Source organism: Anabas testudineus, chromosome 19 (assembly GCF_900324465.2).
Source record: "Anabas testudineus chromosome 19, fAnaTes1.2, whole genome shotgun sequence".
Classification (NCBI taxonomy): Eukaryota; Metazoa; Chordata; class Actinopteri; order Anabantiformes; family Anabantidae; genus Anabas; species Anabas testudineus.
The window spans coordinates 5,422,430-5,488,643 of record NC_046628.1 but is presented as its reverse complement, the minus strand read 5'-3'; the positions used below and the strand labels follow the sequence as shown (position 1 = coordinate 5,488,643).

General features: G+C 42.4%; 2 protein-coding genes across 3 annotated transcripts; both read left to right on the top strand.

Annotated features, from left to right (window-relative positions):
* The first annotated feature begins 19,127 nt into the window (after positions 1–19,127).
* Positions 19,128–34,164, top strand: LOC113155935 (myocardin-related transcription factor A-like). 2 transcript variants are annotated; one of them, XM_026350683.1, is made up of 18 exons: positions 19,128–19,146; positions 19,380–19,445; positions 23,697–23,752; positions 23,978–24,053; positions 24,607–24,768; positions 25,691–25,854; positions 25,971–26,108; positions 26,328–26,390; positions 26,882–27,066; positions 27,649–27,820; positions 28,403–28,762; positions 28,900–29,901; positions 30,415–30,621; positions 30,723–30,815; positions 31,341–31,481; positions 31,626–31,718; positions 32,503–32,563; positions 32,661–34,164. In XM_026350683.1, the coding sequence occupies exons 2-18, from the start codon at positions 19,439–19,441 to the stop codon at positions 33,236–33,238; spliced, it is 3,558 nt and encodes a 1,185-aa protein (XP_026206468.1). In that variant the 5' UTR covers positions 19,128–19,146; positions 19,380–19,438; the 3' UTR covers positions 33,239–34,164. The 2 variants fall into 2 exon arrangements, with proteins under 2 accessions (XP_026206468.1, XP_026206469.1); XM_026350684.1 differs by lacking the exon at positions 31,626–31,718 and having other exon boundaries at positions 19,129–19,146.
* Positions 34,165–45,594: 11,430 nt separating this feature from the next.
* On the top strand, positions 45,595–65,976 carry shisa8b (shisa family member 8b). The gene is made up of 4 exons (XM_026351951.1): positions 45,595–46,229; positions 55,833–55,957; positions 62,021–62,134; positions 65,377–65,976. Exons 1-4 carry the CDS (start codon positions 45,595–45,597, stop codon positions 65,928–65,930), a joined length of 1,428 nt encoding a protein of 475 aa, XP_026207736.1. The 3' UTR covers positions 65,931–65,976.
* Positions 65,977–66,214: the final 238 nt, after the last annotated feature.

The following is a 66,214-nucleotide window of genomic DNA, read 5'->3' as shown; positions in this document are numbered from 1 at the left end:
TCCTCAAGGCTTTGTAAGGTGACATACTGTGCATGTGTAGTGCATGTTGTCCTTTTACCCTACTGCCTGACTCTTGGCTCTTGACCTAGTTTTGTAAAGCAAGCTTAACATAAGACAGTCGAACAACATTTCTCCTCCACTGTCCGCTGGTGGTTCTCAGTAGAAATGTATGGCGATGATGGACAAGGACTGATATTTGTCCATTAACTCATTTGCATATTTAGATCTCTGCGTATGAAGTATTTCTTAAAAATATAAGCAGATGATGAATCAGTGTTGATGTTGAAACTTTTATGGGGTCCTTAACCGTAACTATAAAAACCTCACTTTACAGACATTATAGGCTAACACTCTCGTTTCCAGCTCACAACAATTTTTTTTCCTTAGAACTATTCATACTTGACAGACATGGCCTATTTCCAAGATAAAGATATAAAAGAAGGTGTGCATAGAGAACATATTGCATAAGTTGAGACTAAGTAGAAAATGGAAATAAAACCTGTCAAAAATGTGTGTGTGTGTGTGTGTGTGTGTGTGTGTGTGTGTGTGTGTGTGTGTGTGTGCACGTGCCCGCGTGACACTGTGAACTAAAGTATCCAGAAAGAAGGGAGTGAAGAAGCTGCTGTACCTAATTGACTTGCTCCTCTGTGCTGACCTCCTGCTACAGCAGATTAGAGAGTGCTGCATGTTTCCTGTGTAGACTTAAGGCTCTGTAGGCCTTATTTGTGTCTGGAGTCGGTACGTGTGCTGTAGAACATTCTGTCTGTTCGCAGGGACGTCTATCAGCTTCCTTTGATCTGAATCGCAGTGAGGAACATGACTTTCCCAAATCTATGTATTTGATCTGTTTAGATTCACACTGCCAAATTACAAGTGAGTCAGAGCCTACAAATGATGCAGATTGTGTTTTGGACAGAGCTTTGTTAACACAGGGACTGCATTCTCTCTATGCTCATATGAGCATAATGGGTATGTAGGGCCACAATTACAACAAGATAAAGCTTTAGTTGATCAACAGAAAGTAATTTTGCAACTATTTTTATAGTTATGCTTATATCAAGCATAAATGTCCAACTCTTGCTAATTTTAACTTCTCAAATGTGTGGACTGTTCAGGTTTCTCTGTTTTATATTGTTATGTGTCAGACTTTAGTTTGCGTGACCTGACATTATGACAGCAGCTTCTCTTTTGCAGATGTACCACATCTGGTTTGTAACCCATTAAACCTTTTTTGATGTTATTTCCTGTTTTTATATTGTGCCATCACACGAAACACACACACACACAACAACTTGCTTTGTGAAATATCAACTCCTGCATTTTTAGTTGCTTTAGTAAGGCTGTGTATTACCACATGTGATCACATAGCATTTTCCTCCCCTGACTAATGTTTTTTTTACTAAACATCTCTAAACATCTGTGGCAGTTAAGCAACCAGGAAAAAAGAGGAATATAACTGTATGGCTGGAAAACTAGATGCAAGTTCATGTCTTAAACATAACAAGGCTTCTGGATGTGTCCTTCACCAAGTTAGACATTACCACACAGTCTGTTAGATAAGCTATGATATCCGAACATTTGTCAGCCCTGGCACATTGTAGCTGCTACTTAGGCACATATACACACCTTCCTATATCAGAAAAGTCACTCACATTGGCCATTGTTCCCAGCTGGGTGTTGGCCACCTTTTTGTGGCACCACATTTGGTTGATTTGCTGTTGATTTGTCAGGAGAGGAAGTCTTCTAAGGTTGACCCTGTAAATGATTTACTATCTTCAGGGGAGGGGACACAGAATAATAACAATAACACATACAATTATTGTCTACAGCAGAAAAATTATGCTAGCACTTTACAGCCCGCTTCAACAACAGGCTGGAAGTAATGGAAGTAAGAAGAACAGAAGAAACTTTATATACAAACTCTATTTTTCATAATTTAAGAAATATTTAAGAATGTTTTTGTGACTGCTTGTCACAGGACAATGTTTGCTTCACAGAAACGCATACACAGACACACTTTTTCACAGAGCCTCAGGCCACCACTCCCAATTTTAAACTAACTCCTGCTCTTGTTGGCCTATTTCTTTCACACTTCATTCTGCTAGCAGACATGTTGCTGCAGGCTCTCCTACAACAAAGCTAGCCTAAAGATGCTTTCTGAGAAATGCGCATGTAACTGTATGTAGATTTTATAGGCATATGTTTGTTGCAGCAAAAGTACAGTTTATCAGTGCTTTATCTCTGACACCAGGTTATGCAATCTGTTTATTGCACAGACGTCCTTCCTCAGTATGGGAAGGTGATGCAGGAATTATTGTTAAACATACATTTGTCAATAAAGAGCGAGAGATGACATGTTTTGCAGGGTGAAGACCATAGGTGGATGTGTGTGTGAGAGAGAGAGAGGGAAAAAGGAGCTTTGATTGAAAACACAAGTACAGAAACATTAAACCAATTAGCATTTCCTGTTTTCCAAGTCACAATCTTGTCTCGGAATTGTTCCACAGCAAACAAAGCAGCTGATGCTATGGTAATGTGATAGAGATCATTTAAAATTTGAGGTGGAGAAGCTACTTTCAGTGTGGGTGTGTGTAGCAGAGGAAAGCAGGGGGAGGTCATGTCTGAAATGGCAGTATTGCATAACTTCTCAGAGAGGGAACAGAAGGAAAGCGAGGGAAAATGGAAAAACAAGTGAGGCGGTAGTGTGTTACTTATATTTGAGGAGGTGAGGCTTGGCAGCAGCTTGTTTTTGTTCTTTTTCAATTTTTATTTCTAAACTGGCTGACAGAGTGCAGAGGAGTAAGCAAAAAGTTTTTTTTGTCATTATTTTCTTTAAGAAAAGCTCAAAAGTTTACAAGAACAGGGAAGGGCAGCAGGAGGTGTAGCCACATAGAGACTGGAACCCATGGGTGGACCTTGTTGCTATCAAGGAGCAATAAGGGACAGACACAAAGACCTACACACACGCCCTCCCTGTCAGGGCGTGCACACACTTGAAGACAGAAATCCGGGGAGAAAGGGAATGTGAGGTGCACTGCTACCTGTGGAGTACCAGCTGCCGGTGAGAGGAAAACGTGTTGAATGTGGCTTTCTTGTTGCTGGACGGCGCTTCAGCTTTGTACCGCTGCTGTGTTTTTTCACACGGTTCCCTGCACGTGTGTCAGGAGCATGAATCGCTAAACTTGCCGGGAGGGTGAGGCTTCCCTACAGCATGGTGCAAAGGGATATGACTATCCAGTCAGGTAAAGTCACTTCAGTTTGCTGTATTGTGCTGTAATGTCGCTGAAAAATAATGACAGCTGCATTACCTACCTTATTACCTAAGCATTACCTAAGTCTACCTAAAGCCGTCTACAGGTATGCTGTGAGTGTTTGTATATATCAGTAAATGTTAGTTTTATTGACATTGCAGACTCAAGAACTGCTGTACTTGTTTGGATGAGATCAGCTTCTCTGCATTCATAGCTGCAGAAATTTACTCCCAAACTTTGATTTATTTAGACACGTCATACTATCAAATAAGCCTCTTGGTATTTGCAGTTGGAAAGTGTAATAATAATAATAATAATAAGCTGTATTACAGTTCTATTATAAGTTTGTATAAAGGGGTGATACTATTGTCTGCAGCTACAAATAAAAAAGAAATTAAATCAATCAAATTAATATTAAGCCTGCCAACTATAAAGGCAGCTTTATTATAAGCCTGAGTTAGTGGCAAATACAGAGACAATGGGGTATGTAGAGTATAAACATTGTTGTTTTAAAGTTTTACCTCAGGGGACCTCTTGAACAAAGAGAACAGGCGTGGCTGTGATGCCAGGTTTGCAAAGTCTCTTGGGCAGAACTGTGTGGATCAGGGGGGCTGAGCAGGTCAGAGGGCTCTTCTCAGAAACTGACAGCCCCCAACTTCCCTCAGAGCACTTGTCAACTGTCCAGCCAAGGTACTGCTGCTCCCTGAGGACCAGCTGGCCACAATCCAGGACAGACTGGACAGTTGTGTGGTTATCTGAGCATGGAACAATACAGAACTCAGACCAGGCTTGCTCAGAGAGACTGGAGAAAAGTATGTTAGGTGTCACAGAGTCTGCTCCAGATTTAAGTTGAAATGACCTACTCATTTCAGTCAGAACAGATTGTTCCAGATCATGAGACAGATTACTTCTACTTCTACAGAGATGCTAACGTGGATTTTAAATGAGAAATGCAATAAGACAGTTTGCCACTGCTGTCTTCTGAAAGCTTAATGTGGAATTTCTCATTATGGTCTGCATGTTTATGTATCAGTCAAACACTGCAGTATTGATTAGCACACCACCAGTATAACCACTGACCTGCATACTGGTGGTGTCGGGATTTGTTTTGTTTTTCTGCCTTTATTATCAGTGAATTGTTTAGAGGCAGTACTTTATATATCAGATAGAACAACAAAGGGCAATAAAAAAAAAAGCATTTAATATTCAGTAGCGAGATATGTAGCCTGACTGTTGCGAGCCTAGCTCAGCAGTGATTCAGGGAAGCTGATGGTACTGTTATGTAACAGACTGGGAGGGTGCCAACAGCAGAGGCCCCACAGCACTCTGTCAGGCTGAGAGTAGGAGGGTAGAGGAGAGGGAAGAATAAGATAGGGAGACTGATAGATGGAAGAATAAGTGTGGCGTTAAAAAGAATAGTGTGAAGAAATGTAAAAGAACAGTAGAGAGAGGAGAGATAATGAAAAATAGATCCACATAAAGCACTGAGGACCTGGACATGGAGAAGGAAGGATGGAAGGACTGGTTATATTACAGTCTAAAGCGCACAGCTGCATAAAAATCAGCCTAGCTGCATGTCTCCTCGCCCTTGTCGCGTATTATGTAACGATCAAGTCAAAAACACCAAAATATTCCATTCAAAAGATAATATCAGTAACATATGATTTAAATACTACTATGAAAAACCACTGAAGCAAATATATGCCTAGTGATGGCAGAATGTTGGTCTACGGTAATGCTCTTTTGAGTACGAATGTTTTCTAGAAAGGACCAGAGCATGTATTTGATGATGGATGGAGGTCTGTGTGTTAAGCTGCAGCACTAATCTCAGCCTTCCAGTAACATTACGTAACAGACAGAATCTAAACAACAGGAGACCAAGCGGCGTAGTGTTTTGGTGAATGTAAACATCTCTCTCTAATAAATACGCAGGCAGGAACATATTTATGCAACTGAGGAAAGTTCTGCAAGAGGCTTAAATCTTTAACATGTCCAGCACACCACGCACACACACCCACTGACTATGCATGACTCACACACTTCACAACTCATGTCACTGTCAGGACCTGGACATGCACTTACAGGATTTAGTAGCCTTCTGTTTTCACAGTGTGTCCTGACAGCACCCTATTTCGACAAGCACTAACACAATCGCATCTTTGATTTGTGATCTGGTAAATTCCTGTTATACTGAGAAGTGCGAGAGAGTAGCCAAACAGCCTCACTCAGTTCAGTAGCCTGAGGGTAGAGAAAAGAGCTTCATCAGCGTCGAAGGTCTGCTCGTATCAACGGGAACACATTGCCTGCACACCCACAGGTACAAGCCCACTCATGTAGCTCAGTGATCTTTAAAGACACACACACACACAGGAGCACACACATACTGGTTCACATTTAATGGCAGGTGAGCCTCCAGCAGTCTTAAAGCATGTAGAAAAAAGCAGATAAGTCTGTTACCCACTTGCATTCACATATATCATACTACATACGCTTTTAGGTATGTGAGCAAATATGTACTCATTTTTATAAATACAACTATGTTGTGGTGTGTGTGTATGGTTAAGGCACAGCTGCATATACCCACTCATATACATTTATAATCAGTGTTGCGAATAGAAAAAGTGAAAAGTAACGCAGCGTCTTGTGCACACAACATGCTACATGCGAAGTGTGCTTGGTTTTAATGAGATTTAGTACTGGTGTATTGTTTTTAAATCACAGCAGTAATCTTGGTAGCAGTATTGCATTTCACAAGCCGTGGTGCTGCAGGTTGAAAGGAGGAATGAAAAAGTACTGTCACTAATGGAAGAATTTGTATCACAAGCATTGTCCACATTGCCACTTTTAAAATATGTCATTGAGAATTCCCATTGTGGAGTCATGCACACACAGCTACCCAAACTGAAGTTGGTTAGTTTGTGCCTTCTCCCCAACTCAGCTAGCTCTGGCGTTTCTGAATAATGGAACAGCCATTAGCCTGTGACTCACCTGCTAACAGCAAGTGGTGCACACTTGACGTGAGCTGCTGAATGTAGCAGAGGTCACTGTGAGCTGACGGGACGCTTGTTGTTTCATTGGGATGACTCAGACACTGAGCCATGTGCAGCAGAATTCAGTGTTGACAGCATGAGGTGGAGGAAGTGAGGGCTACAGCTTTGCAAGGAGTGCACTGTTCGGCCTGTATGCAGGGACTTACTTTGACAAATGCTTAGTCTTATCCCTGTTACATGCCAACTCTAAATCACTGAATTTTACAGAGAACCACCTAGAAACCATTGAGAAATAGCTTTGTCTGATATCAGGCTTGTAGACAAAGAGTAAACATTGTTGATGACTGCAGATACCATCAACAGTGTCACCAGACTCCACATTTCATGGAAAACTCAGAAGGCTCAGCTACTGTCTCATCTGTTTGTCACTCTCTCTACTTTTCGCACCAGTGTACCCACTGTCAGACTAGACTGGAAAACACAGCTGTCTTTACTTGAATTGAAATACACATGGTCATTAGGCAGTCTTCATGGTCACTCAATACCTTTGCATTCACATACTTTTTCTAAAGGGTAACGATATTGTGTCTTTGTTATTAGCTTTGGTTGCATAGAGCAGACTTTTAATTTTTTTATCTTCCTTTTGGTTACTGTGATAACAGTCGATCACTATGATAGGAAATAGGTTATCAATAAGATGCACAATGTTTTTATCAGTAGACAACCAGAACCACAAACTCTACACAAATGTGAGTCTTCTTGTAAGTAGAGAGAGAAAAAAGTAGGTGCAATAGGATGAAAAGATAAATCTGGCCAATATGAAAACTTTTGTCCTCTCTTTAAAATTCTGTTCCATCTGCACGTCATTGAACGTCAGCAAATCACAGAAACGCTCACTTAAAATAGAAACCTGTGTCCCCATTAAAGGTCGATGTCTAATAAAAACTGCTGTCATTTTGGTCGCTGAAGCAAATTAACACCCTGGCTTTTATTAGTAGTTATATACAGTAACAGAAAGAGGAGAAGGCAGGAAGAGGAGCCATAGTATGCACCAAAGATCAACCTGAAGGTAAACACATGCAAGAAAACTCACATACACTACTGGAAACACTTTCTTAAATCATGGTCAATCTCTGTTCAGCGGTCTCTTTACTTTTCTTTGGCTGCAGTTGTTGCAAGACTGAAATGGAAACCAGTCATATGGGAGGAAAGAAAGCAGCGTTTCCTCTATAACTTGGGCAAGAGGTTAGGGAGTTCATTATAATAAATATGATTTTCATATGTTTGAGTTATGTAACTGTCTGTTACAAAGCCACTACTACACGGGGAACACCCCTCTCCAGCTGTTGTACACTGGTTTTCCCTCTCTCTAAGGCTTTCTGAAAATCTCATTTGCTAAGCACAGCCTCACCTCCCCTTGTCTCTCAGTCCTTTCTGTTTTACAGTGAAGGTTCATGTTACCAGATGCTAACAGCTGCAAGCTGGCCTATGCCTCTATATTTCACTCAACACTTGCACTCATATCTGCTTTTTTCTCCTCCCCCAGAACAATTGGACCTCAGTTGGACTACAGTTTATTGGTATTACACAATGAGGGTTTCTACTTCAGGCTGTTCAACAACAAATCTTAAGACATTTTGAAGGGGTATTCTGTTTCTCACCACAGAACCTACTATTCAGATGGCTTTAATTTCCTATAGTGTTTTGTGCCTGGGTGCTTTTTTCAAAGCTTCAAAGTTTCTTATATTAGTTATTAGCTGTCATCAACATGACATTTGATATGAAGTAGTATATCCTGACTAGTCTATAAAATAAAATTGTGTAGCACAAGATCTGTTTATTAATAACTCTACAAGTGTGTCTGGTAGGATTGGACTGGTTTGAAAGAAAAACTTATTTTCAGAAGTGAAGGCGTCACTTTTAATGGTTTAGAAATATTATACTTACAGAAGTAGTTATGAGAGTAGTCCAAGGAACCTGGAAAACAACTTGATAAGAGGTCAACAGAGCAACAAGTAAAAGCAGTCAGATGATCATGTATCTTTAAAACTAATTTTCGGGTTAATCAAAGTTATTTTGAAGAGATACTACAGCTGACCATGGTTGTTGCCAACATCAAGCTTGAAAGGAATATTAAACCAAACTCAAGCTAAAGTGTAAAGTTCAGTTTTTCTTTACTGATCTAAAGAAACTAAAGCTCAACCTAAAAATAAATATCTAAGTTAATATCTGACTTGACTTAAACCATTTTTTTTTATTCTAGATACTTTTGGCCGTCTCCATGTTTTTTCTACAAGATTAGCTAATTTACCAATTCCCCCCTCACACATCTTTCCTGCTTTCCTGCTAAGTAGTAAAAGCAAGCAGCTAGTTATGATATGTTATTTTACCTCTGGTGGCTGAAAATAAACTCAGTTGTGGTTTCTGGGGGAAATGACGCTAAATTGCAGGATTATGTCAATTAGAGATTATGCATTTGATATCGCAGAAAGATCAGTATGATTGTTTCACCACACGGAATACATGTAGAGCTGGATTACAATCCTGTAGCAGTGAATTTACCTCTACCAATATAAGAACAGACTGAGTATAGTAAGTGGTTATGTCCAGATTTGCTATAGTATTGTCTACATCGGGGTTTTATGAAGATCCATTTCTTTATGGTTTTACAAAAAGTTGCAGTGCAGCTCCTTGTCTCCTCAGTGAGATATCATTACCTTCCTCAGGCTATGTCTCCTTGCCTTTCAAAAATGTCACTGGATCAGCATTAAGAAATCCTGAGCCCGATGTCAGTGTTGAGTCAGAGAAATGCAAACAGTGCCGGTGAATTCCACAGCAGAGTGGGGGAAACCAGGAAGTAAAGGGAGGAAAAACACCTTCTGTTTTCCCTGCTGGAATGTTAATGGCTGCTCTGACCTGTGGTATACTGACACTTAGTTTGGTTTGTTTTTTGGTCAGTCAGGGATGTTTGATTCATCTGTGTGGTGCATTTTTTTTTATACATCCCGCTTGTGCGTGTGGCTAGAAGGTCAGCTCACAGGTCAGACTGCCTGTGTCATAACAAAGCAAACCATTTCCTGTTACCTTAGTTTAAGGCCCATTAACTTCAAAACATGCCATACAGCTTGCTGTATCAATACAGGTTGCTTAAATAAAATGTGTACGTTAAAGGTCTTCCATGAGCTAAGGTAAGGAGAAGAAAGTAGGATAGATATTGTAGTAGCAGTGAGCTATAATCACAGAAAAAAAAAAAAGATCAGCCCTGAGCACAGAAATATTTTTGTCAACATGAACTCAACATAGATCTAGATAGTGTTCACTCAAGATATTGTTGTTGTCATTGCCAAATATAGATGGAAGTTCTAGGTCAAACTGTTTCATTTCTGAGAATTTATCTCTTGGGCTTCCCATGTGCAGTTCACCTGAACTACATTTGCCTGGTATTGTTTGTTATGTGATGACTGGGAGAGGTTTGCGGAAACTGCTGATTGTTTTGGGGAGGTTAAGGGAATGTGGTGGGGTAATTGTTTTGGGCAGGATGAATCTGAAGGACGTACACTCTTGTGCCACGGGGGTTATAGTGTTCCACAGCCTGGGTCAAACCTACAGTTGGCCCGGTTGTAATGACCAACTTGAGGCTGTGGAGGAGTTCCCCACCAATTTTTACATCCACAGGAAGTCTTTGAGTCACTTTTCTATCAAGACTTTCGTTCAGTAATTGTATCCTGTCTGCTGGCACAAAAACAAGTGTTTTAATTCCCAGAAATGTTTTGCAGTGAACGATAAATAGACCCAGATAAGGTTGTCCAAAGCCAAATGCTTTCACTGGAATGTTCCAAAATTCAGAGGTATGATGGCTAATTTTTCTTGCTAAAGATTAAAACCAAATGGGTGTAATTAATATAGCGAACTCAAATAGAATACTAAAGCTTTAGTAATAGTGTTTGCATATATTTTAAACAATTGGCAACACTCATGGGAATCAGACCTGTCAGGTCTTTATTCTGTTTTAGCCACGCCAATGGAAAGGATAGTAGGGATAGTATTCTACCACCTTCCAACAGAAATATATACTACAGTTAATAGTGTTATGATCTTTGGAAGTTTTCATGTAACATTTGTGTTTAGCACTCTCAGAGCCACATACACGGCTGCAGACTGTTAGTTAATCTCTTCTTCTTTAAGAATCCTTAGGTATTGCTATAGTGATTCAGGTGTGGACAGTGTCATAGTTGAGTTTCCCGTATGCTACGACCAAGCTGTAAAATCATGCTGCATTACCCCTCTCAGTCTGGGTAACGATGAAAGGTCTGAAACAACATAGAAATTATGCTTTACTACTAAGCTGTAAATTGCCATGCTCACATGAGGTTTGTATTAGCCATGAGAGTTAGGTTCTGGTATATGTCTTTGTGTAGAAGACACAAATCTGAGTTGTAAACAGAAGCTAAGGGGATCTTGATTTTAGGCCATTAAGATAAAAAATCAACATCCATGTGTTGGCATGCCATTTGTCACTTTATGACATGTGTGTGTTGCTGAGATTGGCTCAATCCACACACTGACATCCTTATCCCAGGGTGTGTTGTCATCTGTGTGTTTCCTGCCCAGACTGTGAATCACAACAGCAGGTGGACTTTAATCACACACTCATGACAAGCAGTTATTGTAGGTACCTGCCTCTGTTTGTTCAAGGTGTTCTGTGTTTTCAGGTGCACTGTGTCACCTGGTGTCACACGCAGTGCTTCAGTTTTCATACTTAATATTTTTTTTACCCATAGGTCATCATTTCGCTAATAAATTGACTCCTCTATGCTGTATATATGGTACAATTAAATGTATAAAAGCAAAGCCTCTCCTATTTGTGATGCTGCATAAAACACTGATTCACTCCAAGAAAATCAGGCCTGAGGTTTGAGTGGGTGTTTGCAGGCCATGATGTGTGCCTCAAAGTAACCTTACCCTGCAAGTGCACAGGTGATACCAAGCTGAATATAGCTCCTGTATGGCCAGCTGGCCATGCTATTTTAAACAGTGGAGAGAGGGGGATGGTGTTTACCATCAGCGTTCTGCAGAGGCCAGAGACAGTTTGGTGGTGGTACTGGACCCCAGAAGACTCAGTAGTCTTTCAACTGGGTTAGAATGGCTGCTCTGATTGTATTCTAACATATTGTAATATATAAACTCCTTCTATGAGTAAGAGGGGCCTTCAAGGGCAGACTGTTTGAAAAACATTTCAGTATTGCAGCAGTGATTAGGTATCAATCACTCTGGAAGTCATGTGACTCATCCCAGTATCAGATGTACCCAAACACCTTTGACAAAGGTCAATTATATTGGATGAGGTCATCACTGAAAACAGTTACTGCAGCTTCCACTTGTCCAGTAAAATAAACAGTCATAAAGTCACTGAGTCACTGTTAAACTGCAAGCCTGCATATTCAGAAGTGTTTAAGAACAGATTGTGTCATTGATGGTGCTGTGATTTTTATAGGCAGATGTATGTGTTTTTGCAGAGGTTTGCATGTAGCAGCCCCACTTCAACCAGAATGAACGCCAACAGCTGAGCAGGAGAACTTTATCGGCAGCACTCCCTGCTTGTGTGTGTGTGTGTGTGTGTGCGTATGTGTGTGAGACTCAGGAGGAGCTGCAACCAGAGCAGTCTCTCTGGGCAATCTCTCTGCCGAGCTCACTGCTGTCCTCTCTTCCTCCGCTGCTGGCCTCTTTTCAATTTCCTCCCCTCGACTCTATTGCTCTTTTCACTCACGGCTTGCCCTGTGGATTTCTTTCCACCGTCTTTTGGGAAAACCTTTGCAGAACTGTACTGTCGTGACTTGCCGGCTGCCACTGCAAGGGAAGGAGAGAGCAGGAGGAAGAAAGAGAAGAAGACAGAGAAGCTGAGACAGACTAATCGATCACTCTTGTACAGAGGAGAGAGGCACTGGGAGAGGACATGCAGTAGTAGCGTTTTTCACTTCTTGCTTTTGTCTAAGAGGAGATTTTCTTTGACCTGTCTAAAAATCTTTTAAAGCATTAGATTCACGTTCATCTCTTGGAAAGAGAAGAGAGCTAACTGAGGGGACAGCTGGTGCAGTTTTATCACACTGAGAGGACCGAAACTGCCATCATTTGGGACTTAGGAGGAAGACCACCTTTCAGTGGGAAGTTCAATGTTTACCATATAATTAATCCCCATTCCGAATGATAATGCTGGACACCAACCACTGCCTGTCCTTTGAACCAACCCACTTGGGCTCCCCTCCAATGGGAGAGGACATGGACAAGGCAGGACTGACCATGGATCATGACAGGCATGTCTATCACAGCCTGAAAGAAGGTGGGCCGCACATAGTCAGCACAGACACACGATATCTGATGTGATTTGTGTTTACTGTATGTGCCTCAGTCTACGATTAATATCAGTATTTTATGGCCTCACATAAATAGTTAATGAGCATGTGCTCAAGATTAGGTTTTACTGGTCTCTGCAAAATGAAAGGAAGTCAGAGTGGTTATATGTTCTTAGTGATAAACCTGCATTGTTTTAGATACTGATTTATTTTGAATAGTAGTTTCCCTCCCTTCTAGGGAAAGGAGATTACTAGCAGAATACGTTCCACCATAACTGGGTGCTAGTGCGTGTGTGCTTGTGTGTGTGCATGTTTGTGTGTTGTGAGTTTTTATAGTTATAGTACAAGCAGGGCTGGGTTCTGATAGCCAGTTTCATTTTGAATTTGGTTCCAAGGTGGTAAATTACCCAGATTTCTTAAGACTACTTCTTCCTTACAAAATGTTTAATTCGTGTTCAAGTTCCTTGGTTTCTCCCTTTTGCACCCGTCATGATAAGCATCAGCAAAGGAATCAAGTACAAACATGAAAATTTGGTGTCGATTTGAGGTGCGATATTCACTGTGAAGGGAGGAACAGATACTGCATCATGCTAAAGTAACAAATCGTGGCATCCTTGATAACTTGAGTGAGATGACTGCTTGGTCACAGCCGAGCTGTAGCAGTGAAATGAGTCCAAGTAATAACAAACACACTGTGTGTGCAAAATAAATAATTATTTATTTTTATTTGATTGAATTTGATAAAGTTGAAATATTGTTTTTCAGCTTTGATTTTGCTATTACTCCTTTGGCTTCTGCATCTGTGAGGATCAAACATTACACTTATGTGCTTCATATGAACAAATGAATGAGCATAACATGCATGTTAGCATCTCAGGTGTTGGTGGCATGCTAGCCCCTTGTAACAATGTCAAATTGAATAGAATTTTTTAACTGCAAGATGTCGTCATTCTCCAGGGCCGGATTTGAATTGGATAAAATGCTGTGAAACCCCATCCCTTTAGTTTGAGTAGGGTGTTGCAGTACTTGTGTTGCAACATTGTAAGCTGTATCAAATATAATTGCGTTATGCTTAAAGTTTAGACTTTACTTTTATCATCATTCATAACCATACATGTTGAGTGAAATTACATTTAATGGCGCTGTACATTTGACAATTTAGAACAAACACTGAGGGCTTGCAGAAACAGCAGGCAGCCAAGAGTGACATAATATCAGAAATCGGTGATCCAAATACAGCCTAATTTGGAATCGTCCACAGTGAGTGTAACAGTAAAATAAACTTTGTTTATAACCAACATTACTAGAGTCCTAGATAACTGACTACAAATAAAACAAAACATTCCAGTGAGGTTACAGTGATAGAGGGGTTCTAGTGAACAGCAAGAGGAAAAAAGGGAAATACATTTAATAGTGTAACAACACTATAATATAATGTTGCATTATACATAGAGTACATAAAACTACAGTTAAAATGTTATTCCAAATGCTTTTTGCTCATAGCTTTTTGCTAAATTGTAAATTCAAGGGAGGAAAACACCATGTCTGGAGAATGTGTGAGCGACAGGAGTTGCATCAAGCCATGGGGAATTTGTGTCGAACTAATTGGTATTCACAACAGCCGCTGTTGATGTCATCTGGCTTCCCAGCAAAGTGCAGCAGTGCGAAAGCAGTGGGAGTTATTCCAAGGTGCAAATGGCCTTAACCTTGTATTGTTCCTGGCCCTCTAGCCTCTTTCCATTCTCACTGATGTGTGAAACATTTGCTGTGGTCAGGCGTTGCATTCACCTCTCTGTTTAACTGATGGTATCAGACTGTGCAAATGATGAGCTCATGCAGTACAATATTAACATACAATGTTTTACACATGAAACATTTCCTGTGTCAATGCCAAGTATAGCATCCATTCAGAGCATGTATGTTGGACTTGTGCAACACTCGGTTTGTTAGAGGGTTACAGCATGCATCAGTGTCATTACATATGTTTCTGTCTTCATGTGCCCACTTCCTCATCCAGTGTGGGCATGTAGCAATCTGCTTCAGTGTGTGATGCTACGGGGGTTGTGTTTAGGCTTGGCTGTGCCAAGCTCCGGGGTCTTTGGGGACAGTGACGAACTCAGACATGTTTAATCAGATCTAATGACACATGAGCACAACAGGATTAGCCTAGTTGGCTGTCAAGAACTTGGCTCTGCCTCGGTGACCCATTCTATCTTCCCTCTCTGATGTCAGTCTAACCTTCAACCTTACGCTCACATTCCCCTTTCCTCACATACTTTACTCTTTCAGAGGGTTCCTGTAGACGCTATAATCATAGATGTGATGTCTGTTTAGGAATGAAAATGGTTAGTAATGAAAAATATTAGTGTATAAAAGTATATTTTACAGTCTCATTTTACTGTTAACAACCAACATACAACTTTTCTTTGTCAGATTTATCTACTTAGTGAATATTAGTTGGAGTTAAAATTTGAATCAGTGGTTGCATATTTGTCTATATTTATATGTTATTTATCAGGTGAAATATTTGATAGCTTTTTCATTATGTAGCAGAGTAAAGACATGGGGTCTTTTGTCACATGTGACAGATTATTAATTATTCAAAAGACATACCAGATGAATTGATAATGTAACTCTAACTATGAATTTATTACTAGAAGTAGAGCCGTGCATGAAGCTCGTCTTTCTCTGAAGGCCTGTTCCTGGTTTCCACTCAACCTCCCACAGAAGCAGACATGCTTTTATTTATTCTACAGTCATGAGATGGCGTACATGTTTCACACATACATGAGCACTGACAGTGAGAGGAGCTCCTTTTGTTTTTTGTGTTTAGCTCAGTAACATGAAAAATGAATGGGTCTATTGGAAAGTTTCAGAACAAGTTCTCAGCTCAGTCTCAGCTGAATGTTTGAGCTTTTGAGTGCAGGTTTGCATTGAACAGGGCTGTGCATTTTGACCTTGGGGTCTTACAGTGCTTACTATTGTGGACCTGCACGGGTGATAAACACATGATTTGGTCTTTGCTGTGCTTTATATTGTCCCTGTCACTGTGTCTGGCAGCAGGTTTGTGTAGGTTAGAGGCCGGTTAGAGATGATGTTGTAGCCAAAAGAGTGCAGCAAAGTGAGCTGTCTAGACTGCAGTTTGTTGCTGTTCTCTCTGCTTCATCTAAAAGCTGTTAATGCAGCAAGCTCTGTGCTCCCTCTCTGCTCGCTCTAACATTTTACAACTGCGGGGCCAGTTTTGGCTCTGGCCTAGTATCCCAGTAAAACTGTCCTGCCTTTGCATCTTCTTCTTATATTAGCCAAAATCCAGAGAATATCCTGGTTTCGAAGTGAAAGCAGGTTACTGTGAGGAAATCATGTTAAATCATGTCGATTACAGGTTAGCCCACTTTTTGCTAGATTCTGTAAAATTCTCCTTTAGCTGTTTGTCCACAACTTAGGCGTTTGCATACAGCTTGGTCCTGTAAATAGGGAAACAAATAAAGTGGTTTGGACCATATGATTTGGTTTCCCCACATTAGACTACAATTTCAACACTGCTGCAGCTATTCACACTTTGCATTGTCACTTCTGCAATTTGTTTTGTTTAGATCAATGGCAAAATTTGTTTGTTGACAGTTAAGATCTTATCACTTTTGTGTCTCCATACATAGTGACATTAGTTCATAGACTGTTCCCAGTTCCCATTACTGGTCACCTTAGCCTTAGTAATAAATGGCCCAGTTCATTTTTTCCAGAGATGAGTAAAAAGAAGAGTAATGAGGAAAAAACAGTGCATGACAGAATAAATAATCTAATTGGATAGTCTTGGGTTTGTCAAAGGAGGGAGCAATGGGGGTGTGATTTTGGGATAAGGAGAAAGTGTGATATTGTCATTCCTAGAATAAAACCCTTGGCAGCAACATCTTGTCCTGCACTTTGCCATGGCATGGCCAGTGTGTGTGTGTGTGTGTGTGTGTGTGTGTGTGTGTGTGTGTGTGTGTGTGTGTGTGTGCACAGGTTTAGGCAACATGTGAGTGTCCTTTATATATGTTCACATATTCGTGAAGCTGCCTGGCTGTGTTTAGGTCTCTGTGTTTACATCACTGAATATGAACTGACATGTTATTGCTTCCAGAGCAGGGTTGCTAGTGTTAGTATGATCCTTAAGATGAGGAGCACACACCCTTGAAAGTATAACAGAGGATTCAGAGCCCATGGATGACATTTACTTGTACAGACTCTGCCATTAAATCATAGGACTTGCAGTATCGCTGTGCAGGCCTGGATTGTTTGTCATAGCAGAGACCTAACAAAGCAGCAGATGTATAAGAGGGCTGGTTAGCCAGCCTGTGAGCACCAGTGATGTCACTTGGTCAGTGGGAAAAAACAGCCGCATGTCCTCAAAGACACAAACCTGGCTCGAAATACATGGGAACATAAACAGTTAGCTCATATAAAACAAGAGCATCAGCTGAGTGAAGCTTCACTGAATCTGGATAGTGGTTGGTGTAACACTGTTTGTTGCTTCCTTCATTTTATTAAAACCATTTAAAACTAAGATGAACAGTGTGTGTGTTTGTGTGTGTGTGTGTGTGTGTGTGTCGCTGTCAGTTTTAAAATGACAGCAGGAGGAATGAGCACATTAAAAGCGCAGTGAAATATCACTTACTTATCAACCTCAGAAAAGCAATCATACCACAAACAAGCAAGTGAGAAACCTTTATCTGTTTTTCTCTCTGCACATTTCTGTCATGGTCAGTGAAGTGGTTTGTAGTTGGTTGCTTGCCTGTGTGACAGACTGAAGTGAAGACTTTAGCTCACTTCTCTAAATTATCACAGTGTTGCAATGAAACTGAAAATGGCAGCAAGTGATGAAATACAGTGGGTCTGCACGATCCTGCAGCTGTTCATATTTAAATTATTGTTCTTACTAATTCTTCACCTCAACAACAAACTTTTAGTTCTTTCTAACTGATTCTTGAGCATTATGACTCATTTCTTAATATGGTGCCATAGTGTTTTCAGCTTTGTGGTCAAGTTGTAAAATGAGTTGTTAGACTTAAAAAGTTCCAAAGATAAGAAAGACACAGAGTTCCCAACAGCTAAAATGTTGTATTTACAAAAAGGTCAAACATGGTCAGACTCCTTTTGTCTAGCACTGTGTTCCTTAATGCTCTTCTCTCCCAGGCCCTGTGTTATGTAACAAGTGCTTCCTGTTTTGAAATGACGGCACATCAGCCCATATGCACCAGTTATTCTCATCCACTCTCAGATCGAGGCTGTTCTTGGTGCACTCTCATAGTTCTTTTAGCTTCCTTTGGTGGTTTCTCTCATCTTTTTTGCTGTGCTTGCTGTATGTCTCTCGCCAAATCTTTGATGAATGATTACAGTTTTTCCCCCACAGAAAAAGTATGTAAACCTTGAAATGTTGTGGTTTTAATTGCATTGTTTCAAATAAAACGTCTGACAAATGAATGCCAATCATCTGATCTTCATCAAAGTCAAGAGTATTAACAAATAGAATGTGCCTAAAATAATAACACAACAACTTTATTGAGAACAACCATAAAAATCTCATAGGTCTAGTGGAAAAAGTATGTGAACCCTAGCAATTAATCACTCCCTATTTTCAAGTTGTTCCATAGCATCTCTGTTGGGTTGAGGTCTGAGCTCTGACACTCCAAAAGGCAGATTTTGTTTTCTGAAGCCATTCTGTTGTGTGTTTTGGGTCATTATCCTGTTACATTCAATCTTCGTCACTCCACAAAACATTATTCTATACTGCTGTGGATTGTCAATGTGCTCTTTGGCAAACTTCAGGCGTGCAGCAATGTTTCTTTATAGTAAGCAGCAGCTTCCTTCGTAGTGTCCTGCCATAGACACCCTGCTTGTTCAATGTTTTACCTACTGTAGACTCATGAACACAGATGTTAGCCAGTTCCAATGATGCCTTCAAATCTTCGACTGTCTCTCTGGGTTGTTTCTTTACCTCCTTGATGAGTGTTTGTTGTGCTCTTTGGGTCATTTTAACTGGCCGCCCTCTTCTTGGTAGAGTAGCCACAGTCCCAAAGTGTCTTTATTTGTAGATTGTTTGTCTAACTGTAGACTGCTGAAAGTCTTTTACATCACTTTGTAACCCTTTCTAGTTTTATGTAAATCATCAGTTCTTGATTGTAGATTCTCTGAAAACTCATTTTGGTGAAGTATGGCTCACAGAATCATCTTCTGGTTGTGTGGAGCGAATCTAACACTTTGAGGTTTTTATAGTTGTTCTCAATAAAGACATGAAAGATCAGAATTTTTTTGTGTTATTATTTTATGTACATTATATTTAATACTCTTGACTTAGATGAAGTGTAGATAATTGGCATTAATTTGTCGTACATTTTATGATGAAACAATGCAGAAAACCACTCATTTTTCTTGCCACTGTATATGTGCACACAGAAACACAAAAAAAGTTTAGAAACAGGAAGTGTGTAGTACTCTGCTCACACCCTATTTGTACCTACCTCCTCTGTAGCTTCAGAAAAAGCACAGAAGAAGAAGGGAAATGGGAGTTTGCACAAGGTGCTACAGAGCGCAAATGCTCTTTTTGTCAGTCTAAATGCATCTGGGTTCCCTGCCTATTTTTTATGTTTTTTTTTATCTAAATGTCGCAATTGGGCTGGGATCAGTGGATAATAAGACACAATAAGGACACTTTTAGAGCTCAGAGCTCCAACGTTGCAGCTTCTTTCACTTGCTGTGAGTGACTCTCTTCTCCTCTGTCTCCCCCGGTCACTCCCTCTGTCTTCATGCAGTCCTCCAGCTCAAACTCCAGCAGAGACGCACACGAGAGGAACTGGTCAGCCAAGGCATCATGCCACGTAAGTTGCTCCTGTACATAAAGTCATGCTGTCTGTCATTTGTCTGTGAATTAATTCATGAACATCCATATTGTGCAACTTCTATGACACATCGCCAGTGTGGCTGGGTCCATTTTAATATATACGGTTTATATATGGTTTATTTAATGTAAACACTACAGAAAGTGCTCAAAAGCTTTGTTTTTATTTCGTGTGTAGAAGATCTTAGTAGTGAGGCACTATACTGAAACCCACACAGACGACGGTAGTGCGGCTGTGTCTTTTAGTCTACCAAGTTTCCTGCTCCAACATCAGCCGGCATGTCAGACCCTGTCATACATAGAGTAGGTTGTTGTATAATTTCAGTACTGAGGTATGTTTATGACTGATTGATTCACATGCTTTTAATAGTACATATGTGGTTATCTATGTCTGCTATACAGGATATGTTAGTAAGTTGTATCGCTCTGTCTGCGTTTCAAATTAGAATGTCTTCAGGGAAAACTCGTTTTGAATTTAGCTAGGTTTTTGCTGAAAATGTCAGTCCTAATCTAAATGTGGTATCTGTATGAGTTTGTACATTGTGCATGTTTCATATTTCACAGTGTCTTTACACCACTTAGTTATCAAATAGGACAGCTTCCTCTTCTGCTGTATCCACTTCCTGTTTAACAGTTCCGCACATCACAGGAGGCGGCGATAATCTTTTTTTAAACTGTTGTTCTGTTTTAATGTAGCTGATGATGGGCAGAAAGCACTAAACTTTTTCAAAACATATTCTTTGTAAAACCAAAACTACCAACATTGAGCCTCTCACCGTGTACATACCTTCTTTTAGACACTGTAGTGTAGAAAAGACCTTCATCTTCTTGTTTATATACCATTACGTCTGTTTGCTGATGGAACTACTGATGGAGGATGGGCATTTCACCTCACTTAAAATGTACTTAAAGTAAATAACAATTTGGATAAAGAGTTTGGGTTAGCCATGAAAGATGGCACTGGAGTGGACACTCAGACGAAGAGCTTGTTGTAATGGACAGCATGGAGTCTCACCGTCTATCATTTAGTCGTTACATTAAATCTGTCTGCGTCCTCCTTATATAATAGGCCTCTAGCCAGGCCGTTAGCTGCAGTGGATCAACATATGCTGGGGGAGACAAAATAGACATAATGCAGGAAGAGAGAAGACAAGAGTTTACCATGTTCCAAGGTGATGATGTCCTTGAACACTTTTAATGAGAGCCTTTATTTTGACTGCTGCCTTAAGACACAGCAAGGCAGTGCAAAGGCTGTTTCAATGTCAAGGCCCTGCTGAATTGTAAGATAGTAAGGATCAAATGAAGTTCTAAAAAGCGAAGAGAGGAGTGCGCATCATTATTGATCGTCTGGAATCCTGTCATATACATTTTATTATCAGTTTCCAAAAAAACAGTTGTGTATGAATAATTCAGCTCATACGGTGATGGTGATGGCATTATTGTAAAATATTTTAATTGATACTGTAATGTCCTTCTAACCATGTTTCCAAGCAGTAGAGGAGACAGTGAGTGCTGGAAAGCTAATATAGGCTCAGTTCCTGCCATCGGGTTAAGTCCTCACACTGGTTTTGCAGCTGTAGGTGGTGTGAATGAGTAACTTTCCACTCTCCTCCTCTCTGTAACCATCTTTAAGTGTTATTGAGCAAGGCGTGCGACATTGCACCTGTGACTGTTGTAGTGTCTAGAACTGTTGGGTAAATGTGATATAGTGAAAAGATCATGCAGAGTATGATTTTGCTGGATCAGAAGGCAAAACTTGCTTAGGTACACTAGATAAACATTTGCCCTCAATTTGTTGCAAACTTTCTTTGAGGCTTTGGTCTATCCTTGAGGATGATGTCACACAGTTGCTGCAAATTTATTGGCTGCACATCCATGATGCCAATCTCCCATTTGACCACCTCTCAAAGGTGCCCTGATTCTGGAGTTCATTTAATACAGCAAACTTGTTGTACAAGAAACCAGTTTGATTTTGATTTCAACTTCGTGGCATGGCCAGCAGATCAGCAGATCAGACCAACCCATCTGGCGCCAAACATGTTCAAAGTTACTTAAATAAGCTTTCTAACCATTCTAATGCTCAGTTTGAGCCTCAGCAGATCGTCATGACCATATCTAAATGCACTGTTGTTGCTGCCATGCGATTGGTTTATTAGAAAGTTGCGATAACGAGCAGCTGAACAAGCGTAAGCAAGTATGAACAGTGGCTCATTGCTTTATAGTAAGTCAGTGCACTAATAGAGTCGAGCGGGTCTGACCCACTACCCTAGTATCAGATACACAATATACATGCTGTTTTACCGTTTCTCTTCATTTCACATGAATAGAATAGTTGGCAGTCATAATCATTGCACAAGGATTCTGTGCAGAAATAACAATAAGGTGTCACCTATGTTACAAGATAGAGTTCATTAACATAAAAAACAGAGACACTCAGAGCTGTGAAAGTGGAGGTAGCTGGAGAGAATGATAAGCTGACAAGTGCATGTCAGCATTAAACATTAGATGATAGCAGAAGACGAGTGTTTCCACTTATTACTTTGGAGAGCACTTTTCAAAAACAGTTTTCAGTCTCACTGTTCATATTAATCGCTGTCCTTGATACTCTTTATATTTTATTCTCTGGCCAATATAAGTCTTAAACATTGAAGAGCTTATATCAATCTAACGTGAGAAGGAAGTAATATTTAGCTCTCATGCCTATTAGTTAATTGTTGGTGTTAGGGGCAGTATCAGCCTGACCAGTCGTCTGTTTTGTTGTCATCTTGACTGTTGGTTACGTTACAGCTGTTATGTAGAGCTGCTTCCTTCAGCGAGAGGGGTTGTAACATAAGAAATGTATTCCGTTCCTTCCCTGTCATCTGTGGCACACAGTGTACAGTGGACGGCCGACTGTTGCCAGAATGTCCACATTCACACACCCTTGTAAGAGATTTCACCAGCTCTTGACCAATCAGATGATTGCCATGTTACATCATTGTAACTGCCACCATCCTTCCAGCATCCTTCCCCAAATAGAGAGCAAATATCTTTGTTTGTGTCTGAATTGCTTTTCAGAACCCTCACCCCGACATGTAATATTCTAAAAGACTGTGCAGTTAAAGAGAAGAGCTTTTTCCTCATCAAAAGTACTGCACTTTCTGCTTCTGAGACGTGTTTCTATTTACACACTACAGACATTCACACTCCCACCCATACACTAGGTGCACACTGCATGCCTGAGTGCAGCAATGAATATAGATTCTTTTGTGTGCAAACGTCTGTTCTAATCTATTTTAAAGCTCTTTTACACATGACTGATCATCAAGAACTGATGTCCCACCTAGTCCCAGCTACAGTCCATCTATCAGAATGAATGCACACAGTGGGCCTTTAAAATAGTTTTTCTGCTATCTAAAGAGCACACCAACAGTCGGCGCACATTATAATGTTTTCTGTTTTAAACAACCATGTAAGCACATGTAATGTTCTCATTTTAAAACATTCGGAAGTTATGTAAGAGATCAAGCTATGCACAAGTAATGAAAAGTGGCACACGTAAAGGTTCTGCTATAATGATTTGGTTATGTGTTTTGGACATTTGAGATTCACCCAAACCTCAATTAGAGCCTCTTTGTGTGTGTAACACTTATTCATTGGCAGAAAATGTCTGAGTGCAGATTTGAAACCAGCTACTAACCTCAGATTGTGTGGAAAAAACAGTGTAATAACATGACTGACCACGCTGCTGGAGGAGAGTTTGGTTTCAGTTATTAATGAAGCTGCTGAGTTAGAGTTTGACAAAGCTCATAATTACTGTCATGTGGTTCTGTGAGGTTTGTTCAACTATTTGCTCCCGGAAAAGTAAATCCTCCGCCACTGACAACCACTCAAGACATCTTGCAGCTGCTTCGTAGTAAAAGCCACTATGATAATATGACTGTGAGCATAAGAACAGCTAAAGAAAGCATTTTAGTATTCTCAGTAATACCTGAGTTGCCTTCACTGCAGAAAAATGATGAGTAGCTCCTGCACACACAGCATGCTGCACAGGCCCATCGGCCTCAGAATGTGTGGTTTAGAATAGCACTTCTGTCCTATAGCTACTTCTGCTTTGACTTGGTCTTCTCGATAGCTGTATTTATTTTCACATTGTCATTTGCTGAAAGAAGCGTCAACACAGACGCATCACTGACTACGTGAGCTGCATTCAACTCCATGTTTCCCCACCTCCGTCCCTCTCTCCACACAGCACTGAAGAGCCCGGCGGCCTTTCACGAACAGCGGAGGAGCCTGGAGCGAGCAAGGGTGAGTGATTCCTGGTGTCTGTGAATGGATTTGTCGTGATGAATCTGTGTGGGGTAAAGTATTATGCATGTAGCACAAATCACAAAGCAGCATTGTGGCTCATTGCAGACACTGCTCAGTAACAAATGAAAAGGTCTTGTATTCTCACCCTTTTCCTCATGACCCTCTTTTTTTCCCCATCTAATCCCCCTCCATAATGTGCATGTCTCTTTGTGTTTCCCACAGACTGAGGACTATCTGAAGAGAAAGATCCGGAGTCGTCCTGAGCGCTCTGAGTTGGTCAGGATGCACATTCTGGAGGGTGAGCTCTTACCTACAAGCGGAACTGCACTTTTGGTGTACAAAGAAAGGCCTATGTTAGTTGAAGTTTATGAAAGTTCATTAAAAGGAACCACAGAGTAAGCAAAACAGAACCAAATACATGTCAGAAGGTTAATGTATAATTCCTGCTTTAGCTGTAGTTTGTTATAATTTTATACTGTACATGAAGTTTTAAATTACTGTGGAATGGCTCGGTTGAACGTAGTGGTTTAGTTTGTGGCAGAATAAGGTGGCTTTTTTTGTTTTTGCATTGTGTATGTTTCTGTTCAGTTATCAGCTCCATATAATGCTTCATTTATATTCTTGTAGAGGGTATTTACCTTTGTTTTAGTTTGCAGATAAAGCTTGATTTAAATTCAGGAAGTGTTTGAAAGTAACCTAAAATTCAGTCTCTGTGATCTTCAGATAGCCAGCTTCCTCTCTGTGTGGATGTGTTGAAAGTTTATGTCTTGTCAGGTGGTATAGTTATTGCTGTACATCAAAATGAGTCAGTGGATGAATACATGTACTTTGATCTGCTGTGTCAAATACAGAGACCTCAGCGGAGCCATCTCTGCAGGCCAAGCAGCTGCAGCTGAAGCGAGCACGACTTGCAGATGACCTCAACGACAAGATCTCCCACAGGCCTGGTCCCATCGAACTGGTTCACAAGAACATCCTGTCAGTCGCTTGCCCTCTGCAGCAATCACTGCTGGGTAACTGCACACGACTCATTCAAACCTACACATGAGTTTATACAGGGACAGCCTTAGTAGTAACAGCACTCAGCTCACCGCGTACAGATAAAAGCTAAACCAACAAACACTCTTTCAAAAATAAAATTCAGAGAAGTACAGTTGCTGCAGTCAGGATGGAAAACAATGGTTTGAAGTCACTGCCTTGTTGTTGTAATGTGATGGTGCTAACCACTACACTGAATTGCTGCTTTGTAAACAGCTAAAACAATTTGTCCTGACTGAGTTTGCACATACAGTAGTGTACAGGTTACAGACTTTAACATTCAACATCACTGGCAAACACACGAGCAGGGTTCATGAAGACCACAGGACTCATCGAGGTCTATTCAGACCAAACTGAGTGATGCTCTCTAAATAGTTTGTGTCCTTACATCTGAATGTGGGGAATTATGTTGTACTCAAGTTAAAACATGTCCACTGTTATCACTGAGTTGCAAACAAGCCGCCTCAAAAAAATTTTGATTGGCATTCTAAACACACCTTTAGCTGTGTAATTACAACATCTGGGTATCTACAAACACTTGTAATGCATTCTTTTAGAGGAGTGTACGTGAACACGGACCTCTTAGTAACTACAAGTTGCATCACTGTCCCATTAAAAAATAAACCACACAACAGTTACAGAAATTATACAACAAGTATGTTAGGACATAGCATGTTTTGAAACTCTGCAGGACTTTAAGTCTTGTGATTGAATCATCACTGTTTCCCAATCTTCATATTTGAATTTGACTGTTACATATTGTGAGGAAGTCTTGAATGTCACTGTTTTTCTCCTCTGGCCATAGCAGCTGTGAAAATGGTTTAATTTTTCACTCAGCAAACCACAAAACGGTACCACTAATTTCACTACACTGAAAATATTTCTGCTCCATCACAGATTCTCCAAAGGGAGCAGGGGGAGAGAGCTCGTCCTTAGATGAAGACAGCAGCGATGCTCTGTCGCCAGACCAGCTCACCAGTCATGACTCTCCCCTGAGTGCTGTCCCTCAGCTGTCTCCCTCTGATGTGCTCACCCACAATGGGGACATTTCTCCCACACAGGTATCAGGGTGTCATTTAAAATAAAAATAAAAAAAAACAAGATCATGAGATTAATAAAACTCAGTAGGTGATGGATAAACATGATCACACCAATAACCAGAGTCAATTTTCCTCAGTTCCTTGCACAGCCCCGTCCTCCACCTCCTCCACCAGCCCCCCAGGTCAATGGGTCCGACTCGTCCCCAGCGCCAAAATTGGCAAATGGAACAACGGTGTCTTCAGCAACCTCCCGCTCTACCACTGGACAGATGAAGGTGCGCAAATGCTAGTTAATGTCCGCTCTTTTCATAGACAGTAACCGAGAGTAAGTTCGTTTGAAGTTACACATCCTGTAGATTTGATCAATTCTTAATAAATGTGACGTTACCCTCTATTCGGGGAGCAGCTTTAACAGGTCCACTCATCTCTTCCCTTTCATTTCCTTACTTCTTCCTCCCTGTCCCCATTTCATTTCTAACGGTTTGTCCAAGCAGGCTAAGACGAGTTCAGAACGTCCTCCACAGAGACCTAAGAAACCAAAAGACAACAAACCCAAGGTGAGCAGGCATTTAAACAGGCACTGAGTTATAGATCTGATAGTGGGAACAAAACACTAACAGATCCGATACTACACTTCTGTTAAATGGCAATTTTTTGTTCACTCTTAAAAAGAAGTTATTTGATTAGATTAGATTAGAAATGACCAGTTAAGGGGCTGTGGTTTTGGTGTCAGTTTCTGTAGAACCAGAGGGATGGCTTTTCTCTGAACTTCAGATTTTGACATTTAACAATAAGACAAGAAGTAATCCTTCATAGAAAAGGAAGAGATACCAATTTCAGAAACCACACTTGCTACTTGCTTTTTCTTGAACTTTCCCTTTAAAGTTACTGAATGTACATCAGTTTTGAAAATCTACAGAATGTCAAGTATCGATGTCTAGAGAAGCCTAGACGAGAGCAAAACAAGACAGCAGAACTGTCACTAATGAACACTGTTAAAGTATTAAAGTGTAATTGTCCTTTAAATTTCCTTGTCATTTGTGTGCAGGTGAAAAAGCTAAAGTACCACCAATACATCCCTCCAGACCAGAAAGCAGACAAGGAGCGTCCGCCACTGATGGACTCATCTTACGCAAAGCTGCTCCAGCAGCAGCAGCTCTTCCTGCACCTGCAGATCCTCAGCCAGCAACAGCAGCACTACAACTACCACACCATCCTGCCCGCCCCTCCCAAGTGAGTATGAAGCATGACTCTGTGCGCATGTGTGCCGTGTGGAAGTGAGGATGACTGACTGCAGCGGTTTTGTACAAAGGGGAAGCAAGCTTGAAAACCTTGTTCATATGCTGCAGAGTCTGTAGGCAGCTTTCATTATGACTTCCTGTCTTCTTCCAAACTTTCTGCTGTGGCTTTTTATACTCACATTTGTGGTTTTGGGGCAAGTATACTGAGCCCGGAGTTTAAAGTTGACATAAAGGTTGCAATTGACCATCAGTCCCAGCTACTTTAGGTTTGACAATCAACTTGTGTAACTTGTGCTTAGTTTTCTGTTGCAGTAAACGGAAAATGCCAGTGATGAAAACTACGTGCTATGGCTTTGAGTTAGTTTAAAAAAGTAGTGATCAGGTCACAGTCAGTACATTTTGGATAAAGAAGGAGAAGAACATAACAACTGTGATTCAATTTCAACAATGCAGGTGTAAAAATTCAACAATATAGATTTCTAAAACTCAAACGGTCGACAGCTGATAGTAATTTTCATTGTATGTGACCTCTTTCCCAACATTTGCTATTTATACATTTTCTGTCTCACCCCAGGCCTCTCACAGAGCAGCCTCCCACAACCAACTCTGGGCCATCTCCTTCCCGCAGCATTCCCACAACGACAACCACAGCCCCCTCCAATCAGAGCGGGGCAGCCCGTCAGAGCCAAACTGCAATGGGAGGAGCGAAACCAAGCACTCTACCGGCCAATCTGGATGAGTTCAAAGTAATTTAAGCTGACTAATAGTCCATTTGCTCAATTAATTTTTTCTAGCAATGTCAGGCCTTGCTGTTCCTCCACAATTACAGGTGCATCTCAACAAATTAGAATTTCATCAAAATGGTAATTTATTTTAGTAATTCAGTTCAAAATGTGATATTTGTATATTATATAGATTCATTACACACAGAGTCATACATTCCAACTGTTTATTTCTTTTAATTTTATAGATTGTGGCTTACAGCTAATGAAAACCCCGAATTCACTATCTTAGAAGAGAATATTACATAAATGAAAAAGAGGATTTTTATAATACAGAAATGTGCAGTATAGGCACTCAGTACTTGGTCGGGTATTGCATTTAAGCGGCGTGGCATGGAGGGGGAAAATAAAAATAAGCATAATGGTAGATAATTTTCTAATCAGGTTTGTGAACCCCTTCAATAAATCATGAGACATTAGGGGAACTAATGTTCCACTGAACTTTGAACTTTTAATTCCTGTCCATAATGTATCAGTTATGTTGTTCTCTTTTACTCTGAGTCAGTCCCTGCTTTATGAATAGTGCTCTGGTTTCTCATCCTCCAGGTCGCTGAGTTGAAACAGGAACTGAAATTGCGTGGTTTGACTGTCTCGGGCACCAAAAACGACCTCATCGAAAGGCTCCGCAACTACCAGGAGCAAAATGGTGGCGCAGCCGCGGTTTTGAAAAATGGCGCATCTCACCCCAGCCAGCAAGGCGCAAACATGGCTACTAGTACCATAACATCCTCTCTGGCCACAGCCACCACACCCGAGCACCCAACAGCTGCAGCAGTTCCTGCGAGAGTCATGCGTTTTGGCAGCACCAGCTCCAGCCCGCCAGTGTCACCGACGCCATCAGAGAGGTCGTTGGCTGGGATGAGTCCAGATGAGGCGAGCTGCAATGGAGACTTGTTTGGGGAGATGGTGAGACATTTTAATGCCATTGTTATATAATTGTTGCATGAACTGAAAGGTGAAATGCACATTTCCCTTCCTCATATCTTTGCCTGACATCCTGCTTTGTTTTGTTTGTTTGTTTATTTGTTTTTTTGGTTCTTCAGGTGAGCTCTCCTCTGACCCAGCTCACCCTGCACCCATCTCCTCAGCACCCGTCAAACATCTCTCCACTCTCACAACCTCTCTCAGTCAAAGAGGAGATCCAGAGCTCATGTTGCCTGTCTAGGTCTTTGTCCTCCTCAGGCCAGCCAGAGCCCCTGCCATGCTTAGGCCTGGACACATCTGCCTTGGACAAGGACCAGATGCTCCAGGAGAAAGACAAAAAGATCGAGGAGCTGACAAGGATGCTGAAGCAGAAGCAGAGGCTGGTGGAGACCCTTAGGTCCCAGCTCGAGCAGGGCAAGATGGCAGGTGGATTATTGGTGGAGAAGGAAGGAAGTGAGAAGAGCAAAACTAACACTCTGATAAAAGCCTCAGCCATTCAGCCCCCAACGCTTCCTAATGGCTTCGTGGTGAAGATCAAGAAGGAGGTGGAACTTGAGGAAGGGATGGAGGGTGTAACGGAGGAGGCCCAGGCAAAGAAACAGCCCCAGCCCATGCAGTGCTCTCAGGAAACTCTGTTCAGGCTGCAGCAGATTCATCGGCTCCAACAAGCTGAACAGCAGAAACGGCAGCTACAACAGCCCAAACTGCAGCAGAGTCAGAAAGCAACAGAGGCTAAATCAAACCCTCAAAAGCAGCAACAGCAGAGGAAAGAAGCTCAGATCGTGCTGCATCAGCAGCAGCGAATCCAGCAGCTCATCATCCAGCAAACCAAACAGAAACAGCTTCAGGCCGAGCAGAAGTTAGCACAGCAGAAACTGGTCCAACAGAAACTCGCACAGCAGAAGCCAGTACAGCAGAACCAGCTGAAACAAACCCAAGGTCAAGTTCAGCAGAGCCAGCAGAAGAACCAGGCTCAGCTGAAACAGGTTCAGGTGCAGGTCCAGAACCAGACAGTGGTGAGCCAGAAGCCTGCAGGGAACCCACTCCAGCAGAGGAAGCAGCTGAAGGCTCATCTGAGGCATCAGCAGAAACAGCAGACGACAGCTGTCACAACACAACAGGTACATTTCCAGCAGGTCCAAATGATCTAACACTGCAGCACAATGCAGATTTTCTTACTGCACAACACAACAATACAAAACACACATCTAACTGACTGAGTAATAAGTTATAAGTTAAGGAAAAAAGAAACTTTTCACTGCATTTTCACGCCTGCCTCAGTCAGTCTGGGTGAATTAAACCGCAGTTTGTTTGGGCCAGTCTGAGCGCAGCAGTCTCAGTGGAGACCCTTTACTGGGTGTGGTCTTGGTCCAGTTCCTGGTACTTTACAGAGTGCGAAGAGGTGTGGGGTGTTTTCAGGATGTTTTCACAAAGCTCGTTCAGCATTGAGCAGAGTTTTGCTTGGTATAATGCTGAGACAGTTATTACGGTTATGAGTGGCAATAGTGCCGCTGTTCCATGCCCCCGGTGCTTTTAACCAGTGAGTGGACTAAGCTATTGTCACATGATGCCTGTTGGTTCAGTTGGCTTTGTTTGTGTGAAAAAGCACCCTAATGTTTGACGTGTGTTTCCAGGTGACCCCAGTCTTAATCAATCAACAGAACGGCACTCAGATCCACACTCAGGCCATATCATTAGACCTCCTTAAGGCCAACGGGGCACCAACACTGGTCACAGACTCTAACGGCAACCACTACCTGATCGCACTTACCAGTCACACCACAGACGGACAGAACGGAGTGTCGTCTTTGGCCAAATCCAATGGACGCATCACACTGCAGGTACAGTTTGACTGAATGATCATAATAACACAAGATGTGGTGAAATATGTATCTGAAACACCCTAAACTTGTTTTTTAACCTTTTTTTTTCCACTTGTCAGAGACTGCAGTCGAGTCCAAGTAAACTCCCAAGCACTGACGGCCAATCAAAAGAACAGACAGAGGCTGTGTCTGTGAGCCAACCAATCAAAAAGGTGCAGCCCTCACTATAAAGCATGTTTTAAATTCCTTTTTTTATTGTATCTGTTTTTGTTCGCACAGTACCTGACTTATTTCTTTTTTAATTCAGTGTTGATTTTCTTCCCTTTTTGTGCTTTATGTGTTTTGAAAGAACTAATACTTAAATTATGTCTATTATAATTTACATGATTGCCAATCATCATTTTAGTTAGATTGGCTAATAATTGTAATGTTTAGTCTTCAGCTTGTCAAAGTGTCTTAAGACACTGAACCCCAGATTGTTTCTAAAGTGTAAATATGTTGCGAAAAAACCATCACTTTAGACAAATAAGGTTCTGCTGAACAAATGTAATGAAACTTAAAATAGTGCAACTGGTCTGTCTCTTTCGAGCAATAACATCTTCTTGCCACACGGTGTCGCCACCAACATAGTTCAAAATCCCAAACTGTGTCAACAGCCAATCATCATTGAGGATTCAGCTTATTCTACAGCACGTTCTACAATCTAAACAAGTCTTTTCCATGTCTGTACCCCCCAGGGACAGAAGTCGGGGCTGCATCTAGACACAGATGGCGTTTCACAGCCCAGCATGTCAGTCACCGCTCCTCCAAACCTGCAGCCTTTCTTTGGCGACGTGTCAGACAGTGAAAACCAAAGCAACTTAATCTCATCTCTCAAGGTAACACCAGCATCTCCTCTGCTCCTCACAGCCCCCACCCTCATGTCGCCTCCACTGCTCAGTCTTCACCGCGTTACAGACTTCATTAACCTTTTCTCCTTGTTTCTTCTCTCATTTCATCTCTTCGTCACTCCATCCTGGCAGAGAGAGGAGGTGTGTCCGCCTTACGACCGGCACACACTGTTCACCCCTCCCTCTCCCAAACCCAACACCTCCCTTCCTACTCAACGCTCCAAAGTATGTCCTCCAGCATGTCTTTCTTTTCATCTCTTCTTTAGTTGGTGTTCTTCTTTTCGGACTTTTGTGTTTCGTTGCTCATTTTACTGAAACATTCAGCCTCTCGTGCTCTTGTCGTATTATCAAACTGATACTTTCTTGTTTCTTTTTGTGGTGTGTTGTGTATTTTTGGTTTTGGCCTTGTTTCTTATTCAGCCTCCTGCTGAATTCTGGTTGTTTACATTTTCCAGAATACTTTCTGCCGTCCCCACAGAGGTGTTAAACTTGTTACAATCAGATGTGGAATATTTGCAGGCAGAAAAAGTAACTTGTCCTCATCTTGATAAGAATTTTTTTTATTTAGAGCTCATACAAAAGCGTAATAATGGAACTGAAACTGTGTTTTATTTTTAGCTTTTTAGATCAGTGGTTCCTCAAAATGTATTAACTACCTTACGACAAGTGAGAAACAAACCAGTATGTTTTAAACAAATGAGCACTTTAAACGCTCCTCGTCACACAGTAAATTTACTAAATACTTGAGTTTCACATTTAAAATGAAAACTAATATTAGTTTCGAATGGAAAGAAATAAAAAAGGGTGATAGTGCACACTGCTTCGTAAGTGTGCTGTACCAGTTCAGCTGTAATGTGATGTCATCAACATCTGGCCAGTTATGTACTGACGTATGAAAGAATAAACCGAGTGGGCCCCTAAATGCCAAGTTTATCTTATGTCAGAGATGGTGTTTGTGTTTGAGTGCTGCTCTGTCCTCTGTGAATAATGTGCTCCTCTCTGTTAACAGGAGAATAGCATGAATAGCCAGCAGATGGACGACCTGTTTGACATCCTGCTTAAGAGTGGAGGTAATGAGCTGCTGTAAACATCGAGAGAACAACGTCACCCGTCTGTCGTTTCCAGTATTGATGACGTTTCTCTTGTTTTCTCTCTGCCCTCCTCCAGAAATCCCCGGCTTCAAGGCCAACCCAGACCCTTCCCTTGCCCCTCTTCACTCTGACCCGCCCTCCCCAACTTCTCCCCCATCTCCCCTCCACCTCTCCCCTCCCACCCCTACAGAGTCCCTCATCTCCCAACAGCCCTCTGTGGGAGAGCCCTGCTCAGGCAGTGGGCGCCTGGAAGACTTCCTGGAGAGCACCACGGGTGCCCCTCTGCTAGGCGTGGAGCCAGATGGCGGCCTGACTCTGATCGACGACCTCCACAGCGAAATGCTGAGCACGCCCAGCATCCTGGACCACCCTCCCTCCCCCATGGACACATCCGACCTAGGCTTCTCCCCCCATTCTACAGGTTTGGACTTTGGCGACCCCACGTTGGACAGCATGGACTGGCTGGATGTCTCCATGGTGGGGAGCGCCAGTGGCGGGAGCGGAGGCAGCGGAGTAGGGAGAGGAGGGGGAACAGGTGAAGGGGATGGGGGGACAAGTCTGGCACCACTGGCCCCGCACACTCCACCGAGTGTATTCTCAGCTGATTTTCTGGACAGCACAGACCTGCAGCTGCACTGGGAGTCATGTCTGTAGCCCTTCGCACAGATGGACACGCGCTTGCTCACACTGTGTACAGGCTCTGTCTTTACTCACGCACATACAAAAACCTTCTCTATGCTGTCTCTACCACTGCGGGGGGCCACTGGCACATACAAACATACACAGACACACAGTTTGCTCCATCTTTAACTGGCTGTTACTGTATGCAGGATGAAAAAAACATAGAAATGGGAATGATAGAATGGAAGTGAACTTAGTGGGACTGAAGTGGACTTTCTGAATTGTAACTCTATGGGGATCCATACGGCAGACTGTAGAATCCCATTTCCCGAGTCCTGACCTGCATTATAATCAGGTTTTTTAACATTAACATGAACCAGCAGGAAACTCCACATGAGAACTGTCAGTGAACGTGTAGTCGGGCTCCTCGAGATAGCGGAGTGTGTGTCAGTGCCTCCTAAACTTTGCACTTATGCTGAATCTTGGTTTAAAGGGGGTGTCCAGGTCGACAGCTGATTCCTTCGCGCTGCGCGGTGAGTGAAAGGCACCATGTGTTATGTTCATCAGCTGAGCCGTTGATGGTGTGACAAGAAAGGCAGCTGTTGGTGCCTCATCACCTCACCGTGGCAACCTGAACCACCCCACCCGCACTAGTTAAAAATCAACCATCATTGGTTGGCAGTTGCTATTGAAATGAACCATATCACTGGCAACAGTTTGAATTGAAGCCTCATTAGAGGTTGCGTATTATTGGTAACATTATGGTAGACCACTATGTATTGCTGTATATGGGGTGTATATTATTAATTGTCCATATGACTATTTTTCTTTGCTGGTTGCTTTAGAGTCAAGCTGGCCGGCTGGGGAACATAGGGTGAGGGCGGGGCTTCCAAAATATTGGACCTTGTCATTTTTTTAAAGAAAAAAAGTTTAAAAAAATAAACATACTATAAAAACTCTTAAGGTGTTCTTGATTTTTCCTTTGCACATTTCACATCAAATAAACACGGTCTGTAATCTGCTGATCACATAGAGAGCAGCCACATGAGGGCGGCATCGTAAAGACCCAGCTGCTTTGAACCATAGTGCAAGTCTGCAGCTGATCAGGTGTGATGGGGGATCTCACACTTCCAAACAGAAACAGTCACTTTCTGTGCAGCACCTGAGGATCATACATGTACTTTGAGTATCACTTATGTGTCTGCATGTCTAAAACTTTAGGCATTCACCATAAAGCCACTGAACACTGAACATTTTAAAGGAGATAATGACTCATTGTTAATATTTTAACATCAAAACATCAAGTCATGTTTCCTTTTTTTAATACTCGGCTTCTCTTTGTGTCTTCTCTGATGTTCATTGTTCTAAAACTCCATTTATGCTAATGAATGGATGTGATAGTGATGTGCAGTGAAGCATACAGTGCTACTACAGTCAACATATGATCATCTACAGTCAAACAGATCAAAACCCCTCTTCCTCTCACACACAGCTCACACACAGGCATGTCAGGTAACACCTGACACACAGTGTGTGTAACTTTTCCTCACCCGCTGCTGTTGTGTTGCATATCTGTAGCTGTTTTTTTTTTTTACACCTGTACTGAACGTTGTTTACCGAGACCTGGTGAGACGTTCACAGCTGTCCTCAGACTCAGAAAATGAAACCGAGGCACTGGCACTTTCTGTTGCACATGACATGCTGTATTCACAATGCATCAGTCCAAGTTAAAGGAACATCTTATTTTATCTCTGTTCAGGGATTTTATTTCTGCACTAAAAAGACAAACCAGTGACCTATCGACCACTCTACCAAACCCTAAACTCTTCAGGGAGTGTTATTCTATATGTGGAAAAAGGCTTTTGTGTCTCCAGAGGGAAGTGTGATGAATTGTCCAATGACACTTGACCCGAGTTAGTAGTCAAGTTGCAGAGTGAAGGCAGCCTTAACGAGGAAGAATAGTATGTGACATAACATGACACATTCAACCAGTTCCTTATAACTCAAAGAACCTAATGAGCCACAATGAGCACACTGTACAGTATTTGATGCACAGCACATGAACGCGCACACAGCTCAGTACACTCCTTCAAATTCCCTCCACACACACACACACACATAGGTCACAGCGGCTCACCAGTGCAGCATCAGTACCATCTCTCTCTCTCTCTCTCTCTTGTCCACACACAGGACGGATAAAAGCCCCTGGGGCCATGCCACTAATTAACTACAGCGAGCTCCAAAGTGCCGCCGCACCGCTGGGGCTAAAGAACTTCTTTGTATTCTACGTCCCACTGACAGGAGCCCAGCACCCTGCAGCCAGCACCACATGCATGATTTTGAACCATACGTGCCCAGAAAGTCTTTGACAGTATGAGTAAAATGTAGGAGCAGGAGTAGCCCTTTGTGTGCTCTTACAATATCTCCCACAATACAACTCTTCACCCTAATGAGGCATCTTAATCTCAGTGACTCTCAAACTCCACAATCAGCATGAGGTAACTTATCATCATGATCAGGTGTTACTTTCTCAGACTGGACAAAAACCTCTTCCACGGCCTGTCGTGATGTGATCCTGGTCTCAATGCACAAAACGAATCCACAACACCTTCTTGTACTTGTTTGCTCAATCGAACCTTTTCAGCCTTTAAGGGAAAGCAAACGTTTCTTGTCGTGCCTCTGTGTCCTTTTGTGCGAGACAGCGGCGTGAATTAAGAGGAGCAGTCAGGTTTGGGTGGATCCTGCTGCGACTGCAGTGCCTTTGATAGCAGAGGATGTGAAGGCTGACATTTGCACAGGCATGGGAAAGATTGGAGGGGGTGGCGGCGTCGGGCGGGAGGGTGAGAGGCGAAGAGGGAGAAGAGGGCGCGGAGAGAATAGCGGGAGTGTTTTGTTGGACACCTGTTTGTTTCAAAGACAAAAAAATAATAATACAGAGAGCAAGAAAGTCACACAGGAGGGTGTGCGAACAAGCAGCAGACGAAACATGGTGAGAGGTGTCAGATCCACACTGAGGTTTCCTTTACATTACAGCTGTTTTTAAATGTATTGTTAAAGTTAAAGGTGCACTAATCAACATTTTTTAATTAAAAATACATTAAATGACTACATGTAATATGACAGGGGTCATTTATTGTGATTCACCACCCTCAGTTCTTTCACCACTTCATTTTGTTTGGTCGCCCTGCAGCTTTAATGTTTGGGGGTCAGCGTCATCACTCTCACCAACTGTGCACCAGAAAAGCAGCTTCCTGTTTCGCAGGTTTTTAAAATCCAATCGATTATTGTTTTTCAATCAGACTCTGCCACAGAAACCAACTGGATCAACCTGACATGACAAACTGGATGAGATCATACAGGCACGAGGACACATTCACAGCTGACCCGTCATTATGTAATCAACGCCCGTGTCTTTTAACATAACCTTGAGACAGCTAAACTGTGCGGGCGAGAGTTATGCAATCTGCATATGTTGGCCTGGTTTGGAGGTTTGATCTTCATTAGTGTCGTCATCAGGATTCGTGAAGGAACGATAGATCTTCAAAGACCCGGTTTTGGGTGAAACTATATTGGCGGGGCTGGAAACAATGAGTGGTCTTATTAACACAATATAACGACGTGCAACCCCGACATCCCTGTGAGGCTGTGGATGATTAACTGAGAGAGAAAGAACAGAGATGAGTGAGAGGCGATACAGATGTAGATATAAATAAAAACAAGGAGCAGCAGTGAGAGCGAAGAAGAAAAGAGGAGAGCCAGTGGAGACCCCAGAGAGGAGAGGCTGTATTGTGCTGTGTTGTTGAGTGTGATTAGCTCCAGAGAAACACGCCTGCTTGGAGGACTTACAGAAATAGATGCTCCTTATTAAAATCCACGGCTGCGACTGCAGCTCACCTGTCTGGCTGCTTAGCATTGCAAATGCACGAGACATCACGGTGCATCAGGGCGTCTGTAAGAAGACTGACGCACAGGAGCGCGTCAGGAAGAGTTTGTCCTAATTCCAGGGAGACGTTGCTGCAAAGATGAGCTCACGGTGTCTCGTTTAGATGAGCTACGGGAGAATATTACCACGAATTAGTCACTGCTCTCAGGGTCATTAGTGCTCGGCGTCTATTGACCTTTGATGTGACAAAACAGGACGCAGTGATTGGCTGAGCCTTTAATTGAAAATAGTTCAAAGAGAACATAACAAATGTTGAAGCTGGTCATTTCTGATTGAATCTATTTGGACATGCTGTATTACAACGTGGCTGCCCCCCCCCCCCACATGCGCTGCTAGCCTCAGATTTGGAAGCTCATCACAAACTCAGAGAGGAATCGAGACACATCACACACACACACACACACACACACATGCAATGAGAATATTTCCACAGAGGCTGTGTTTTCCGAGCTTAAGCAAATCTCTTCTGGAGTTTCTGGAGGTTCGGAGGTTTCTTCACTTTTTCACTCCTCTGCACAATGTGCTCTGTCGCAGATATCAAAGCTCTGCTCTCATCCTCTAATCCATCCCTCTGTCTTCTGATAAATTCTCCTCTCATACACTGATTTTCTTTTCTTTTTTTTTTTTTTTACATCTCTCTCCCACAAGTTGCATTCAGCTGCCCGTGAGTGAAATAAATTAAATGTCTGGACAATCTTGCAGTGTATACCCTCATTGTAACATCTGTACACTGTACACAGCACACGCACCAATCTAAGTTCAACCAGGTGTAAAATGCTCTTTAGAACTTTTTCTTGCTGTGTCAAGAACGCGCTCTGCGTTGGCTGATGTAATGTGTAGCGCTGACACTTTGACCTTTCACAGCCACAGGTTGGAAAAGTCTGGCTGAGCACAAATCGATGGCTCGACTCGATCAATAGATTTTATGTCTCGTGTTTTTTACGTTTTTTTTCCTCTCTGACATTCAACATGACACTTTTGTTCATCCATGAGGGGAAGAAAAAAAACTGCTTGATTTGAAGACATTTCTAAATAACTGACGTGTTTCGGTAGCGATTTGATGGAATTGTAGAAAAAAGAAGCAAAAAGAGCGGCATGAAAAATAAACTTAGGGGTAAATCTAGACTAAATATGCACGTAACCATCTGAAGAGACTGTACGCTCTTTGCTGACTGAAAAATAATAAAGAGGAAAAGAAAAAATTAAGAAATTACACTGTCCCCCCCAAAAAAGTTACACCCAGTGGACCACCTTTAGCTGTGATTACAACACACAGTCACCGTGACATCACTTGGATAAGCTTCCTGTAGTCAGCTGACCTCATTCTTTGTGCACATAACATTGCTGAACCTAGATCTGACCAACTGCAGCAACCCCAGATCATAGCACTGCCCCCACAGGCTTGTACAGTAGGCACTAGGCATGATGGGTGCATCACTTCACCTGCCTCTGTTCTTCCACGACCACAGGATGTGTCTTCAGACATGGTTGTTTAAGAAATGAGAAGCTACTCACTGCGTCAGTTAAATAACTTGTAGCCAGCTGAAAAATTATCATCCATGCAGTAATTATCCAATGAGAGGCTCTTACCTATTAGTTTAGTTAAATCCATGTGGTGACTTTTGTTTTTGGACGGGCAGTGTATAATCACAGTCAGGGATAGAAGAGTGTGACAGTATGGTCTCCAATCAGGACACTGTGTGTGTGTGTGTGTGTGTGTGTGTGTGTGTGTGTGTGTGTGTGTGTGTGTGTGTGTGTGTGTATCTTTGTGTGCAGTCCCCCCTGGACCTCCCTGTCAGCAGTGACCTTTACCAAATCAAAGGAGATGCAAATATCCAGCTTCATTTGGGCCCATTACATCTCCACACACACAGCGACTTATAGGAGCGAATGAGCTCGGTGCCGACACCCGGTGAGAATAGCTGTCAGTCTTCACGACTGGCTTTGATTAGCAATTTGAAGGGCCCCGGCCCCCGACTCTCCTCAACAGATACAAATCAGCCCTGACGCTGCCTCGTCCATTACTGACATCATTACCAGAGAGACCTGTAATGAATCTCATTTCCCTAGTCTTTGTGTCTCCCTGCTCTCACACAGATTTCACGAGGCCTTAGTTTAATGACATAAACTGTTTCTGGCTGGAAACCTAAAATAAAAACACTGTACAGTAAGTCTGCATTTCTTCTATGCATGTGTTAGCCAGTATTTTTAATTATACCCCCCTCAGTCTAATATCATTTTATTATTATTATTCTTAACATGCTGATATTTAGCAGGTGAAATGTTGACCATTGCCACTGATGGCTATGTTGTGTGTGTGTGTGTGTGTGTGTGTGTGTGTGTTTATCAGGGGACGTTGTGCTCTGATTCAGGCCCTCTGGGCTCCGCTGCCCTCTTTGTCTTTGCTTTTCTAATTGGCTGACTGAGTGCTGCCAACCAGTCAGAGGAAATCACTAATCATTCAGCTAACCAACTCTAAAAACTGTGGCGTCCCTCATTCAGCACCTTTTTGTGGGTTTCAGTCTTTCAGGGCATGTGGGGGACACTGTGACGCCTACGCTGGAACATATTCCCCACTGAAACATATTCAGACCGGCCCTTGCACAGCAGCATGTTTTATTATGAATGACTTCTAACCGTAAAATACACGAGGCATTTTCCACGCACCAGGTCGTGTGTTATTATCAGAGTAAATGCGCTGAGTACAAACAATCAGCGGTACAGTTTTATAGATTGGGAGCAGCCGCTGTTAAACAGCAGCAGCTGGTTAAGTGACAGACGTACGGGCCAGTCAGAGATCAATATGGATCTGGGTGACCCCCCACCTACAGCTCATTGTGGACCAATGCATTCTCAAGTCCGATGGCGGTGAGTTAAACTCCATGCACTGGGCTTTTTTATGCTGCTGATGAAGCCGAATAATTGTATAAGTCTTGACGGGTAAATTACTGCTGCACTCCAGGCTCCAGGGCGAATGAAAATAAACAAGTTGTTGTCATTTCAGTTACATGGTGCACTATCTCAACAGAGTCATTTCCTTCAGCTCTAACAATATGATGCACATTTATTCAACCGCAGAAACTCAACGACAACGACCACCTTATGTGTTTGGTGCACACTGTAACAATCACAACCTATAGCAATGTGGCGCCTCAAGTTCCCTTTATTAAAGCAACAGTCAAAATGTGACCTCACGTGTCCTCTGCCGTGTTAATGCATGAGGACACAGACAGCAACACAGGGAAACTCTACTCCAGGCAAACAAAATGGAGACGGCACAAACATTTCCCCACATCACATCTGATATAAACAAATCCAACCCCCCCCCCACCTCGAGGAGAGATGTGAAGTCAGCAACATTTACTCTGGTCAAAAGACGTGGAGCGCTAAACGTCTCTGGTGTCAGTCTGTCAGACTCTCTGTGTGTTGTTCTGAGGAAACAGGTTCAGTCCCGCAGCATCGGAAACATCACACTCACTCATTAGCTTTGTGCTGTGAACCCAAAGCGTGGGCTGTCAGGCTGAATACACACACACACACACACACACACACACACACACACACACACACACACACACACACGTACTATACGAGCAGATAAGACGGGACGGATTGACAGCTGACGCCTCCAAAACCAAGCGTTCATGCCAGTGCAGGAGAGATAAGAGAGTAAACCTCACACACTTGACACACAACAGAGCAACAATGCAGCATCCAAACTACAGTGCAAGTCATACTACTTCAGTCTCCAAGTTGGTATGTGCACGCATGCGTTACCCACACACACTACTGTACTAATGTGAATATCTGACATACACACACCCACTGGCTCACTAGGTGATTTTAATTTGTAATTACCTTTTCCAGCTCCTTGGACAATGAAGTCTCTCTATTGGACTGTGGTCAAATGAGACCTGAACAAATAAGAGGGTACACACACACACACACACACACACACACACACACACAGAGCACTGGAGAGCACCCAAAGACATCACAGGCTGCAGTGAGCACTCGTGACCACATGTGAACAGATGAAGCATTGCTTGAATTAACATTTGTAATTGGTGTTCATTAAAAGGTCCCTGCATGAGTCCAGAATACTGTAGTTTTTAATCGGCTCTTCTTTTGTGCATCTCTGCTCAATTAACTGTAAACCATGTGAATACATTAGTCCGTGCACACAGGGCCGCGTAGCTCATCTCGTGACGCGGTTGCGTGACATTACGCGCTCTATAAGCAGAGATCAATAGGCTGATATTTGGGATCGGTTCGCTTCCTGCCTAAAGTGTGCGGTCAGTCTGTTTGTGCCAGAGGAGATGACCTTATAAACCCCTGCACCCTGTCACAGTATGCGTGTGTGTGTGTGTGTGTGTGTGTGTGTGTTCATACAGTGTATGAATATCCTGATGAAATATATTTGAATATGTTTTTACTATAAATGAATAAGTCATTTCATTATGACTATTATTTTATAGATTCTATATTATGCGTATAAAAACGTTCCCTGCTGTCGACCTTCTTCGTATCTGCTGGAAGACCATCTCTGTGTTTGCTCATCAGTCGGAGAGGTGATGTGAACATGTGTTTTAGGAAACCACATTTTTCCATTAACGCTTTATCGGTGGAAGCACACAAAGTCAAAATATGAATATTCATAGATGTTCTGAAATCATCAAATGAAATATTCAACACATTTGGGATATTCAGAAAGTCTCCTAATGAAGGGGGCAACATGGCTCTTGTAAATCAGAGACCTGCGGGCTCTTTGTGAATCTAGTTCAAGTTGAGCATTAATTCAGGATTATTTAGAATTCATGTGGTGACAACAGCTCCTGTGCATTTAAACCATAAAGTCACACACACATTTCTTTTACACAAAAATACGCTGGACTTTCTCATATAGACTCTTTGGCCTCTATTTTACTGAAGGTGCTAAGCTGGTAAAATGCAAAAGCGGCATTTTCAATGGAAGCCAGCTGACAGTGAAAAGGCTATTTGTCCGTGTAAACAGGAAGTTTGCAAAGCAATTGTACACAACTGAAAAGACGTTTCTCCACACGCATCCATACCGCAGTCGCCCAACTTGAGCTTTTTGGGTCACACAGGGCTGCAGACGAACGCGCGAGGAATAAATGATTCTCACGAAGGGAGGAGTAGTCATCAATTATCAATCAGCACACCTGAAGAGACAGAAGACGTGCAGTTGTTCAGATGCCATGTTCTAAGTCTCACAGAGCATTACCTCAAAATAAGCTCATCCCCAAATGTTCCTTTGACAACTATTCAAACCTGGGACTCCACTCACAGAGGCAGAACACACGGGAAGAGCCCTAAATATTATCTGTTTTGTACAGTACACCGTATGTGTACAGTTTATGGACAGAATGACTGGGGAAACTTTTTTTTTTTTTGCATCTAAATCAGTGTAACTTCCAGTGAAATACACAGAACCTCCCTGAAGACTGGAGTCTCAGCTGACAGTAAGAAGCAGGGCGACAGCTGTCTCATGTCAATGTGTGCAACAGGGGATTAAATGCACGTCGAGTAGTCGTTCTGAAAAGGGCTCAGTGGTGCCTTGAGTTAAAATGCAGTCCCGCAGATGTTCAATGTACAGATGTTTAGTGAAATTGACCAGATTCGTTTAGCCCGACACCAACATCTCACACTTAGTACAGCCGAGGCTGATGACAATGACTTCAGGTCTTTCAGAGGAACAAGCAGCTCTGTGTCGCCTGCAGCTGCTGTAGCATGGCTAAAAATACATAAGGAAACATAACAGGCATGAGATGAAGCACTGCTGTCCATTATAAATAATAAGAGAATTCCCCCTCAGCCAGGAAAGTTACTTGGATATTAGCTTTAGTTCAGTCCAATTAATACTTACTGCTCCTCACATAACAAACATACAGTGTGTGTGTGGTTACACCAGATGTAAACTCTGAGAGTCTGCCTTCATCACACCTCATCTGTCTCTCCCTCCTTCACTCCTCCATCCTGTACCTGTCGCCGCGCTCTCCCTCCCTCCCAAAACTCTTGCATCCCTCCATCACTTCATTTCTGCCTCCCACTTCTTCCTCTGAACCATCTCTCTCTTTCTCTGAGCATCCCCTCTCTCATCCTCAGCCAGTCATTTCTCCCCCACTTCCTTCCTTTCTCTCCTTCGTGCTTTCCTTTCTGTCGGCCTACTCCCCACTGCCCTACATTCACTCTCTTCTTTTTATTCTCTCTAATGCACTTTGTCTCTCTCTCTCTGTCTCATTCTGTGATAACTAGCACGCCACAGACTGAAAATCACAGCAAAGTGGAGGAAGCGTAGAGTTTGCTCCGGAATGACAAGACATAAAGGAGGGGATTTTGGGAGAGGCGATTAGAGGAGAGCAAAACAAAAAGCCCCTTGTCAATCTGGCTTATAATTCCATTAAAAATCGTACATGTGGTCGTTTATTTTGAGGAAAGCTCTTCGAATTGGCCTCAGCGGTGGCTGTGTGCTTGTAGACAGTTTGTGCATATGAGCAGGTGTTTATCTGCACTTTTGTGCTTTTTTTCTTCCAGCATGCACGTGTGTAGGGAGTGTGTGTGTGTGCGTGTGTGTGTGTGTGTGTGTCCACGAGTTCCAGTCTTTAGCAGCATGTGCCAGTCTCAGCTCCTGCTTTTGGCACCTCTCACACAGGTTGGGATTAAACAAAAGAAGAGGCGAAGCTGGAGTTGGACCCCGCTGAATCCTGAGTCTTTCCTGCCGTAAAAAGACAACACACACACACACACACACACACACACACACACACACACACACACACACACACACATGCTCAGTGCAGAAATCAGCAAACAAACAAGTGTGTTATCTATGCCCAAGGCGCGAGGGGAGGGCGGAGAAGAAGCACTAACGAGAGAAGAAAGGATGGAGAAGTAGGAGATGAGGGGTTGGTGCGATGAGAAAGAAGGGGGTAATGCTCGTGCCTGTGTGTGTGTGTGTGTGTGTGTGAGTGTGTGTGTGTGTGTGTGTGTGTGTGTGTGTGTGTGTGTGTGTGTGTGTGTGTGTGTGGAGGAGTATGCTGAAAAAGCAGGAGACAGACCAGATGGGGGGGTTCAAAAAGTAGATGATGAGCCGGACTAACCGCAGCAGATGTTGACTGTCCTCCATCTGCTGCCATGCAAACATATTCAATATATTGTACAGTAACACACACACACACACACACATAGCGGCAGGAACAAAGGTAGAGAGAACAATCATTTAAAAAGTGACTGTCACAGTGCATATTTCAGTTCTCCCTCATCTTTTTATTTTTCTAATCTCTCCATCTTTTCTCCTTCCAGTCTTTTTCCTCTGGGGATGATGGAAGATGCAGCTGGATATAAACCCCCTCCAACTCTCTCTCTCTCTCTTTCTCTCTCTCTCTCTCGCTCTCTGGCACTGAGGAGGAGTAAACAGAGGAGGAGATCTCATTTGGTTCCTGATCTGTTGCAGCGCCTAATGCAGCCACACACACTCTCTCTCTCTCTCTCCTCTCCACTATCTCTGCTACACTCACACACACGTATACATGCACACGCAGCACACATGGCTACTGGCAGCAGGAGGTCCTAGTAGTCCTGGACCGGTCAGGAGTCACATCTGCCAGAACTGACTAGGCACCACTAAAGAAGAAGAAGAGGCGATACGAGTGCAGAAAGGAAAATAGGGTGAAGAGGATAAGTAGGAGTGTGTTGTTTCTTGTTTGTTCAAACCCCCGGATCGAGCCCCCAGCCCGCGATGGAGAATACATGAGGAAAAGAGAGAAAACTGCGGGGACACTCAAGGGGAAAATGCTGCCGAGTAAAGGTTGTGGCTATTTCTAGAGGGAATTTTTTAGCCCTTGAACTTTGGGGAAGAATCGCAGAGGAGGAGGTCGACTGTGTGCAGATCGCAGAGGAAGAGACACAAGGTGAGAGAGATTTTCACCACGAAAAGTCCACGAGAGTTCTTTTTATTGTGACCGTTCAAAATAAAAACTAGATATGGTGGGAGCACGCTGTGCAAAATGTACTTTTTAATAGGTTTTACTTACATTTTTAAAAAAAGGACATTGAGAATGAGCATTTAAAACATTAACTGCAATTATCAAAGCTCTGTATTGTAACACCGTGATGCTGACTGACCTGTTTTAAACTGTCCTCACTGATTCCATAAGCACATAGGATCAATAAATACATCGTGTGTTCAATTATTCTGGTTGAAAAATCAGCTGGTCATTGTCTCTGCTTCTGCAAAAAGCATCTTTCTAAGCACAGAGCAGCGTTCCTTCCTATTTGCTGAAATCATGCTGAACCTTCTATGATGTGTGTTGTGCTGTATAGAAGCATCTTCAGTGATCTCTTTCTGCACCTGTCTCCAAACTTCTCTCCTTTCCTGTCCAATGCCAGCACGTGGGACGTTGGACACAAAGCGCTCCTCCTCAGCATGGCGTCCATCAACTCTTCCTCCTGCCACCTCTTCTCCTTCCTCCTCCTCTCCTTCCTTATAACTCAACCCGCCCTCACCCAGGACCCATCTGTCACCACAGTGACGGGAACTGAAGACGACCCATTCGTCGCCCCCAGCACACTGGCCAACCAGACGACCCCCACCTATGTGGAGACCACCCAGAACACTCCTCTAGAGACAGGGCTGTCCACTCCCACCAGTGGTGGAGACGCAGACGACGAGGACGTCCCTCCGATCGGTGGGACTCGTTGCCAGGGTTACTATGATGTGATGGGCCAATGGGACCCACCATTCAACTGCAACGCCGGTGTATTTCTGTACTGCTGCGGTACCTGCTTCTATCGCTTCTGCTGCCAGTTCCGCCAGCAGCGGCTGGACCAGAGCATCTGCTCCAACTATGATACACCCATCTGGGCCAACACTGGCAAGCCGGTGGCCACCATCACCGAGGGCCAAGAGGACCAGGACCGAGACCGCACCCACCTCATTGTCTACATCATCTGTGGTGTTGTGGCCATTATGGTTCTGGTCGGCATCTTCACCAAACTGGGCCTGGAGAAGAGCCGCGGAGGAAGCGGAGGAGGAGCGGCGCATGCTGACCTCAACTCCAGGTGAGAATAGAGGAATGTGCTGAGACCAATTCATGCTTTCCACATCTGGGTGTCCACACGGGAATGTGGGACACAAGTCCAGGAAGACTCGAGGGGACTGTGTGTACGTCCATGTGCAGCTCAAACTACTGATAGTACACAGTCTGTGCATGTATCAGACAAGTAAAGCAGAGACTTGTATCACACACCAAAGATGTGTAGTAATGAATTTGACATCCTTGACACTGTTAAGCAGTTACAGTACCCAATAGTAGTTTGAGTAGAAGTGTGTAGTGTAGTGCGTAGTACAAGTCAGCATCAAGCAAACGGAAATCATGAAGTGGCCTGAAGTGTGTGTGTGTATGTGTGTGTGTGTGTGTGAAGAGGGCTGGGGAACACACTGAAACAAACGTGCACATAACAAGGGTGTGTATGCCTGTGCATGTGCATATTCTTGTGTGTGTGTGTGTGTGTGTGTGTGTGTGTGTGTGTGTACTTGTCTATGCACGACTGTGTGTGTACTTGCATGCATGTGTTCTGTGATGCGTTGCAGGGATGTTGGAAAGTTGGAAATTCTGAACTCGCCCCAGAAGAAAAGACACGACAACAAAACTAAATACAAAGCAGGAATTCCATCATTTCCCAGATTCGTCACCACACCGAGCTCGGAATTGACCAACTTCCAACTCCGAATGCGTACCTCGAGGCCTGCCAACACACGTGTGCATGTGTGTGTGTGTGTGTATGTGTGTTCGCTTGCATGTGTACAAACTAATCTCTCTCCACACGACCGAGTTTGACCAGCTCATCCCAACCTGTTGAAACCCGCTCTAACGCTTTACGATGGTGGAAAAAGAAAAGAAACAGAAAGGAGAAAACATTTAAATAGCTGAGAGAACAGGTTGCAAAATGCTGTTAAGCTTAAAATAGTATTTTTAAGGTGCATCTCTAAAGTACTGTGTAGCTAGAACTACAGTTTTACAGTTTTATGCCCTCATTTTTTCTTTTTGCTCATAATTTAATATGTAATGTTTCTAATTTTTTTTCTTTGTGCTTGTTTGTTTGTTTGTTTTGTCCTTTTTCCATTTTCTTGTGTTTTTCATATTACTCTGTATTCCACCCCTTCTGTACCATTTGCTTTGCTTGTAAGCATTATTTTTATTTGAAATAAACAAACAAAAACAAACAAACAAAATCAAGCTAACTATTCTTACTGCAGTAGGTGTTTAAGAAGGTGTAAAGCACTCTTGAATTCCTGAATGGTACTTCCATTCAAAATCATCTCTCTCTCTCTCACACACACACACACACACACACACACACACACGTAAACACAAACTCTTCCACTGCAGTTGGATTAAATGTAGGGCCCAGAGGTCAATCTGTTTGCCTCTGGAAATAATTACAGCAACCAGCGCACAGCATGGGCTCAAACCTCCCGCTTTCATCACAAGCTATCTTCAAAGTTTCTCATCTTTCAGCTAATTTTCTTCCTCAAATCTCCATTTCTCCATCCTGAGGTTCTCAGTCACAAGTCACACTCTTCGTGTTCTTTAAAACACTTTTCCCACGAACCTTCCTCCGCATCTCCTCTGTCCCTCCTCCTCCTGATTTTGTGCTTTCCTTCGCTTGCAGCCTCCCTTTCTCCTTTCATCCCTCCGGAAGCGGAGTCCAGTTCCAACAACTCTGGTCCTCCTTCCCGCCTCCGTCTGCAAACCTCATTTCTCATCTCATTCTGCATCCTTACTCTGTGTCACATCGTATCTGTCTCCTCCCCTTTGCTTCCACGCATTATTCAGTGGTTTCTTTTTGCATTTTAATTTAGAACGTGGACGCACAGACAGCAGTGCTCTCCATCAAGCAGCAGCTCTGCTTGAGTGTCTCCCCATTAACCTGAGCCAGAAAACTCATTCGGAGGATAACGCACAGCCAGGATTAATATTTCCTGCAGGGTGGCACCTCACTGAAATAGAAACTCTCTGGCTGCACAAACACCCTCCGAGAGCCCATCTCGACAGATTACTGCTCCTCCTTGAGATTAAACAAATTTCTCCAAGATTACGGCTTCACTGTTTCTGGACTGCTCTGCTGGGATGCTCGTTTAGTTATTAGCCTGCTGACATAAATCCCTGGTTCACAAGTGTATATGAAACTAAAACCTCACGTACTGCATGAACGTCATGAGGTGAAATTCACCCAAGCGACTTTAAAGTTAGATATTAAAGTGGCGCAGCACAAAAGGCACCTTTGCACTTTGCTGTCATGCATGCAGCTTCTATGCACCTGCTTTTATTTCTCTCTTTTCCCCTCCCACCACCTTTTTCTCCATCTCAACATCCTGCCAGTAGAGGATGATTAACACTCCAAAATCCCACCAGTTCTCCCGAATCAGCTTTGAAACTTAAAATCCAGAGTGATCCTCAGATTACCCGCTTACACACACACACACATGCACACCTTCTAATACAGCTCCACATCCTCCAACCAAACCAGGTTCAGAGGTTCAGTGTGTTTGCATGCTGCACAAATCCTCAGCCCACAAAGGGAACGGAGAGAGTCGCCTCAGGTTATACATGTCACAAGTAATGAAAGTTCGGAACTGGAGAGGGACTGGCTTTACACCAGGAGAGTAAACAATCACCGGTGACCTTTGTGATTTTACACACACATGTACACGCTCACAGTGATTTAGAGTTCAATTACAAAATAGGAATGATAGAGGTGACATTTAGGTTGTAAGAGCATGGTTCAAATCACTACAATAAGAGGTCAGAACATCCAGGAGGTGACACGGCGTCCACCTTACAGCCACCTAAGCAACATGGTGGCAGCAGAGGTCCTGTCGTGTGGGTGTGTATAAATGTGTGTATATACAGTTTTAGGTTAAAGATTAGAATTAGGCTTAGGTCAGACCTCCTCACAGCTATAAGCCAATGATCCACAACATGAATACAGTTGTTTACTGTTGATCATGGCCAGGGTTCAATTTTTCAGAGGTCACCTGTCCACGTTAACCATGTGGTCAGTGTAGACAGACCAACATGTGAGGGTGCAGATGTGGAAAAGTGCGAGTGAATGCATTCATGCGTGACTGTGCTTGCATGTGTGTGTGTTTGGCCATTTGTGTGCCAAGAGGAAAAAGTTGTATCTGCAATCATTAGACAAACGCTAGATTAAAAAAAAAACTGTTTCACCATTCAACACTACATGCCCATGGATCTATATGTCTGACTGTCTATATGCGTTTGCATGTAGTCTATTTGCGATGTGTGTGTGTTTGTGTGTGTGTTTCTGCATGCGCACACACATCGGTGGGCTTGTTAGCGCTCATGTTATGTAATGAAGGACACAGTTAAAGGCTTGAACTGCTCTGCCCTGATTTAAATGAGACAGATAAGCAATACTCAATAAAGTGTGGGCATACATATGGCCCATCACAGCACATCACAAATGAAATCACTTTTCCATTTCACCCTCACTCTTGGTCTTTCACACACACACACACACACACACACACACACACACACACACACACACACACACACACACACACACACACTGGGATGTGGTGTCATGGTTAATATTTCAAGGACATTTATGGCCAGTTGATGTGATTTTTTAGGGACAGTTTGGACCTTTTTGAGCAACTGGTGAAATGTTATTGAGCTGTGAAATTATATATTTGTATATACTGCATAGACCATGGAGAGGGCAACATTTAGAGAGTTTATAGACTATATTAATGCCAGTAAATACTTCCTTAAATCAGTAAGAAGTCATTATTTCAAACAACTTTTGACATGCACAAGCTCATCTATAATAACTTGCTCTGACTCTCTGTTAGCTCTTTCTCGATTGCTTATTAGAAAAGGAGTAACGTGTGACCCTTTGTAATAACAGCACACTTGATGACTTGTTATGAATTTCCCAGGTTTTAGTTTGCTCTCAGAATCGCAGGTTTAAAAGTTAGAAGCAAATAATTAGTAAAAGGTTCCTCTATTACAAGAGTCTGCAGTTTTATATTGTACATAATTAAAAAAGTAATTTGGATAAAATTGTCCTCTGAGGGAGGTGGGTGACAGTAATAAGTTGTTAATAAATGGATAATGTGAATGTTCTGCGGCTCTGCAAACTGATGAACTGTAACTGCAGGAGGAATGTGAATGAAATGACAAAGCATGTTACATTTGAGGAGAAGGGAGATTCGCACTGGAGACTTTACACAACCTGACTCGCTAAAACCTTTGTTCATTATAATTTAATAGTAAAAAAAGAACCTAATTTCTGGATAAATAGTTGAAGACAATAACCGATCACAGAGCATGTCAGTCTTCTCAATGCGATCATTTTAAAAACATATTATAGATATAGTTCTTGAGCCTATGTCCAATCTTTTGATAGTTTCAGAGCATATAGCCCATCACCATAGTGTGAATAATGTGCTTTATATGCTCCCATAATAACATTCAAACTGTCAAATAAACATGAAAAAATGCTGTAAATCTAAATTTCACAGACGATTGATGCATTTTTACCAGCATTTTGCTTAAAATGTCTTTTCAGTCCTGGCATAATCACGTGAACATATTCTTATACGTTGTATGTTGGTGCACGCACATATGCAGCAATCTATCTGTTGCTGTTCCTCTCTCACGAGCACCCTCTCTCTGTTGTCGCTAGCGTCTCTGTGACTTCCTCTGGTCTTAGGAGAGAGTAAAAATAAGACACTGCAGGCAGGAGGCAAATCACACCAGTTTGAGCTCTGAATAGCTGCCATGTGTGAGAAGACACATTTCCACAAAGAAGCTGAAAAAGACCAAAGTTTTCATTGAGTTTCATCGACACTTCTTCCCTTTTTCGTTCCACTTTACCGGCTCCCCTCCGTCCCTCGTGCCTTCTGATTACCTCTAGGCCGGAGCTGTCACATTTCACCTGTCGCCAAGTTGTGTGTGAGCATGTCTGCATGCATGTGAGCTTGTGAGTAAATGTGTTAAAGTGTGTACACGTATGCGCCCGCGTCAGTGCCTGCCTGAATTGCTCCCAAAGTGAAAGGACATGTAAGTTGACAGCTTCTCGGCTGTATCAGATGTGACAATGTTCACCCTCCAGCTGCTCTACCTTCCTCTCTCCTCCTCCGTTTGCTCCTCATCAGTCCTGCTGGGCTTCGCTGGGCCCACAAACACTTCACAAGTCAGTGGTCAGCGCCGACTGACTTAAGGGTTGGTTGTGTGCTGGTTTATTCAAGATGGCTGACATCTGAAAAGACTGGCAGCTTGTTTTCTGTCAAACCTAAAGGTGGCATTTCAGATTTTAAAGCTGTTCAAAACATTTCTAGGTTGAAGATTTTGTCTGTCAAAAGGGAAGTTCACAGTGAGCTGGCTCCTCTGGCTCCATTTCATCCTTTTCCCAAATGTGTAATAGGCCATCTGTCTGCAGCTTTAAATAAGATGAACTATAGCTATAGCATAAAGTGAACTATTTAAACATTTAATTTTTTAGTGTTAATGTAAGCTGACATCTAGAAATCCAATGAAAAGCACATTTGCTTTTTCAAAAAGTGAGCCCAGTAACAGTTAATAGTATTTACAGGGAGCTAGAAGGCGGTCCCTTTGAGTTGTTTGAGAAGTTTAGTAATTGGATCTTCCTTTCAGGAAACCAGTTATATACTTAAACATAAACATATACATAAATATATTTAAAAACGAACCACATCACCACATCGCATATGCAATGCACAGAAATGAAGACAGGAATAAACATAACACTGTGCTAAAGATGGAAAGATTGGAAAAAAAAGGAGCTTGTTTGCATAAAAACAAAACCACTTCACCTAACAGCTGAATAATAATCCAGCGAACAATAAAGGCTCCTTGGTAACTGCTAAATCACCAGAAAACCAAATACAAAAATATACACACACACCAACGTCACTGCTCGAGGGAACGGCAACAAGTTAGTCTGTTTACCATGAAACCACAAACATTCAGATGCTGCGTGCATCTAAAAGATGACAATAACCCACACGGATATGTATGTAGGCTCCTGAAAAACTGAAAAATCAGCATACAGTATGTGTCACTACTAATCCTGTTTGTCATGCACAGCTCACTACATGTCTAAAAATTAAGCAGTCGGATGTAGGTGGAAATTCCTCGCCTCTGCAGAGAGACTTAGCATGTTTGATTTCATTTATTTGGTGCACAAATAAACTATAAGAGGAAACTCATCAATGTTAATGAATTGAACTCATCTTTGTTGCTTGTTTTATCAGTTCATGTAAAACAAAATCACCCCACTTGGTTGAGGATTAAGTCTAGATAGTATAGACTCTAAACCGCGTCACAGCTTCGGGCGGGTTTGACGCGCCTTGAAATCGTCTTGCAGAGTACTGTTTTTACAAATGAATCACACTCAAATCTGCAAATAGGTTTCAGTTGGAGGACAGATGGTGAAAGTATGATTTGCAGAAACCTCATCGCCGTTCCTGTGTGGGTGACAGATAGAGGTTAACTGTTGTCCTCAGGAAAAGGTCAGAGATGAAGCACACTTACAGCAAATCTGACTGCTGTAGTGACGTTCATCCATATGTTTTTCAAGCTCTGTTTCTTTACCACTTGTTGGCTCGATCAGCACAAATAACACAAATACTAAATACTTATGTAAAAAATCCTTATAAGACGCTCTTTGAAGAGTTACTATGATATTAGCTGTAACTCGCCTCTGAGTGTTCTGATCTAAAGGATCTGGATGGGAAAGTCTCATCTCAATATTTGACTATAATGTGATGGGAGAGCCTGTAGGTACTGATAATCACACAGATTGCTATTATATAACATGTTATACAGAATAATAGAAAATCGTAAGAGAAGTAACTTGAAGGAAACTCATGGAATAAACACCGTACTCAAATTTCCACCATGTAATCCAAAGACACACTTTAATGCTAGTCTAACAGTGCATTTTAAAGACACCTTCAGTTGTGCTTTTTAAAGATTGTTGCTGTTGTGCATTGATAGGACAGCAAGAAATCATTTTCTGAATTGAAGTTTAAAAGGAAGTATTTCAAGTCACTGTTTTATAGAAAAGTTAGAAAGTTCCCAGCTTGCTATTTGTTTCTATGTGCAAACTACATTTGCATGTGGAAGTGAGCAAATATATGGAGGATAGTCTTTTTGATGAAGCCATATCTTGTGGTTTAATAAGATGGGCTGAGATACTTAGATAAGAATGGTACCTGTATGTATACATTTAATAACTTAATGGTTTACAAGCACATGTCAAAGACAAATAGGTCTTGGTCACTGTTACAGCTTCAATATTGTATTGGGACGACTTTTAATGCATTACTTACTATGAGTGAAAGTAACAGTAACTTTGTGGTTATGCAGAACTAACATTGTGCCAACAGGACGATTTTCGACGTAATGAATTCAACCATCACAACCAACCACTCGGAGATTCTCACTCATTTAACCACGGCCATCTTCACTCTTTCAAAGGCTTGTGCAGAACCTCTCATATAGCTCAGCCAACGCTCCATAAACACTATATAGCCTGGAGACAGGTGCAGTTTTAGTTGCAGATTAAAAGTCCAAATCAGCAAGTTGTTTGAGCGGTGAGCCAAGAGAAGAGTGTGTGGAGGCCCGAGGCACCGCACAGCAATGAGTCAGAGAGGGGATGAGGAACAGAGAGAGAGAGAGAGAGAGACTGCAGGAGAGGGAGACAAACGGTACGGTTTAAAGACGAGAGAGAAGGAAAAGAGACAGATTTAGGACTGGGTTCAGATATGAGGGGGGTGCAGACGGAGGAAGAACGACATGACTGAGAGGGAAAAGAATTGAAAAGTGAAGAAAGAAGCAGGGAGAAAGTGATTTCAATCTGTACAGGAGAAAGCTCAGGAGGCGTTTAGAGTCTCTTTGTCGCGTGGTGAAAATCTTTTAAGGGGACACGTTTCATATCCTAATCTACTACACAAAGACAAACCACGCTCAGTGTACAGGATCATTAGGAGCTGGACTGATGTGAATGAACAAATATAAGTTTGTGTTTTAATATCAGGTCTCATAAAGAAAGTTTAGTTCAGTGATGTCAAACTGTTTCAGGGATTTTTAGTTTATTGCTAAAAGGGACTCGCTTTTCTGTTTGGCAGTTTCCCCCTGGCTGTTGCTCGTGTGTGTTCTGCGTGTGTGTGTGTGTGTGTGTGTTTGTATGTGTGTGATAGAGGCTGTGGGAAGCGGGGGGTTAAATACACGAGCGTCGTTAGCAGAACAGAAGCTTCAGTGTTTGAATTATTGATCAAGGGGGTGAATACCAGCAACACTGTAAACTCAGCAAATGCACGGGGGGGTGGAAATATGTTTATTCAAAGTGATTGGAAGTGAGTACAACTGCGTGTGTGGAGACGTGTGCGACAAGGAGGGAGGTGTCGTCAGCTGTGGGCAGAAGATTCTGGTGGCGAAGTAACGCGTCTTTATTTCTCTAATAGAAATGTGCATGTGTGTGTGTGTGACAGTGTAAGATGTTATTGTGTGTATTTCTTGCTTACAGTGAACACAACAAGCCCTGAACCCAGACACATGACCATATGGCAGGAAATCTAGCGCGTACTGCAGCAAAAAGCCGTCAGGAGCCTACAGCTCCTTTGACTTTGTCCTCAAGGACACACCGAACAGAGCACGGGAGCACAGTGAGCTTTTCACTACAATCTATCCTCAACTGGGAAAAACTGTCAAAACAAAAACCAGCAGATCGGACATTTAGTCAAATAAATGTGAAACTAGACAATAAAAAATTTAATGATTTAAGGAAATAAATTAGATCAATACAAAACCAGAGATGTCCTCTTTTTTATTCTACATCTAAACTTCCTGACATTACCCACAGTGCAACAGGGTTGGGTCAGGGACACTAACTCGTCTTTTATATCCTCATCAGATTTGTGGTCTACATACCCTTTTCACATAAGCAGTAGAACTCCCCTGTGTGTAATTTGCTAAATGTTACAACCCTCACACACACCGTATTCACCACATGCAGAACCTCACCCCACCACCTCTTCTTAGCTTTGATAAACACACAAACACAAACACACACACAGACAAAAGCAACTTCCCCACAGAGTAAACACACGCTCTCCTGGGAGCATGTCCTACTAATGGATTGCATGCATGGCTATGCCTGTGCATGTGCGTTTGGGGGTGTGTGCCAGCATGGGTTCCAGCTGTTGAGGAAAGCCCTCTCTGGGGAGACACATGTGAGCATAGCAGAGTATGTTTGTTGTCTTCAGTGTCCGGCTGGTCGAGTTTTAGAATCAGACAGGTTTTTCCACTTTGTGGAGACGTGATGTTTCATCAGTTTAGTCACTGACATCTTTATACTACAGCACTATCATCCACCTACAGTGGAGCACCTGCTGTTATTGCTGCTTTCATCTGCCACCTCTTTTATGTCAAATGTTTGACGTGGCGTCCAAAGCTGAATGAAGCCACGCGATCGTAGCTATAAGACATACTAAAAATAATATAAATCCAGTGTTTTTGTGTACTGTGCAGCAACTACTTGTTGAGTGCCAACTTACAACCAGTGTGTGTGTGTGTGTGTGTGTGTGTGCATCTCGGTCTTCAGGACACTGACAGACCTGCTGAAGCAGCAGGGAGGAGAGGTGAGCTCGGTAGAAAACGCCACAGCCAGTTCGCCCGGCGGAGGGAGAGCCAACGGCATCTCAGCCAGGATGATGCGGAGCAGGAGTGGTGAGTACTGAGAGTGCACGCACACACACACACACACACACACACACGCACACGGGTAAAGCATGGGTAAATGCAGGAGAGTGTATAACACCTACCAGTACTAGTGCTTGTAGAAATCTCTATGTGCAGAAAATGGTGCTGTCAGTGAGAAGTCAGTCTTGTGTGAATTTAACTTTGCAGCAAAATATAAAATACAACCAACAAAACGCTTGCATGCTGCTGTTTGCGGTGTGGTGCGGTACGTGTGAGTGTTTCATTGATCGTATACAGTTCACCTGAAAAGGGCAACACGTTCACCAGCTAGAGACTGAAATTCGATGACAAGGAGCTGCTTGTTGGGAGAATCTGCCAGCCTTATTATTTCCTCTGCCGCGTGTTCACAGAACTTTGTGGCCCCTGCAGTTATCAAATCATAAATATTAATGGACACATATCAGTTGATCTCAGTTGATAACGTGATCCCTGCCTGCTGATTGTAAGTGGGTTGAAAGTAGCTGCTTGTTATTCTTGGTTGGAGGGAGAAATGGGAAGATTCATGCGTCATGCTGGTATGACGGGTTCCTGCTGCTCAGTAAAAATGCATACAGTACTGCCATTTCAATTTTGACTCTGATGCCCGGCAAGTGCTGAATTGAGACACACCCATAACAAACTTTGCAGCACCTGCTACACCTTCAATCCCCTTTTACTCTTTGTGTCTGCCCTCTCGTGTTGCAACCCTTAAAACTCTTTGCATCTTATTTAGTTCTCAACAGCATACCAAGGGTTTTTTAAATCCCCCACCGCTAGGAACGACGACTGCCTGGGGATTGACATGATCGTCCCGCTGCCTCCGGGGTCGCAGATGATCTCAAACTACAAGATGTTTTTTTTTTTTAACCACATGACGGAGAGTTGCAAATGAAACAGCGTGTGGTACCTTCTGTTGAGTGAATAAAAGACTACAAGTACAGTAAAATGTCAGCGTGGGACATGAGTGATGAGTCAGCTCCTAATGTGAAGTGACAGCAGTGAAAGCCGAGGATGATGATACCTATTGATGCTAACATGTTCCATATTTATGCACATTACAACCACTTCTTCTTAGAGGAGGAAAATGTCCACTGGCTGTTTGTAGTCAATAAGCACAGACTGCAAAAAAACTCTGTCCAGCATGGAGCTTTGTTCCATTAAACACATCAACAGTTATTGTCTGAGAAGTCAAAAGTAAAGAAATTAGTAGTCTGCCTTGCAGCTCTCTGGTCCATCACCTGAAAGCTGTCTGCAAATGTATTATTTTACTGCCTGTCCCAGATCTCAACCTGTTCAATGAATGAATATATCTGGTTTATTTGTTTGGTTTTTTTCAGTGACGGCTGGCACATGCTGGTTGTGTATGTAAATACAAATGTAATGCAAAATGTTTCCTAGTTGAGCCACAGAACAAAGTGGAACACTACATAGATCGACTGTGCAGGAAACAAATGACCTGTATTGGTTTTTCCACTGTAAACAACATGGCAGACAGAGGCCTTAGGAAAAAGCAACGCTCATTACACACAGAGTAATTGAACATTTGAACTGATTGGAGCCAAGCGTTAAAAGGTTTACTGCCACCCCCTCTGTGGCTGATATTCATTATAGGCCCAAAGCAGGACTGGCCTGATGTGACCAATGGCTCGCAGCGGCTAACGTTAGGTAATGTTAGGTAATGTTAACAAGCTTTACATTGATTACTGAGTTCATTTGTTGACTATGTGACTCTGCTTTACTGGATGTTAATGTACTGTTACCCTGTTGTGTCACATAGTTAGTGGAACAAAATTACACCAACTTTAAAAGATGTTTTAAATCTAAATGATTCTTTTTCTAATATTACCAGTGGGTTTCACACAGTCAGAGCTGTGGTGGCCCTGCTGAATGTGTGGAGGCCTCCACAGCTCAGTATCACACTACAGTCAAACCACTCATCACTAGTCTATATCATCTGCACTATTTAATTAAAATCCCTGTCAAAAATAAAACCCTGCCCCTCACAGTACTGGAGCTCCACACATTCACAGCTTCTTCTTTCACTGCGACTTCAAAAGTTCCAAAGGTCAAAAAGTCACAAATCGTTAACTTCAAAGTTTTGAGCTTCATCATCATCATCATCAGCAGCAGCAGCAGCAGCAGCAGCTGATGTTAAAAAATATTTGGTCTAAAAGTCTCCGGCAAGCATGACTCATTGCAGAGTGAAAGCTTGAAGCCAAAAGCGATGACCTATTTATCAAAGACGACTGCAGAAGTAGCATGACCTAGTAAAAAAAAAAAAAAAAAAACACTCTCAACACAGATTTCACCTTTTTCTTCTCTTGCGTCTCTTTTTGTTTTACCCCACTTGTCAAAAAAAAAAGTTGCTTTTAAACGTTCGTCTCCTCCACTATGATTTCCCTGCACTCTCGACTCTTCCCCGGGGTCCTGAGAGGCAAAACTACTTCTTCTTGTAAATTAATGATCTGTGTATGAATCTCTCTCCTGCTCGCGTCATGTTGATTATTCTGACAAAAAGGCGCGTGCATGACCAAGTCAGCAGCTCGCGCAGAGAAAGGATCACTGACTCTGCTGCAGAGAACGATAATGCACACAGACTTTCACATATGATCTCACTGATGACAGACGCCGTACAAACTCTGCTGTCTCGCTTTATTTTCGGCCCTTAAGTCTGCTTATTCGTACCACTCCCTCTGCTCACACAGGCATGCGGGGACGTTCATGTTTCATCTCAGTGATGACAGACGCCACGCAAAGCACTCTCCCCTTCATCGCTTTCCCCACGGCACTCAAGACTCCTTTTATGTAGCATTTCTCACAAGGACACACACCCAGAGGTGCACATTTATACGCCAAACACACGCCATGTACAGACACAGCACATGCTGGCCTCGCTGCTTTTCTTAGTATGTTTTACGCTCATGAGCAGTCACAATAGCGCCCCAGTGGAAAGCTATACTGTAGGTGTGTGTGTGTGTGTGAGAGAGAGATAGTGGAATCCCATTACATCAAAAAAACTCTTTTAACTTGTAAAAACTTTAACTCCTCTTAGGTTGCTGACCTGGAAATTAATGTGAACGTCCCACCTCTTGCTGCAGCATCATTAGTGCTTCTGCTGAGTCTCAGCTGCTTCTAGACAAGCTGAGGAGTCAAAATAAGTGGCACAGTGTGAGAGTGCGCTTCATCTATAAAAATGAACAATTCAGATGCTGTTTCATGTCCGTATGCAATTGCTTTATTGTTAGCCAGTAATAGCTTAACACCATTTAAATTGTGGAGAATTCTCAGTACTTGTTCTTTTAGCCTCATAATTAATGCATGAAATGTCTATAGGTGGATTAGTTGGGAAAAAATGGAACTAGAATAAATTCTGAAATGTTGAATGAATGATTAAATCTGATTCAATTATTCAATCATAAATGGAAGTTCAATCAAAGAGCTAAAGTTTTCTTATATATTTAACATGTTTTTGATAATCAGTCAATGGGTCTAACTGTGGTAACTGTAACTCTAACTTACTTCTATTTTATTCCAAATAATGGTCATAGATTTCTATAGTTTGAAAGAAATAAACAAATTGAAAAGATGCTCACACTTGGCAAGCATCAGACGATCAGAAAAAAAAAAGTAGGAAAAATATCAGTATGATATTTCCTCCTGCTTCTTGCCTTAGTGCTGAGCTCGACGTCTCCTTCTTCAGTTTCATATTTAGTATAGAAACAGTAAAGTATTGAGATTCTCATCTGCCTTATGGCAAAAAAATCTAATAAGAATATTTCCTGATATTCTCAAAACCCCAACATCCTGCCAGTGTAATATTTAGCAGAGCGGCCAACTCCACTGTGAACCGACTTCTCACCAGCTTGTTCCCACACTGCTGCATCTGCGTTTGGCAGATCACAGGAGGAAGCCACCTTCAGCACACCCTGCCTGCGATCCCCACAGAGAGAGAAGATATTACATAACTCATTAAGCAGCATGTTTGCCCTCTTGTTCTGCTCTTTAAATATCTCGATGCCAGATGTTCACTTGGTGGTGCTTAATGGTGAAATTAATATGTGATGGAGCTTTAAAATCCACAACCATGAACCAGAACCTCTCCTAATTCCCCCACTTAATGTTTTACGTGTTGGCCTACACACACACACACACACACACAATCTGGCTACACAGACTTACTCATTAGTAGGTCCCAGACAAAAACATTATTGAAAGACGACTATTCACAGCCATTTCCAAAGGTTATAGATACTAATATCACCTACAAATTTAATTTCTTTAGAGTTTGAACTAGAGCAAGGCATGTTTTTGTCTGAGAGGTCAGAAGGAACCCAAGAGTAACATCTAGACGACCTCTCTTTCTACTCAGTGAAACACTTCTCACCAGCACACTGCACACTATAACAATAGTGTGCATGGCAGAGTTGGAAGGAGGAAGCCACTACTCTAATAGAAGCTGCATAGTTGATGATGATGATGATGATGAAGACGGCATTAATATTGGTGATGAAGAGTTTTTTTTACACCTTTTTTTTCCTCATAAGACCCTACTCTGCACATGCTGAGAGGTCAGCACTCCTGGATTACGCTGGATGATATTGCTCCGTGTCAGCACGAGCGTGCACACACACACAGACACACACACACACACAGACACACACACACACACCATGCATTTAACAACATGTGAAACATCTAATCAGCTTACTCCACAGAGTGTGTGTGAGTGCACAAGCAGCGTTTCAGGTGGGGGTGCAGACTTCATATGTTGTTACTGCTGCTTTTTTTTACAGTCACACCTCTAATAAATTATTTTGTTCATTTATTTCTCCCATTGTGACACTGTGCCACACACACTTGATTTGTCAATGCCAAATCCAATCAGCGAGCGTATCGATGCACTTTACTCATTCACTCAGTCAAAAACATTCCAATGTAACACACACACACACTTATAATAAGTTAAATATTTAAAATAATAATGCTAAATACCACTGTTTGTGTTTCTCACTTTCAAATGACCTTAAAAACCATGTTGTGTGTGTGTGTGTGTGTGTGTCAATGTGACCATTCGTGAGTGCTGCATGTGTGTCCATCCATCCCCGGGGCTGACATCAAGTGCGCTGGCTGCATCAGTGGACTTCATTAATGATAATATCCAGTGAGGCCAGGGCTTCACTCTGTGAGCTAGTTTGTTCCATTGTTCATTAACCTCAGTCCATTTAGCATGAGACTGCGCGGCCCTCAGAGTTGGGGGCTGCTGTCTCACCCAGAGTCACCAGCCTCAGGTTGAAAGGGGAGATGATTTCTAACTCCTGCAATCCAGCGTTTATGTGACATTTCCACAGAACACAACGTGATTCCCAGTTCAACCTGTGTTGGGTTTCTGACACACAGGCCTGCTCAGAAAACTGAAGCCTAGTTCACCACGAGTATTCCTGTACATGTGTGCGACATAAAGTATCTCACCGATATTCTGTGTTATAATCCTAAACTCATCCTGCATAGAGATCATTACTTAAACTGTTGTGAAGTGAAACTGTCACTGTAAAGATTTTTGTACCTGCATGGTAGAAGTTGAGACGTAAAAGCCCTCCAAAGGTCAACGGTCACTAGTTTAGTTTAGAAACCACTGCAGTACAACATCATCTGAAATGTTAAGGGCCTTTGGTGACCTACATTACTAACATATAGCCTTTAAAAAGGGACCTATGTTTTAATTACTTCGATGTTTCAGTTAAAATTGTGCTTGCTTCTATGTGTAGTCATATTACACACGCTACACACTGTACACAATGGGTACTTGAAGGTGACCAGAGGGACCTATTGCTCATTTGTGCCCCCAGGTATGCTAAGAGATTAATCAAGCCACAGTTCAATGTCAGTGGTTATGAAGTGTTTCTACAGTAGAGGGAAGGTGGAAAAACACCCTAATTAATTTAAGCAGGATGGATTACTTTCTGAACTGTTTACCTTCTAAAGATGAAGTTCTGTACAGTATGTGTTTGCCCCTTGTTGACTCTGCATCTCTATCTGTCTGCCTCTTACCAGAACAGTACCACCTGAATAACTCCGCTTATGGGCCCTTCGGACAAGGTCTTCCACAGCCGCACAGCAACCACAGCACAGTGGGACTCAACAAATATACCTCCCTCAAAGCTGTGGGTAAGTCGGACACATCCACACTGAATGATGCTGACTCCAGCCGACACAGTGACCTTTAGAGTACAGTAGGTTGGCCGCGCGGGAGCTGTGAGCTGACGAGGGTCTCTGAGAGAGGCCCACGCTGGTCCTGTCTGACACTGGGACGTGATTGGTTGGTTAAGGTTAATCACGTCTGCCTAAATGTTACTGTACGTGACTGATGTGAACCGGGGTCCTCGCTGTCACAAGACGAGCATTCACACTCCAAACTAAAGATTTCAAGGACAACAGGTGTTTCTATAACAGCATCATTATAAGAAATGCGTGTTAACACTTTATATCCAGTGATTGTGATTTTAATAGAGAAACAAAAATCAGCAATGAAAGTTAAAGCATCTGTTGCATTTATAAAACTCTTTCACTGATTAATAACTAATGACTCATAAGTGACCGAACACAGCATCCTTTCACGCGACCTTCCTGAATGTAATTTTCACCTTTTCTAATGCACTTTAGAAGGTCACTGCTTGTTTGGCTCTTCACTGCACTATTATGATTCATCCAGATGTGGTTTTGTAAGCGATTTGTGACAGAGCAGCAACAGCCTGGAGGAGGCTCTGGGGTTTTTAACAGGTGACCGCGCAGACTGTTTCATGTCGACAAAGGTCACACACACACACACACACACACCGTCCTTGAATAGTGGAGTCTGTAACCAAGCACAGGCATCCTGTTAGGAAAAAAAAAACACAAAAAACAATCACCTACCAGTGAGCTAAAGGCAAATCGCTGCTTGTCAACCTGCATTTTTTAACCTTAACTATACTGAAGGTTGATGGAGCAGGAGCGCCTCATTCTTTCATCAAGCAGCAGCTGTATTTGCTCTGTACTTACTTTACACTGGGAATCTGCCTAAAGGTCCCTGCAGACAGACACAAATTAGCTTCTGAGATAAAATGATTTGCTCAAGGGCACTAACCGTGGATGGATTATGAGAAAATGGGCCCCTGAGCACAGACAGGCCCCCACACACCCCCAGTATAATACACTAAAAGTGAAAGAGACAGAAAATCACTCACATCATTTGACTTGTCTTTTGCGTCTATTTTTTTGTCGCTTGCTTCGTGTCTTTGTTTTTATTTTTTTGCTTCTTCTTTATCATATATCTTTATCATATTTGAGTGATTTTTCAACCCTTTGCAGCTATTTTATGCTTCTTTATATGTTTTCCTTGTGGTCTCTTCTTGGCATCATTTATGTGTTTGTGTTTTGCATATTTAGGATCATTTTCATTTTATACTCCCCTTGTGCCCACATTTTTCTTTTTAACAAAGTTGAAATCTTTCTGACTAATTTTTGCATCTTTTAACTGGAATCTGTTACTGTTCATACCGGGGCTGGCAAGAGTGCACTTTCTCAAATACTAGTTACTTTCACATAACTAGCCTGTTAACCTAAATCCTGATCATTCAAAACATCTCCCATTCCTAAAGTGTGTTTGTTTATCTCAAAACCTAAGACCTTAATAAGTTAATAATGGATATGGAAGTAACAGTGTTACAGTGTGTATGAGGCTGGACAGCTGGCTGAGATTTGCAACTTTTATTAGAGCAAAATAAATGCATTCATAAATCTATTTCTTTCAAAAGACAATTTTAAAATTAAAAGAATCATACACCGTCATAAGCACGGATCATTATCACTCAACTTAACCAAATGGTCAACAGGGCGTGGGATATATAAACATATTTCATTCTCACAGGTTCGGGTCATATCAGCGTTAAAAGAAATAGTAGTTTTTGATAAAAGATCCTCTGTTATTGGTGAACTCGGACAAAAATGACCAAAGCACACACGGACACAAGGGCACCATTCATGTAGAAAGCTAGCGGCGATGACCTCAGAGTTTAGTTTATTTAAATAATTCTCTGTGACATTTGTACTTGCCTATGACACACACACACACACACACACACACACACACACTTACTTATGCGCAATCCAAACTCAAGGCGAGGGTATTTATAAACAGTCTTTGCTAAGTCCCCTCATCATGACACACATACCTTTACCTTCATCATCTCTGTTACACTCCTCAGTTTTTCTTCCTCATCATCACTCTCCCTGCCTCCTGCTCTTCATATCCCAGCCAAAGAGAAATATGTTACCACCTTGAGGCCATACACAAATTGGAAATACGTAAATCACCAGCTTTCCACTTTGATTTTCTTCAAACCCTCCCTCCCTCTCTCTCTAACTTCCTTCGCCTCCGTCTGACTCTCTATATGTTATCTTTCCACTCATTGAATGTTATTTATTACTGACTTTCACAATTTCTGCACAAGAAAATCCCATTTATAACTGCAGAAGCTTCTGATGGTTTAAACCTTTCCCACCATGCACTGTTTCTTTACTTCTACTACTCTAACGCGCTGCTGTCTCTCTTATTTTACGTTCACATTTTCATCTCTTCCCTTTGTCAATTAAATGATGTTAATTTTACAGCCGACCGTTAATCTTAGCACTAGTATTATAATCACTAACAAAAGCTATAGGACGATGGAGCGTGTAGAAAAATATTATACAGTCTGTGAAGTCACTTAATATAAGCTACACAGTAAAACTAAATAGTGACCACGCTTCCAGCTTGGTCGCTTAAAAGTTTGATAACCTCCCTATAAAACTTTCTCAAAAACTTTGAGAAGCAAATAAAGGTGACAATGCTGACAGGTTGGAGCCAGGAGGTCCAAACAAAAATGCATCGTGGATTAAGTGTGATTCAGTCGTCAGCGTTCCCACAACGACAAATTCTGTGTTTGCACATTGACAGTTGAATTTTAGGCCGCTTCTGCATGTGACTCACAACTGCATCAGACTGTGACAAACTGAAAAGGACTATAAAGTATAAACAAGTTTAAAGAGGCCAAATATAGAAAGTATTAGCCCCAGTGGCATACAAGAATCCAAACTAAACATTTCAACTAATATTAATGTTTTCTTTTACCCTCATTGTACACGTCAGTTTTTTGTGAGTCCGGTTAACCAACTTGTGATTCTTGCTCTGCATAATTTCCCCTGATGAAGGCCATGAAAACTCGTCGGTTTTATAATAATGGTTGTTTAAAATCTGCAAGTGTTGCTGGAGATTGGATCCTTTTAATTTCTGTTAAACAATCATTAAGATTTCCACAACATTAACAAAGTTGTATAATAAAGAAAAAAATCATACAACTTCCTGACCAAAGCTCCTTTCTATGTTACAGCTGACAGTGCCTCTCGTAGCTACTACAAGAGCTACCCGCTTATGGACTTCTCCCACTACCAGCCTGTGGCACCTCCTGCCTTCCAGCCAGTGCCAGTGCAGCCCAAAGAGAAGTCCTACATCCACCAGTCAATGCCAGCACACCACGACCTCCATGCCCCACTCTCCATCTCCATCCCCTCCAGTCATCTTGAGCACTCGCGTCTCCCAAAGACCACTACTCACCCTCTGCTCTCCAACTCGGCCTTCAAAGCCTGGGAGCCAACTGGCCGCCACGTCCACAGACAGACCTCTGCCCCAGGGCACACCTCCTCCACCACCTCCTCCATGCACAGCTCCTCCCGGAGACATGGCTACTCGACCAGAAGGCAACAGAGCATAGAGAATATGCCTGATCTCTTTAACCAACCCTATGGGGGAATGTATGGAGGAGCTGGAGGGGGGGCAGGGCTGGGGCAGCATGTCCAAACGCAATATCCACCTCAACCCTCGTACTACCACCACACCAGGCCGAAGAGCTACTCCACCCACAGTACAACTGAGGTGACTGTGTGAGTGAGGGTCTGCTGCAGTGTGCAACATACCAACAAAAATCTTTGGTGTTGAGTAAATGCCGAAGTTTGAGAGAGTTGGCCCAACATGTGAGGGGAGACAGATTTACGAGATGAAAAGACGTGTTTTAATAAGATTCAGGAGAGAAACAGCACAGCAGAATCACCACTTACACACATTAGACTCTTCTTAATGGACGCTTGCAATGTTCTGCTACACTGATCATGTAACGTTTACAGAGTCTACATGTAAGGAAATCTACCAAGGTTACTTAACACCACGCTCAG

What these genes read in the sequence shown, in the direction of transcription:
- LOC113155935 (XM_026350683.1), top strand. An exon ending in GGGACATTTCTCCCACACAG is followed by an intron (nt 25,855 to 25,970) that starts GTATCAGGGTGT and finishes AATTTTCCTCAG; the next exon opens with TTCCTTGCACAGCCCCGTCC. An exon ending in ATCCTGCCCGCCCCTCCCAA is followed by an intron (nt 27,067 to 27,648) that starts GTGAGTATGAAG and finishes GTCTCACCCCAG; the next exon opens with GCCTCTCACAGAGCAGCCTC.
- shisa8b (XM_026351951.1), top strand. Translation starts at nt 45,595, where the DNA reads ATGGCGTCCATCAACTCTTCCTCCTGCCACCTCTTCTCCTTCCTCCTC. An exon ending in CATGCTGACCTCAACTCCAG is followed by an intron (nt 46,230 to 55,832) that starts GTGAGAATAGAG and finishes CTCGGTCTTCAG; the next exon opens with GACACTGACAGACCTGCTGA. An exon ending in GATGATGCGGAGCAGGAGTG is followed by an intron (nt 55,958 to 62,020) that starts GTGAGTACTGAG and finishes GCCTCTTACCAG; the next exon opens with AACAGTACCACCTGAATAAC.